The sequence below is a fragment of the Zootoca vivipara genome, chromosome 2, assembly GCF_965207765.1.
Source record: "Zootoca vivipara chromosome 2, rZooViv2.hap1.1, whole genome shotgun sequence".
Taxonomy (NCBI): Eukaryota; Metazoa; Chordata; class Lepidosauria; order Squamata; family Lacertidae; genus Zootoca; species Zootoca vivipara.
In genome coordinates, this window is record NC_142584.1 from 43164193 (window position 1) to 43236281 (window position 72089).

The window sequence follows — 72089 nt, forward strand, 5'->3', positions numbered from 1 at the left end:
AGATGGTAAATAATGATTTTGTACGCTCTTCCCACTGACACTACCAATGAAATGTGTGACAGTGTTCTTTCAGAAGTAGAGTTTATGGGAACAGAACAACTTCAACTAGGAAAAAATTGAATATGACAAATCACACTTGATCAAATCCATTTTTTTCCTGGATAATCAAATCTTTACTGCTGTGAGGAATAATAATGGCAAAGCTACTGTTTTGACTCATGTGAAAACTCTGTTTTATGATGTCTGCATAAGAAACCTCTACCAGCATAGATAATTCAGCAAGGGTTAGGTTTTATTTGCAAAGAAAACTAAAAAGTGCTGAAACTTAAGACTATAGCCTCTGTACTGCATACCTCTCAAGGCCAGTTAAAACATCCTAGGTGAAAAGGTTGGCTTCTGACCCCCACATAGTTATCTCATGCCATGTGTAGTGCAATTGTGACATGCCTTTTATTATGCCAATATAATAAATGACACAGATTAAAAACAGCAACATGGCCAGCCGAAACAAAGACCTGAAAGATTGGTCAATAAACTCCACCAGTGACTGCTGCCCCCAACTAAAGTAAAACAAATAGTGCAGTTGTGGCATCAGTGTGCTCTGATCAATGACCACAGAGGCCACTGAAGACCTGGTAGAAACATCAGTTGGGTATATTAATTCAGCTTATTGATCTTTCATGGTAGATCATGGATTAATGCTAGAAGAATAAAGTCACAAAAAGAAATGTTTTCACATTAAAAGCTGGACTGCTGAGTCCAAGTCTGCAGAGCATCCACACAGCAATCAATATTTTTTATGGTAGGTAGAGATGGAGAATCTACGGCCTCCTATATGTTGTGTAGGACTACAATATCAATCCTGACCATGTGGATGGGAATGGTTGGAACTGTAGCCCATTTCACCTGATTAAAATGCTCTATCTTTAAGGTTGCATTCTCCACTGTTTAATGATTCATTGATCATGGCGGCTGACATAATATTGGGGCAAATATAATTTTGATAGTATCTACAATACACTACTTCTAACATAAGGAAACCTATTATTATATTTTCAAAATTTTAAACTGTGAGAGGCTAAGGCAAAGTGTCAAACATTTTGCCATACAAATCAATGTAATTTCTCCTTCATCTTATCCTTTCGGATGCTAAACTTAACAACTGAACAAATTTGGGGTTGGTCATTTGTATGCATAACTCTAGTAAATATATAAACAATTTTCTTTACAAGCAAGTTAAGGTGGTTTTTTTTTGGGGGGGGGGTTAAATGTGGGAAAACCCTTGAACGATTCAGCTCAGTTGAATGCTGTGAAATAGCCTCCTGTGCATGTATAAATTGTATGTAGAAATTATACCAAGCATGCACACTGGTGAGCCAGTTAGACACAATAATCTCATTCCCTTCCCCTATGCACATTCACTGAACACACATGTAAGGAGTATAGCCCCACTATGACTAGTGGTATCTATGTGATTATAGTGCTTTTTCAGCACTGTGTGGGGTATTTAGGGTTGTCGAACCAGGACCTAGGCGACCTGGGTTCAAATCCCCATTCGACCATAAAACTCACTGGGCGACCTTGGGCCAGTCACTGTCAGCTTAACCTACCTCACGGGGTGCTTTTGAGGATGGAATGGGGAGGGGAACATGGGCATAGCCAGTATTTATTTTAGGAGAGGCAGGCCTTTTCTTAGGGGGCTCCAGAACCTCAGTTTGCTATGTATTTTTATGTATTTGTATTGATTAGGGTCGAAGGTCCTCTAAGTCCTTAGAAGAAAGGTGAGATGTAAACAGTAATAAATAAAATTTTAACAGGCCTTGTAACAGTTAAAATGAATATAAAAGTCTGCCTGCAATATATAAAATATAGTATGCATAAATATATAATTGAAAAAGACGGACTCCACATTGACTTTTTTATTGAATCGTGCTCTGATTTCAGGCAGTTCACATGAATTCTTTCCTTCCTGCTTTCTTACTGCTATATCAATTCATTATTTACTTTAGGCTTGTAACCCAGCATTTTACTTACTGTATCTAATAATGTTGTTGTTGTTGTTGTTGTTGTTGTTGTTGTTGTTTTGTTTTTAAATGTTTCATTTTGAAAAGAAATTCTAAAGTGGTTCACAAACAAGTAAGAGTTAAGAACAAAATACTAAAGCGCTTGAATTCTGCATGAGGTTAAAACTCTGTGCCTTTTGCTGCTGAATGAAATGAAAATAACTCATGTATCATGCAACCACAACAGTTCATCTAAAGGTATTTGACAGGAACAAGGGGTAATATGCTCTTATGGTTATTAATACAACCTGTCTACTAGCTTTAGAGTGTTTTAAGGTTGGGGAAATGGCTTGGCTCCAGCACAGCAACTGAAAGCATGCATATTAATGAAAAATGAGGTCAATGTTGAAGACAGAAGCTTCCCCTTATTGATAACAAGCTGCTCCTCATTGTTTTAAAAATAAATAAAATAAATGATATAATATTGAAGTCTTATAATTTTCAAGTTCTACAAAGAAAGAGCTAAAAAGGTATAAGTATATTATGAGTGCATGGCTACCTAGGGTATAGAGATATAGATAGCGCTTTTTTTGTAGGAACACTCTGATATGTAGGAAGACTATCAATCTAATAATAATAACTAGGGGAGAGATAGTGTGGGAAATTGCAGTGAGACATAACTATGCATGGGTGTTAGTTAGTGCATGAAGGGGTTAAGACAACAGAGTTGTAATCCTAGAGTCGGCTAAGTCACACACCCTTCTTCTCTGATGAGGGAGGAAGTGAAGCTTTATCTTCTTCTCTCTCACTTTCTGTGCCCCATGTAACTGACCAAGGAAGATGTGCCTAAGCAAGCTCCAACCTTAAATGTGTTCAAAGACCTCTTTCTATATTTCCTACGCAATAGTATTTGCCTGCGTTCTGCTAACTGCTTTGATAAACACATGAATCTGACCTTTGGGATGTTTTGTAAGTAAAGTATTTTAAACTTACCTAACAGTGCACGGTCTGTTCATTGCAAGAGGGGATAGAAAGAGGTTTAGTATACAACTAAATGGGATTTAGTTTAGTTTAGTTTAGTTAAACAACTTAAGGGGTTTAGTATACAACTAAACGGGATAAAAGGGTCTAACAACCTATATTCCTAATGCTATACTGCTGCTTGACATTGTTACTTTGTGACTCTGCTACGGAGGACTCTTTCCTCAGGCTAGTTTAGCCCAGCATTTTGAATCCAGGCACCCAGATGATTCTTTTGTTATTTATCTCACCCACAAGGGTCACGGGGATTCATATTTCCCTCCCACAGAAAGATGGATAGATAGATATTTAGTTTTAGCTGCAGTAGGATAGCCTTTTCTCGGATATGTACCTTGGATAACACATAACTTCATCGCCTATAGGAAGTTTCAGTTTTAAAATATGCAAACAGTATATAATCTCCAAATTATGAGTTATGCAAATAATGTATGTATACCAGTGAAGCCCCAGTCTCCTTACATGATCATATCTTTGTCATAGTAGTTTGCGATAATGAAACATTTGCTAACAACTAACTGAAGGTTGCTACAGTATCTGCAAGTTTGCTATTTGTCACAGGGACATAAATATAGGAGCAATTATTGTGAGGTTTCTACATGAATGATTAATCTAGGTTTAAGGATAAATAACTCATTAGATAGGCTACATACCATTCTTTTCAATAAAAGTTAAATAAAGAATATGGTATCACATAATCTCATGGAAACAATGGAATTCATGAAATAGTCGTGGATTGCTCTCTGTACATTCTCTTGGATAAACTGTATTCTGAGAATCCAAAGGTTCTAGGTTTGGGCTGTTGGAGTGCAAATGCAACAGGAAAGGTTAAAAATCTTCTTTAGCTTTACTACAAATCTTAACAAAAGGAAGTTCAGCATGTGGTACTCCTGAGTAAGAGAAAAGGGTCACTTTTGGTTGTAAGCCTTATGGCTGCTGAGCAGGCTTGCAGGTGTACAAGGGTGAAGCAGTGGGAAGAAGACAAAGCTACATAAGGAATGCAGAAGGCAGGAACAACCAATTGCAGATTTATGGTCTGAGGTGTGATCACATCTCAAAATGGGATTGAGCTAATGAATGAATCAGTAAGTAACATGGACCTCCAGATCTTCTGCTTGAAGAAAAAATATGCAGGTAATATGAGCTCCAGATGTTTCTGAATTGCAACTCCCATCATCTCTGACCACTGACCATTTTGACACGGGCTGATGGGAATTGCAGTCCAACAACATCCAGGGCATAGGCTGCCCTTGTTCTAAAAGCCATTTTCTCAAAACCTGAGTTGAGAATCATTTGCTAGTTGGCTAATTGCTCAACCTATTCTCTGTATTATGGACATGGTGTCACAATTAAGGTCTCTTTTTGTCTACTTCTTGTCCTGGCTTTTTCTCTGAGTTGATGGACATGATATCTTAGAGCAGACATTTAACTAAACCTAGTCTGATTGGTGGTGGTGATGAGGTCACTGAGATGATGCAGTATCCAGGAGATGCAAAAAATGCAGACTATCATACAACAAATGCCCTAGTTTGTGGTTGTATTTGAAGGACTTTCTGTTAATTTTTTTTTTAAAAGTGTGATAGGTGAACTGTCAGAAAAACAGATACTGTAGAAATCAAATTGTTTCCACCTGTATTCGTCAGCCCTCATGAACTTGCTACTTCTCTGTGTGTCTCTACATGTGTCCTAAACTCATCCGATCACACTGAAAACCCCTTTGTGTTCTGGCCTGTCCATCAAGGCATAGGTACCATTGAGAGCTATTAGCTCAACAGGTAGCCAATCAGAACCAGTGTCTAACAGGAGCAGCTTAATTTGACCTTCTCCAGCTGCCAAAGGGGGAGCCATTAGAACCTATTACATTTAAAAAGAAACTTTTGCTGAGCACAATAGGGGGTTCAATATGATTAAATGCTCCCCTGGGGTTCCTTAAAGTGGATCCCAAAGCACTGGATAGTTTCCTTGCTATTGCCCTTTGGTTCTCCCTTCCTCCCCCTCCCAGAAGGCATTGTTGAGATTTAAAATGGATAATTAGGTTCATATGCTTATTTTTTTATGAAAAGGCCTCTCAACAATTCTGCTTTCCTGATATTTCTCATCTCTTAGGGCCAGCCCAGACCTGGCAGTCACAGTTCCCAAGGTTTATTTATGAAAGTCATGCAGAAATAGGAGTCTGATTTTCACAGAAGCATAGGAAGCTGCCTTGTACCAAGTCAGTTAGCCCTGTGTCTGGCCAGAAAAGGCTTTTTAGGGCCACAAGCAGAACATATCTCCCATCACTTTGTAACAGCACAATCCTGACCTGATCTTTTAAACGTTATTAAAACAATATTAGATATATCATTCTATAATGTCACCTTACCTTTAACATGCCGTTCTCATTGCTCTGCAGCGCCCTCTGGTGTCACATTTTAAAAACACTTTATTAACATTAGAAACCACAAGTGTAGATCTGCCCCAAGTCCACTAATCAGTCAACAGTCCTAGGTTGCGATCAAAATGATTCTTCTAACTGAGGTGCCAGGTCCCAAACCTGGGATTTCCTGCATGCAAAGCAGGTGCTCTGCTACTGAGTTAGGGCCCTTTCCCTTCGAAAGGGATGGAGTCATTCCTGAGCCTTTCTCTTAATTTCTTGCATCTTCTGTCTCTGTTTACGTATTGTGCAACTGAGGTAATTCCTGGTATTTTATTCCAACTTGAAGGGCAGGAAAGCTCAGAAAAGACTGATGCAGGGAAGTTGCACGGAAAAGAAATTTGTTGTACTCTGGTCCTCCTGGAAGGCTTCCCTTTAGCATCTGTTTGGCCACTGTGAGAAGAGGATACGGGAACAGATTAAGCCTTTTGCTTAATCTAGCAGGCCTTTTCTAATAATATTATAATCTAATGAGGATAGTGCTTAGTAGCAAGACCTGCCCATGCATCTCTTTCCTGATTAAATTATATATACCCCACATTCCCATTTTCTATGTTTTTGGGGAATGATTAACTGCTGCAACTGCATCTAGTTTTTCCTTTGACTTGATGGCAGATCTGCAATTCAATAATGTTTTAGATAAGGGGTCGCCAAGGTTTACCTTGCCTGGGCTGGTTCACTCCAGTGGAGATCCCTCCGTGGGCCGAATCTCATGCATCCATCTGCGCATGTGCCTGTGATTTCCGGCATCTGTGTCTGCGCAGATGTGGTTTCCGATGCCACGGAAGCAAGTCCCTGCACCGCGCCGCACTGATTTAGCACAGTGTGCGGGGACTTACTGAGCAGGTGTCTCAGTCTGGATGTGGCTCGTGGGCCAGTTAAATGACCCCCGTGGGCCACTTGTGGCCCATGGGCCTTAGGTTGCCGAATCCAGTTTTAGCTGCTGTTCCTAGCTAGTGTGAGCACCCTAAAACTTAAGTGCATTGGCACATGCATTTAGAAATCAGAGGGAAAGCAGCCACGCTGGGCATGGGTATAGGAATAGCATGAAAATGGTAACCAGGATAAAGAGCAACAAGAAGAGCAGGTAGAGAAGCAGCCTGCATGGATGCACACATTATTTTTCTCATCCCTATCATACAAATTGAGCTGAAGGGCAGCAAAGCACTGTGAGCTGTTCATTAGAGATTCATATTCAGAAGCCAGGTGCCCTGCCCTCCATGAATAATGTAGGTCCCCTCTCTCCACCTCCCCCCACATGTCTTGCCCACTAAGGCTATATCTGAACCTTCTACACTATTAATTGAGACATGCTTTGTGATCTGCCTTGAAGGCATCTCTATGTTTTGAATATATTTATTGGAAAAGGGCAGATTGGTTGTTACTTTCGCATGAAAGTACAATTTTATTTTATTTTTTCAAAAAGTATGGTTAAGCAGCAGTTAAGAATTGGAGTTTGCCTTGAAATATTTCTTTTTACAGGCACTGGATTATAGGTTGAGATCGTAACAAATACTTTGCATTGGTCGTGCAGCTTGGACCTTCAATGGTAACAAATGCTACAGATGCTTGGCCATTATTATTTTTTAAAAAAGAAAACATTGGTTGAAATGCACGTGAAAAAGGAATGACCCAAGTCACTCTGGCGTGGAGTCTGTCTGAAAGTTTCTCAAGTACAGACAGGTTCCCTGTTGCCATCTCCTGCTTTAATCACCCCCAATCTCCAGTGTTGGGTGCATCTAATTGCTTATATTGCTTTCTTGGTTCCCTTCTTTTGACTCTAACTCTCCATCTTTCCAAATAGCCATGAAATCCAAGGAGGGATCAAAGGATAAAAAGGCACATGTGCTTATGAACAAAACAATTTTCTATCCGAAAATTCAATCAAGGTTCTTTTAATCAGGACATAAATCTTTCAGACACACATCACAAAACTTACAGCTAACCTGATTGCCATTGGAATCTTATTTCATTTTTTTGGTAGATTTTCTACAATTACAGCCTATTGGGGAGACACAAGTGAGGGAAAGGGGAGCTATCTCAGGACAGAAGAGAGCCCCTGTAAAAGCACTTTTAAAGATGATGAACTATACTTTTCGTTTATTTAGGTCTGGGGTTTCAATCCTTTGGGGAGGGAATGAGATGAAATTGGTCTCTGGCAATCAATAAAACGAGATTTTCTTTTAACAGATACACTATAAACACTGAATCAACCATCCTCCACCTACCTACAAAAAATGCCTTGTGATTTGCTGTTATTTAATGGTGGATGAAGAGTTCACAATAGTAAGTATGCTCATTTTTAAGGAGCAGCTCTGTCTGCTTGATGAGTGAGGATATACAGTATATGGAACAATCTAGATTTGATCCTGCTCCATTGTTGCAAACCCACTCCATAAAGATCAAATTTTGTATCAAATTCGTTTAAAAACCTGTAGCAATTCTTGGGCCAATTTACAGGCTGTTTTGTGCACCAATGCGTGAGGATCACAAGGACGCTAATATTGCGTGATTCCTGCTTTTTCCTTTGTTTACACTTGCATATAACGTATTCTTGCTTTCTTAGAGGTTGTCAGCACTGATGGCTGTCCTATTTTGATTGATCATCTCCATTCATCTTGGTGGCTTACAGAGTGTTTGCCCCTTAACTTGAGGTTTCATTGGTTGTCATTTTGTTTCCAGATTCAGTTCAGGTTTCCTGTGCTGAATGGCTTTTTAAAAAGATGAGATAAATTTATGGAGGACAAGCCTACCAATGGCTCCTAACCACAATGGCCATGTTCTACCCCCACTGCCAGAGGAAATCGGCACACCAGTTGCTGGGAATTTCAGGTGCTGCACTCAAGTCCAGCTTGCAGGCTTCCCACAGGTATGTGTTTGGCCACTGTGAGAACAGGATGCTGAACTAGATGGTCCATTGCCCTGATGCAGCAGGCTCGACTTACGTTCTTATGTTTTGAAAAGACTTTGAACAATGGATGTGGCTATCTCAAGTACTGTCTTCTTCAATATGGTCCTACTCCAGATTCCTCAACCCTGTAAAGTACAGCTGGTGGTACCCAGACTTAGGACTTTTCTGTGGGATGCCTTGGCAATTGAGGTGCCTCACTGCTTTTCACTTCATTCAAGTGGTTGGCAAAACATTTTTGCTGAATATTCTCTTGGTCTTATGGTTGTGACCAGGAATGGGGACTGTAAGATATGTTTCAAATACTGTATGATGTTGTGATTTGTTAGCCACGTTTGAAAAATGGACAGGATTCGCTGATATTATTATCATTATCACAATTATTATTTTATAGAATGCATTTACCCAAACATTTCCACATTTGGCAATGGATGAGACATATGGCAGAAGAAAGCCAAGGTAGTTTGTCACACTCTTTTATTTCACTTCACTTCATGATTGTCATAAGGGAATCCTTGTGTTGTATGTACAGATTATGTAGGGAGTGGCAATGATCTTAATACTAATAATGTTGTTCGGACAGAGACACAAATAATGGACTACCGGGGGAATTGTCTAGAGGGGGGTTAAAAATAGAGTAATAAAACATAGCCCCTAGTGGCTGGCTTGCATGGCTTCTTGGACCATTTCAAATTAGCTGAAGAAATTATTTTTTAATGACTTTATCTTGGGTGAAGCAGGAGGGGGAGGGAATGATCTGAGTAGAACTTATAAAAATAATAATAACAGCAACCCCTGCAGCAGGAAATAAAGGTCTAAGGAAAATGTTATGCTTTAGAATTGATTAGTTTAGGATTCCTATGCAGTATGTACTAAATCTTTTCGGTCTATATATTATGTGATGCAATAGTGTTTTAAAAAATTCTGCAAAGTTCCCATCTCTCTTCCCCACTCAATACCTTTCTGGTGTTAATTCTAATACAACAAGCAGCAAGTGTTCCAGAATTGAATTAGCTCTGGGCCAGTTCCAATCCAAAAGAGCAGCACTCATTAAAAACCTAGTATGTCAGCCCAGTCTTCTTTTGACATTGTATGTTTCCCTATGGGACACTATTTTCATGTATGTGATATAAATCACATAGCGTTAGGAATGTATGGTATTAAGTTAAATGGAATCCTGTATGTTTGTAGTATGTGGCCAAGCACTTCTGTATTTCTGTATTTTGTATTTCTGTGTGTGCTTACACTTTAGGGGAGAAATTCAAAGTCGTACCAAAGTGACTGTTCTGCCATTGCAAGCATCCAGTCCCTCCCCCCATGTACTGTTCCAGGGTTTCCTTGAACCTCCTCTCAAGCAGGGGGGAAATGGGGGCATTGCTATCATCACCTTTAGTAACCAATGATATCTCCTTCATAGAATTATAGAACAGTAGAGTTGGAAAGGACCACAAGGGTCATTTAGTCTAATTGCCTGCAATGCGGGAACCTTTTGCCCAACATGGGGCTCAAACCCATGACCCTGAGATTAAGAGCCTCATACTCTAACAGCAGAGCTTCAAAGGAGCAGCAAGCGCTATCTGTGCTATTCAGATGAGTGGGTTGTGCAAAAATCTGCTCTAAATCTGGATTGATCCCAAGGTTGCTGGAATATGAAGGGGGGGACTACCCAAAGGATGTCAGGAATGTCACAGGGTGCTCTCAGACAAGTCAAATGTGTGAAATTTGAAGTGGAACCACCTCAAAAGGCAGACTATTTGACTTCAATTAAGCATATTTCTAAAGCAAACATTTGGCTATTAAGTAAAGATCACAAACCAGGCTGATAATAACCCAGAATCAACCAATGAGCCAGTTATCACCTAGTGAATCTGTATTACTGCTGTTTTTTGTGTGGAATCAGCATTTAAATTTTAGATTCAAAGTTACCATCTGCAGAAAAAAGTATATTATGCAAAGTCGTATGCAAGCTTAATTAATTATCAGCTGCTAATAGCAAGTGATTGATAGCAAGTGGGATCAAGCATTTTGTTTGCAAAATACTAGAGCTGAGTTTAATATGCAGTTTGAAAATGAACCAAATAAAACATTTTGTCAGGGCACACACACTACTGTGATACAATATATCTATGTTTAAAAAACAGAGATGATACATCCATTGACACAGCAGATAGTTAACACCATGTGAAATTCTAGTTCAGGGCATAACTAGGTCAAGGTTGTCTCTAAACACCTGTAACTATATGTGGTCAACAGTGGTACAGTGATGTTATCATTTTAATTATATTCTGATTGCGGTCATAGATAGAAAACAGAAATGATGCATTATTGCCTAGTCCATTGCAATTATTTTTTATATTATATCTGGCCACTGATTGTTTTATGATTTTAATTCTATTGTATATTTTGGATTTGGTTTGTATTTTAAAATTTATTTTACACTGCCTGGATATGTTTGCAATGCAGGTGGTATTTAAAGTTTTAAAATTGTTTCATTTAACAAATGAATGTGTGTGTGTGTGTGTGTGCGCGCGCATTTCATTTGTGCATACGAAACAGTGGTGCTGTTGAAATGATTACACTTCCCACTCCTTGCAATCAGCCATATTAAACTATGCCTACAGGTCCTAACTTGAGATGGCCCCAAGAGAGATGGCAGTGATTGCTTTGCAATAGGAGTCTTCTCTATCTCAGATTGCTCAGCATCTGGATGGAAATCAGCCCAATGATAATATGATAAGCACATCATTAACACAATTCAGAATGAGCAATTTTCATATTAATAGCTTTCTTACATATTAATGGAGAAAACAGTTCAACACACTGTAGTGGGGACATCACTTAAATTACATCACAGTTGATAACAAGTGCAAGGAGACTGTTAATAAAGTAGAACCTAGTATATGCACTATGTGCAGTCCAACTGTATGAACAGGGACTTTATATTAACCACTATCAAACTTCCCTTTTAGTCCTCCTCTTGAAATCTATTCTTTTGGAATTGTTGCAAGAGTGCAGTTTGAAAACTAAAGTCTCTGGAATCAGATTTTGTCTGAAACCTGTGAATTTTGACTTTCCTCATGGGCCCTCTTGATAGAATAGGAACTCTTCCTTTATGGAGGTTGCTCACACATGTGCACTATGGCTCTATAGGTGTAAAGCAGTACATCTTATGAATGTGGCCATGCCATCAAACCTCATGTACTGCTGAAATGGGCAAGCCTGATTGGTTAGCCTTGATTAGCCAGCTGTCACTGAGCTTAAGAACCTATTGAGAAATTAAATTGGGGTGGGGGTGGGGAAGAGAAGACCAGATCCTCACTGACCCCTTATATTATTTCGTGGGATTATTCTCCCATGCACTCTATACTAGTTTTCTCATTCAGTGAGAAATTTCTGAATTTCATTAAAGACCTGATGCATGTGCCCTTCAATGCTGCTGCAATGGTCCAGCAGCTCTCTGAAGGCCTTCATAATACTGTGGTTCACTGCACCACCTGTCTGTGGCCAAGTGAACTGCAGTGTGAAACACTTTTGCATTTTTTAATATAGTAAGATATATTCATATCTGGCGAATATATTTGTAAATGAAATCACTTGATGTACAAATAATTTTAGAATTGCTAGTTAATATATAAGGTACTCTATGTATCCAGATATTGAAAATGAAACTAGAAGATATGCTCTAGAGCAGGCACCCCCAAACTCAGCCCTCCAGATGTTTTGGGACTACAACTCCCATCATCCCTAGCTAGCAGGACCAGTGGTCAGGGATGATGGGAATTGTAGTCCCAAAACAACTGGAGGGCCGAGTTTGGGGGTGTCTGCTCTAGCTGTTGTCTGCTTTTCTACCTAAAACACTATGGCTTGCTACACTGTTTTCAAAATGATTTGATACATAGAGAGAGGGAGAGAGGGAGGGATGGCAAGGCTAAATTACTGTGAAAACAACATTTGCATAATGTGTTGGTCATGCTGCTTACATTTCCCTTTGGAAACATTTGTGCTGTTAAATAATTATGTAAATTCAGAATAGATGGCTGGCTGCAAAGGATATATCTTCAGGTGCCTTGTAAGAATTAAATACATGCTTAAGCAAGGACACAGAAAATAACGGATTTGACTACCTACTGTGATATCACACTAGTTCTGAAAGAGCTCCACTGACTGACTATATGCTACTTACTCAAGTTCAGAGCACTTGCATTTTATTGATATATAAAGCCCTATTATTACAACTCAGCACCTGAATATCTGATAGCGTGTGGGTACAGAAGAAGATGCTCTAATACATTAAGACCTCTGGGAGAAGCCGTCTTGACAGTTAACTAACATGTGATAAGGCCTTCTCTGTAGTGGCACCATGGTAATGGACTTCCCTCCCTTTTCTGATATGGCTGTCACCGATTAACTGTTTTATCTGTGTGTGTTTTTAAATACTGTTTTATATTTGCAATTTTGTATAGTGCTTAGAGATTTTAAATATTAAGCGGTTTAGAAATGCTTTTAAATTAAAAAAAATAAATCCATAAATTCAGTGTCTCATGGAGCAACATTTCATGGACAGCACTTAAATAAAAAAATTCCTTCAGTAGCACCTTAAAGACCAACTAAGTTTTTATTTTGGTATGAGCTTTCGTGTGCTTCAGGTATCTGACGAAGTGTGCATGCACACGAAAGCTCATACCAAAATAAAAACTTAGTTGGTCTTTAAGGTGCTACTGAAGGATTTTTTTTATTTTGCTTCGACTCAGACCAACACGGCTACCTACCTGTAACTAGCACTTAAATAAGTTACATTCAGGAGATATAACCAGAAGGAAATCTGATTTAAGTCCACTTTATCTGCATTTGTCCCCCTCCCCCCCCCCATTATTTCTATTTTATATATTGCATTTTTTATACTGCCCTTCATCTGAGGATCACAGGGAGGTTTACAATATAAAAACATAAAAGTGCATGGCATCATAACAAACAAAAACAATAATGCCCCCCCCCCCCAGTTTAAAAGATCATAGGTTGTTTAATTAACGAAAGGCCCATGAGAAGAGGAATGTTTTTGCCTGATGCCTAAAGTTATGTAATGAAGGTGCTAGGTGAGCCTCCCTGGGGAGAGCATTCCACAAATGGGGAGCCACCACAAAAAAGGCCTGTTCTTGTGTTGCCACCCTCTGGACCTGTCATGGATAATAATCAGATAGTCTGGGTTGGTTCATATAGGGAGAGGCGGTCCCTGAGGTAATGCAGCCCTGGGCTGTTTAAGGCTTTATAGGTCAAAACCAGCACTTTGAATTGAACCAGTGCTTTTTTCTGCATACATTTTGTGAATCTAACAGGAGAAGAAACTATTTTATTTATTTATTTTCTTAAAAAGTTTCTTCTCTAGCATGGGGAATCATCAGTTCCATTGCTGCCCCCCGATGGCAGCCTCATTTCCTGCCACGGTGTTTCCCGAGTCTCAGACGGAAGCGAGTATTTAATGTGTGAAGTACCGTGTTTCTCCGAAAATAAGACACGTCTTATATTTATTTTTCCTCCCAAAAAACACACCACGGCTTATTTTCAGGGGATGTCTTTGCTGACTTTGCCTTTGCCTTGCTGACTTTGCCGCGCACTGTTGCCTTTGCCGGCTCTCGCTGGGTCAGGGCTCGGCCCAGCACGCTGCTGCCTTTGCCGGCTCCCGTTCACCCGGAGCTCAGCGCAGCACAGCTGCTGCGTTTACCGGCTCTTGCTGGGCTTTGGCGGCTCCCACGGGGCTGGAGCGCGGTGCTGCTGGGTTTGCCGGCTCCCGTTCACTCAGAGCTCGGCGCAGCACAGCTGCTGCGTTTACTGGCTCTTTCTGGGCTGGAGCTCGGCGCGGAGCGCGCTGCGGGCTTTGGCGGCTCCCGCGGGGCTGGAGCGCGGCGCTGCTGGGTTTGCCGGCTCCCGTTCACTCAGAGCTCGGCGCAGCACAGCTGCTGCGTTTACCGGCTCTTTCTGGGTTGGAGCTCGGCACGGAGCGCGCTGCGGGCTGTTGGCGGCTCCCGTGGGGCTGGAGCACGGCGCTGCTGTGCTTGCCGGCTCCCGTTCACTTGTTTACCGGCTCTTGCTGGGCTGGAGCTGGGTCAGGGCTCTGCGTGGTGCAAGCTGCGGGTCGCGCAGGGTCCTGCTAGGGTAGTCCGAGGCTCTGCACAGCACGTGCTGCAGCTTCTCCCGGCTCCCGGTCCTTTTGCGCTCCACGTGGGCATCCGCTTCCAGCTAGGACAGGAATCTTCCTTTTCCTGTTCCTTACGGAAGCGCCATTCAGCATGGTACGGTAGGTACCGGTTCCCCCCCCCCAACACGCCTTATTTTCGGGGAATGTCTTATATTTTTTGAGCTTTAAAAGATTGTGCCATGGCTTATTTTAGAGGCACGTCTTATTTTAGGAGAAACACGGTAGAAGTTGGAATCTAGCACAGTGATTGGTCAGTTTCATTGTATTTACTGTATTTATTTTTACCAATCCGAACTATAAAATAGTGGTTTTCCTGAGTCAAAATAAGAGTATTCCTAAACATTTTTTAAAGAAAAAAAAGCTCTGAATTGAATCCAGAAACTAATTGCTAGCCACTGCAACCAGGCCAGGATTGGTGTTATATTTTGTCATAAAGCTTTCAAAGACTGTAAACATTTTTGATTTATTGATAGGTATGATGATTACAGAAGCCTTTTATAAATATATAAAAAGGAAAATGGCACTTTAAAAGTTTCAAGTGTTAACTGGAAGTTTTGAAATAGCAAAGTTTCCAATGATGTTGCCATATATTGTCAATCAGTGGTTTTTCATTTCCTAAATGAAATGCATTTTTGACAGTCAGAATTCTGACCAGTCTTTTGTTTCAGATCCCATGTCAACTGAATAAATAAATGCCAGTGAATAATGCCTTCATGCTTACATAAATGCCGCAGATGAGGGTAAACAATAATTTTATTTTATAATGATCTTTTAAAGGAAAAATAAATGTTGAAATGAAAACAGCATGCTTATTTCCAACGCAAGAAACACTGATCCTGTGACAACCCCTTATTAGAATGTCTTCCCTGCTATTATCATACCAGATGATTGATAGGTCACAAGTCAAAACATTATGTCCCACGGGAACTATTGAAGTTGAGTGAATTTCACACCCTATTAATTCTGATATGTTGAACTCTTCCCAATCTTGACTGTGTTCATCATTAGCTTCCAATTCAAAAAAAGCCCTTCCATTCAAAATTATGTGGTCAAATTTATTTCCATAGCTCTTGATTATAATATGTACCTTTTTACAAAACCCGTGTCTTTGCTTTGGGGTGCGATAGCCTCAGTTGCTTAGATAAATACACCAGTTTTATGAATAATTATTGTAGCATATGTGAGGGTAGCTCTAGAGTATTTGGGGAAGGCCATGGATATAACAAACTCTCCAAAGTCTGAAGAGAAATGTGAATTCACAGTTCCTATTTCCCATAAAACTAGTATGCCATTTCTTGTGTCATCAAGATATGTAGGACTGGTGACACTGGCATGGCAAGTAACCATGAAGGTTCCCAGTCAAGGAGGAGTCGGTATGCTTTGGAAAGGGTTTTTCTTTTAGAACTTAATAGCTTGGATTTGAATCAATAAATTTCTATTGAAAAACCCCTTTGTTTATCAGATTTGAATTTTTCATGTACCTGATGGTATTGGAACCAATCTGAAACGTACTGTCTTATTTCCTCGAAGCTTTTTAATTTTAGTTGGTTGTCTTCTTTCTTTAGAAGTGTTTTATACATTGGCCAAATTTCCTGAGTATTTTTCCTTTTCACCATGGAGGCTTCAATTGGGGAAGTCTACCACGGGACTTTGGGCTCCAACAGGTCTTTATATTTCTCCCATACTGCATGAAGTGATTTCCTAATTATATTATTCATGAAGTTTTTATGGATTTTGGCTTTTCCGTATATCAGGTAAGTGTGCCATCCCAAACGATTATTGAAGCCCTCCAAATCTAGGAGGTCTGGGTCCTGCAATGTGCACCAATTCTTCAACCATGTGAAACAGGCTGCCTCGTAATATAATTTCAGATTGGGTAGGGAAAAGCCTCCTCTGTCCTTTATATCTATTAAGATCAGATGTTTAATTCTGGGTCTCTTCCCTTCCCATAAAAAAATTGCAAATCTCTTTTTGTCATATCTTGGGGCCCTTCAGTCTTTTTTTAAAAAGCTGTACATTGTATTAAAATATTTATTTTCTTAAACTTATTTTTTTGCTTTTCTTTCACCATCATAAGTCAGCATACCTGTGGTTCCCAGATGGGCTCCCATCCAGGCACTGATTAGCTCTAGAGCTGCTTAGCTTCATGAAGATAGTAGCATTCTGTGCCTTAAGAACTTATCTTGGGACTGGGTTACCAGTCAAGTTTTATTATGGGTTCCAAGCTCAGACTTGTCTCAATCCATTAAAAACTTCACACCTGACCAGTTGTAGAGCATCTGCTTTTCATGCAGTAAGTTCTGCATTCAATCCTCAGTGCCCCCAGGATGAAACCTTGTGTGGACAATACTGGGCTAGATGGACCCAAGGATCTAGACCTTAAGGCCCCAACATTTGGCTCATCCAAATGTTGGTTCTGTCCCTAATTTTGTTGTTATGTCCATGCTTCCAAGCCTGGAAGGCTCTGTCCCAGGCACCACCCACCCAAGTACCAACATTTTTTTTTAATTTCATTTCAAGAATTCACAAACTCATGACTGTTGCAGTAGAAGCTACATCTTTTCTCTTCAACTTTCACAGCAGGAAACTGACAGTATTTTATACTTTGGCTACATAGTGTCATAGTGTTAGAGCAAAGTTTTGACTGATACACAGAAGAGCAGGGCTGATATTATTTCTTGAAATTCATCTAGATAAAACATTGAAACCTGGTGCTCTTGAGGAAAGGCAGAAGAACTTATTAGTGGGAATATGTTCTGCACATCAGGCTGAAAAGGTATGACCTCTGAAGAAGAATTCCAATCAGTGCATTAGTCCAGGATGTGCAGAGCAGATCAGTTCATATCATGACTCGCAAAGAATTAATTCCTCAAACTTACCATCTCTTTGTGGATCCATTTTCTTGAACGTCTCCTGGAAACATTTTAACCCTCCCTTGTGTCTGGGTATATTTGTTTTTTTTTTTTTCAGGGAAATGGTAACTATGTCAAGTGGCTTTCCACAATGGCTAGTGGTGGGAACTACCACTTATTGGGGTTTGTGTGTGAGAGAGAAAGCTATGATATTGTACATGTACTCAGAAACATCAGTATGCCATATAAGCTAGGGGAGAACTTTCAAAAACTTTTTGAGATTTCTTCTGAATTCTTATAATCTCATAAATATGCAACCAATTCAGAATGAAGATAAAATGAGTTCACCCATCACTAACATGCAAGGTTTGAGAAGGTATGGTAAGATATTTGCCCTCCCATACATAAAATAGAAATTTTAGAGACCCCAATAGTAGCCTCCATATATAACCCTGGAATCTTCCCAGAACTTCCTTTATTATTAAGTAGTCACCAGACTTCATATGAAACTTTCCAGTTCAGATGCTATGCATCACATTGCACTTCTGTTTTGAAATTTTCATTAGGGTCTACATGATTTCTGACAGCATTGCAAGCTATTACAGATTGTCTACTGACAATCTTTAATACTGTTTTTAAAGTTATGTGTGAAGAACAGGTATTATCATTGCTCTCAGTCTGGAATATTCTTGTCCATATAACTGATATATACCAATACTACAATGCCAATCTAGCCATTGGCATTGTATGGGTCATAGCAACAGGCGAAGCTGGGTATAGTGTATGGAAGAGTGAAAGGGGATTCATTTTCCAGGTTAAACCCATTCCCTCTGAGATTGACACACACACACACACACACACACGGCCTTGTACTAGGGTGGTAGATAATAATACTGTGTCTTCTCAACCCACAGTTTTACACTTGTGCAACAGAACTCCCCTAAACTGTCCCCCCTGTACATGCCCTACACCTTCTCCAAGTCTGCTCCATAGGGTTAGGGAATCCCTAGAACAGTTTTAGGTGGCACACATAAGAAGGAGAGGGGAGGAAGTTCCATTGTTTAGTCGTTTAGTCGTGTCCGACTCTTCGTGACCCCCATGGACCAGAGCACGCCAGGCACTCCTGTCTTGCACTGCCTCCTGCAGTTTGGTCAGACTCATGTTCATAGCTTCGAGAACACTGTCCATTACACAAGTTGGAAGTTCCATTACACAAGTGTAAATTCTTGCACTGATGGAATGTATTGGTTTTGCTTTTGGAAGGCTGCTCTCTCCCCAAACCATCATACACCCTCTGATTAAAAGCTAGTCCTTCCAGTCATAATGGATCTTTTTCTCTGCAAACTATCCCAAACCAGTGTTTGCTTTTCTTTCCCTTTCATGCCTCTCTTGTGTTGCTAAGCTTAGGGATGTTATTTTCACTTTTTACAGATGTTTCTCCACAGCATTTTTTAAATGCCTCGATTGCTGAAGTGCTTCAGGTATCCCTGCTTTGGTTTGCATCATCTCATAGAGATCTTGCTTCATCTCTGACAAACCAAAAGTATCTCCATCATGCACCATCATGCACAAACTCTTTAAGAGTCAAGCTCAGGATTCCAAAGACTGAGATAGACATGTGAGTACACAGGAAGAAACAAAATAGAAAAAATCCTTCAGTAGCACCTTAAAGACCAACTAAGTTTTTATTTTGGTATGAGCTTTCGTGTGCATGCACACTTCTTCAGATACACACAAGAAGAAACAGTTTCACTTGTGTAGCACAGGCCAGTGTGAATGGCTGGGCCTCATGTCCTCAGGGTTTAAACAGTCCTGACTCCAGATTAACCAGTATCATAAGTGTAAGTCAGCCTGCAGTTACTATTCCAGTCTAAGTGTTCCGTCCAGGGCTTTTCCCAGTGACTTGCAACAATAAATAGTTGAGTTGTTGAGAAGCATCCATTGTGTGCTGATCTTCTCACATATCCAATACTCTCAAATCCAGAGTTGACCAGTGGCATTTAGTTGTGTGCATTTCTTCATCTTCTCTTCAGATGGAGAAAATGTTACACCAGCACAGTAGGAGCCACATCTAAATCACAGATCTAGAATCACAGGTATCAGGTTTTATTGCCGTCAGAACAATAAAAGTCATATTTTTACCAGTGAACTCCTGTCCTGCTGATGGTGCAATGGGGAAACTTCATGGACAGATTAAGGGTTTAGGGAAGACACTTACTGGAGACAGAGGATGGGAAATCTATCTTCATAATAACAACAGCTCTTGCTCTTAGGTCACTGATGTACCCAGTGCGGTGTTTTAACCTTCGCCTCTTCTTGATAGCTTAAGGACTCAGCTGGACTCCATCAGCATGCTTTTTACAAGCAGAGGTTCTAAACCTTGTGCTCTGTGGGACACAAACATCCCTACAGACTACAATTAAAGAGAAATGTGTCAGTAGAATCCGGCCCCTGCAAGTGCTCGAGGGCATCTGTCAGGAGGTGACTAACTAAACACTCCCCTGGGAGTTCTGCTCTTAAAACTGCAGGTCTGTTTTTTTTTGTTTTTTGTTTTAACCTCTTTCCTCTCCTCTCAGAGCCAATTTTCTGTTTACATTTGGCACTCAGGCACAAATGCATACCCCCTCCCCCCAAGTGGGAAAGGCACATACTGTACTTAAATGCCTCAGGTTGAAATAAAGGAATTTAAAAGTGTTTAACTTTGCTTGCTCATGCCCCAAGTGTTTAGTAATCCAGTGATGTACATGCATGTGTGAACTGGTCCACAGAGAGTAGAAATAAATTCCGGCAGCTATTCCTATATTGATTCTTATTGGATTTGCTCCATTGTGAAAAATCTCAGCTCTGAGAAGCCTCAATAATGTATAGTAACAAAAGAGATACGTAGCCAACTGGGTTGACATCAAATTTAATCTCTGAAGGTAGGGAGAGAAACCTCTGGCATCTCTTTCTATTAGATATAGTTATTGTCCCTGGAAATCCACCAGGAATTTTTCTTTTCTTTCTGAAATTTGCACCGTTGTATTCAGGTAATGTTGGAGTATTAACATACTCACTTTCAGCGCCTCAATGAAACATGACATTTTTTTCAATATTCTTAGTTTCAGATTAGGTTGTTACTGAAGACACAACATGAGAGCGATGATTTGTAAGCAATTGCCTGCCTTTGGTTGTTTTTTTTTTTTTTGGATTTTCTAGCATTATACATACAGAATAGGTTGCCTGATGAATGAGCAAAAAACAAAAGTACCTATAAAATGCTTATTAATATTGTGGAAGTGGTAAGAGCAATCTCTCTTACAACATTTGACCTTCATCCTTATTATACCAAGCTGATGATTTGTTCCAGAAGCAAAACACAAAACCTGCATCACATCTTCCCTACCTTATTGATCCATTCCATTGAGCCTAGAGAAGCATTTTTATCCAGTGGCCCATTAATGTGGCACACACTTAGACATTTATCTGAGGAAGACGGATGATATCATCAGCTGGGCAATAAAACCCCCAATTCGATTTTCCACATTCGAAATAGTGGCATTCCATTTCCTTACCTCGAATAAGGGTGCAGCTAATTATGCTCTACTAATTTCCTTTGCTGTATTATTAGACTTAGGCAATGTATTTCAAGTGCTCAATCTCATGTGTTACCCATGTGTGTAAATAGTAGGATATTATTATTATTATTGGATATGCTGGAGACTAGGCAGCTCTCAGATCTTGCATTTTACTTTCATTGGTAGTTTGAAAGCTTATAACTCTGTTCTGCTTCTGTATAAGGCTTACTCTGTGTTTGTCAGGATTTGTGGGTCTCATCATTGGTCTTAATGTTGCAGTGAAGGTGCCCTACTTTGGAATAATGAGCCCTTGTGCTGACTCTAAAAATAACAATTGTCTTCTGAGAGGCAGGAAGCGTATTTTTCATTCAATGTGTACAGTCTTAGGACACATCTGCTCTCTAAATTATAAATCAATTTTAAACCAGTTTTTACTGTCATTGCTTTCCTTTATATATCTAGGAAATGCAGTTTTGTGAATGTACAGAGATTCCTTTGTTAAATATTCCTGGCCATTTCACACCAGTGATGAGTGATCGTTCCACAGTGAGGATTAGAAAGACATGTAACAACTGCTCAGTATTTACCCTGGATTTTAAAGCACGCACACAAACAAAAAGCCCCTCACCCCACCCAACATGACGCTTCTATTCCTGTGCCATTTTATAATAGCAGCAGTGACCTTGGCACCAAGCATCTCACAGGATTAATGATCATTTGAAGTTAATGGCCCTTAGCTGCACTTTGGGACATCAGCTCCTCCTAGGTTGTCATTAATCCCCAGAAAATGTGTAGTGCCTAAATCATCTTCACTTAATTAGGTAGCATGAAGCTGCATGTTAATTGCCAAATTATAGGAGCCCAAGAATGGGCAGGTGACTGCAAAGATCAGAACACAGCCACCCAATTTGCCACCCTATGAAAGTTGCTAAGTATTACTTCACATCAGAATTTCCTGAGCAGGTCTAGCTTCTAGAAACCTACTTTGGGTTCTCATTTGCACACTCTTACGAGCTGTTCAACAACACTGGACACAACAGGGAGTGTCTGTTTTGTTTTCAAACCTCTTAGATCCCTGTCCAGTTTCTTTGCATTGCTGCCGCACCTTTCACCACCAGTTTCATTTGGGAACCTGAAGTGTCACAGAGCCGCCACCACCACCTGTATATGTAGCAGGCATTTCCTCTTGGGCTCCTGCTTTGAGAGACATTCAGAGAGATCCTGCAACTTGGCTCTCTCTCTAGCTTAAAATGAACTGGACTAGATTCTTAGAGAGGAAGGGGAATTGGGGAGATGGGGAGGGGTTCTCCAAAGCAAAAAATGCCTTTCTCCAAAGCTCCTTCCTGCCCGGCTTCTCACAGAAGAAAGGCATTTATCTCTCCCATGACCTGAATTGGTGGCGCCTTGTGAAATCTGATGTGTGTCCCCGTTTTGTGCATTTGGGTGAAAGGGACTCTCAGGGCAGCTGAGGGTGGGGATGCCAGGGGTGGAATGCTGTGCCCATCCAGGATTCACCACAGCACCAGGATGCAGTAGTTCCTTACACATTCCTAATTTCCTTAAAAGTTTGAAACACTAAAAAAGGGAAGTTTATGCATCCCCAAACTCAAAAGTTTATATGCCCCTGGATCCAAAAATAAACATTGGGATACTACCTCCATGGTTTTGAGCTTGGTGATAAGTTGTAATTCAGCAACTTCTCTTTCCAGTCTATTTCTGAAATTCTTTTGTAGTAAGACAGCTACTTTGAGATCTTGGAGGGACCTGGTTTGAATAGAGACATAGGATTCTTATCTCATTATACATGATAAAGCGATCTTCAGCCATCTCAACCCTTGCTTTTTCATGCAAAACCATTTGCAGTCATTTTCAGTCATCAACAGCTATCAGCCATCAATCACCCACTTCCACCACCCTTCTGAGTGATACCCCATCCCCTCCCCACCCCACCCCTCCCCACCCCTTCTCCACATAAGCGCCTGGGGACTCCTATTTCAGTGTATCTGAAGAAGTGTGCATGCACACGAAAGCTCATACCAAAATAAAAACTTAGTTGGTCTTTAAGGTGCTACTGAAGGAAGTTTTTTATCTTGAAGGATCAGTGCTACATGGATCCATCTGAAGCAGGCATGTCAAACCTGCGGCCCTCCAGATGTTTTGGACTACAATTCCCATCTTCCCCAACCACTGGTCCTGCTAGCTAAGGATCATGGGAGTTGTAGGCCAAAACATCTGGAGGGCCGCAGGTTTGACATGCCTGATAAAGGTACCATACAACACCCAAATTGCAGCATTCTGCACTAGCTGCAGCTTCTGGACTACATTGAAGGACAGCCCCACAAAGAATGCCTTGGAGGAATCCAGTGGTGTGATCAACCTGAATAACAGTTGCCAGGATATTTCGAACTTTATATATAACTTCTTTTTCCTTCCTGGTATTAGGCAGATATTAGCATCTTCCTTATAATATAATTAATGGATGCAATCCAAGGAAAGTTAAACATGCCTAACTCATATTGAAATTAATGGGACAAATGCACAATTAAGTGCTGAAGTCTCATTGATTTTAAGGGACATAAAAATTCACCTAGCTTCCCCGCTCGCTGGTATCGAATCCAATCTATTTAAACTAACTAGATCAGCAATTAACTCCCTTTTCAACACTTAGAAAAGGAAATTTAACACTAAGTATGGTGTAAGGGACAATCGAAGATTGAATGATTAAGATCTTTGTTAGATTCTATGTTCTGATACAGGGTGCCTTTTGTTTTTGTATCTACATTTAGTGGATTAAAAAAATGTGCCGTTGGAAAGCTGATAATGTGCAGTTTGAAAAATGGTAGAAGGAACTAGACACTTTAGATGTATGTGACATAGAGCACTTTATGACAGACAATGTCAGGGACAGTATATTCACAAACAAGTGGCCACATATGGAATAAAATGTTTGACAGACAGAATATGAAAACATGAAGATTTTCCCATATTTGCTGTTCCATACTAGGAAATGTTTGACCTGTTGAATCTCTGCCTGCTACATAGCTACATTCCATCCAGTGCTATTTCTAAATCAAAGCCTAGGTTGCAATCCTGTACCCACTTACATAGGAAAAAAGACCCAATAAACACAAAGAGACTTACATCTGAGAAGGCATGTAAATAATTGTTCTGTATTTTATCTATACAGTGGTACCTCAGGTTACAAACGCTTCAGGTTACAGACTCCGCTAACCCAGAAATAGTACCTCGCGATAAGAACTTTGCTACAGGATGAGAACAGAAATCGTGCTCCGGTGGCGCGGCAGCAGCAGGAGGCCCCATTAGCTAAAGTGGTGCTTCAGGTTAAGAACAGTTTCAGGTTAAGACGGACCTCTGGAACGAATTAAGTTCTTCACCCGAGGTACCACTGCACCAGGGCCGGCTCTAGCTAGACCCCCGGTGGCGCAGGCCCACCAGGAGGGATCCATCACTCCACGGCGCCGGGGGCACTTAAGACGGCCCTGCACTGCACAAAGAACTGAGTGTCTAGACTTCAGTTCCTACAAAGCATATCTAAGCAACTTTGCAAAGTTATAATGTTTCGCATTTGCGGTTAAGGGGGCAGAAGCAACTTTTCTTTTTAAAAAACACTCACACACATTTATTGTGAAAGTTGTACTGTATTTGAAGAAAACTTCTAGAGTACCCAATTGCAGGAAAAATGCATTTTGGTTGCTTTGGGGGTGGTGTTGTGGGATTATGCTGTTTCTTAGTGACAGAAAAAATTCTAACAATTCTAAGTCAGTCACAGGATATTTGGTTTTCACATTCACAACAGCATACTTTCATGCCCTTGTTGGACAGTGATAGGTGCTATGCTGCTTGGTATCATTGCAATTAAAAGTTGAGCCTCTTTTTTCATCTAGTCTCTACTATCGGGAAAATCCCCTGCCACATTATTAATTTATTTAAAAGCATTTCTTAAACACTTTTTTTATATATAAAAAAACACCATTAAGTGGTATACAAAAATACAACATAAAAACAATAAAATAGTTACATAGAAACAGAAATGTTGTTGTTGTTTAGTCGTTTAGTTGTGTCCGACTCTTCGTGACCCCATGGACCATAGCACGCCAGGCACTCCTGTCTTGCACTGCCTCCCGCAGTTTGGTCAAACTCATGTTCGTAGCTTCGAGAACACTGTCCAACCATCTTGTCCTCTGTCGTCCCCTTCTCCTAGTGCCCTCCATCTTTCCCAGCATCAAGGTCTTTTCCAAGGATTCTTCTCTTCTCATGAGGTGGCCAAAGTATTGGAGCCTCAGCTTCACGATCTGTCCTTCCAGGGAGCACTCAGGGCTGATTTCCTTAAGAATTGATAGGTTTGATCTTCTAGCAGTCCATGGGACTCTCAAGAGTCTCCTCCAGCACCATAATTCAAAAGCATCAATTCTTCAGCAATCAGCCTTCTTTATGGTCCAGCTCTCACTTCCATACATCACTACTGGGAAAACCATAGCTTTAACTATACGGACCTTTGTCGGCAAGGTGATGTCTCTGCTTTTTAAGATGCTGTCTAGGTTTGTCATTGCTTTTCTCCCAAGAAGCAGGCGTCTTTTAATTTCGTGACTGCTGTCACCATCTGCAGTGATCAAGGAGCCCTAGAAAGTAAAATCTCTCACTGCCTCCATTTCTTCCCCTTCTATTTGCCAGGAGGTGATGGGACCAGTGGCCATGATCTTGGTTTTTTTGATGTTGAGCTTCAGACCATATTTTGCGCTCTCCTCTTTCACCCTCATTAAAAGGTTCTTTAATTCCTCCTCACTTTCTGCCATCAAGGTTGTGTCATCTGCATATCTGAGGTTGTTGATATTTCTTCCGGCAATCTTAATTCCTGCTTGGGATTCATCTAGTCCAGCCTTTTGCATGATGAATTCTGCATATAAGTTAAATAAGCAGGGAGACAATATACAACCTTGTCGTACTCCTTTCCCAATTTTGAACCAATCAGTTGTTCCATATCCAGTTCTAACTGTAGCTTCTTGTCCCACATAGAGATTTCTCAGGAGACAGATGAGGTGATCAGGCACTCCCATTTCTTTAAGAACTTGCCATAGTTTGCTGTGGTCGACACAGTCAAAGGCTTTTGCATAGTCAATGAAGCAGAAGTAGACGTTTTTCTGGAACTCTCTAGCTTTCTCCATAATCCAGCGCATGTTTGCTATTTGGTCTCTGGTTCCTCTGCCCTTTCGAAATCCAGCTTGCACTTCTGGGAGTTCTCGGTCCACATACTGCCTAAGCCTGCCTTGTAGAATTTTAAGCATAACCTTGCTAGCGTGTGAAATGAGCGCAATTGTGCGGTAGTTGGAGCATTCTTTGGCACTGCCCTTCTTTGGAATTGGGATGTAGACTGATCTTCTCCAATCCTCTGGCCATTGCTGAGTTTTCCAAACTTGCTGGCATATTGGGTGTAGCACCTTAACAGCATCATCTTTTAAAATTTTAAATAGTTCAGCTGGAATATCATCACTTCCACTGGCTTTGTTATTAGCAGTGCTTTCTAAGGCCCATTTGACTTCACTCTCCAAGATGTCTGGCTCAAGGTCAGCAACCACACTACCTGGGGTGTACGAGACCTCCATATCTTTCTGGTATAATTCCTCTGTGTATTCTTGCCACCTCTTCTTGATGTCTTCTGCTTCTGTTAGGTCCTTACCACTTTTGTCCTTGATTATGGTAATCTTTGTACGAAATGTTCCTTTCATATCTCCAATTTTCTTGAACAGATCTCTGGTTTTCCCCATTCTATTGTTTTCCTCTATTTCTTTGCATTGCTCATTTAAGAAGACCCTCTTATCTCTCCTTGCTGTTTTTTGGAAATCTGCATTCAGTTTCCTGTATCTTTCCCTATCTCCCTTGCATTTTGCTTGCCTCCTCTCCTCCGCTATTCGTAAGGCCTCGTTGGAGAGCCATTTTGCCTTCTTGCATTTCCTTTTCCTTGGGATGGTTTTCGTTGCTGCCTCCTGTATAATGTTACGAGCCTCCATCCATAGTTATTCAGGCACTCTGTCCACCAAATCTAAATCCTTAAACCTGTTCCTCACTTCCACTGTGTATTCATAAGGGATTTGATTCAGATTGTATCTTACTGGCCCAGTGGTTTTTCCTACTTTCTTCAGTTTAAGCTGGAATTTTGCTATAAGAAGCTGATGATCTGAGTTACAGTCAGCTCCAGGTCTTGTTTTTGCTGACTGTATAGAGCTTCTCCATCTTTGGCTGCAGAGAATATAATCAATCTGATTTTGATGCTGCCCATTTGGTGATATCCATGTGTAGAGTCGTCTCTTGTGTTGTTGGAAGAGAGTGTTTGTGATGACCAGCTTGTTCTCTTGACAGAACTCTATTAGCCTTTGCCCTGCTTCATTTTGAACTCCCAGGCCAAACTTGCCAGTTGTTCCTTTTATCTCTTGATTCCCTACTTTAGCATTCCAATCCCCTGTAATGAGAAGAACATCCTTCTTTGGTGTCATTTCTAGAAGGTGTTGTAGGTCTTCATAGAATTGGTCAATTTCACTTTCTTCAGCACCGGTAGTTGGTGCATAAACTTGGATTACTGTGATGTTAAAAGGTCTGCCTTGGATTTGTATCGAGATCATTCTGTCATTTTTGAGATTGCATCCCATTACAGCTTTTGCCACTCTTTTGTTGACTATGAGGGCCACTCCATTTCTTCTACAGGATTCTTGCCCACAGTAGTAGATATGATAGTCACCCGAACTGAATTCACCCATTCCCTTCCATTTTAGTTCACTGATGCCCAGGATGTCGATATTTATTCTTGTCATCTCATTTTTGACCACATCCAGCTTACCTCTATTCATGGTTCTTACATTCCAGGTTCCTATGCAATATTTTTCTTTACAGCATCGGACTTTCCTTTCGCTTCCAGGCATATCCGCAACTGAGTGTCCTTTCGGCTTTGGCCCAGCCGCTTCATCAGCTCTGAATCTACTTGTACTTGTCCTCCGCTCTTCCTCAGTAGCATGTTGGACGCCTTCCGACCTGAGGGGCTCATCTTCCAGCGTCATAACTTTTATATGCCTGTTGTCTTTGTCCATGGAGTTTTCTTGGCAGGGATACTGGAGTGGCTTGCCAGTTCCTTCTCCAGGTGGATCACGTTTAGTCAAAACTCTCCACTATGACCTGTCCATCTTGGGTGGCCCTGCATGGCATAGCTCATAGCTTCTCTGAGTTATTCAAGCCCCTTCGCCACGACAAGGCATTGATCCATGAAGGAGAGAAACAGAAATACAAGCAGTAAAAACAAAACAAAACAGTATTGTAAACTCAGATAAAACACATAATTTTTAAGGAAAGGGTATGTGTCTGTGTGATTTCTCTGAAAGAGGAATTTTGATTCCACCCCCACCCCTACCCATGGCAGTATTATAGCTGTACGCCATTGGAATTCAGTCCATTAGGCAACATGATGGGAAATCAGGACCAAATATTCCACCTCTCAATTTTAACTTTTTGTCTGTGCATAGGAAATCCTTCATTTTTCCTTGCCAATTTAATCATGCTTCATACCCATTATGCTATTATTTTAGCAGAGGGCTATGATGCTGATAGCCCTAAATGGAGCCTAATAACGCTGTGGTTAATTAGCTAGCATGTGAATTAGAGCAAAGGCTTATCTCTTGGCCAGCTTGCAAAAGTTGCTAGATGAATAAGTAATTCTCTAGGGATGTAGACTGTCTGGCAGTCCGTATATTAACCAAGATGTCACATTACAGTATAGGGAGATAACATGAGCTGAGCAAAGTTTCACATCCAGGGAGAGTGACTCCTACACAATGCAGAACAAGCAGCATACTACATCAGCCCAGAAGGTTTTGTAAGTGAGGGAGTCCAAACAAAAGCTGGAAATAATAACCATATCACACAAAAACCCTTCCTGCCCTTATCCGATTCTGGGTCAAGCTAGAGCCTCAATACAGCCTCATTTGATGTAGTGACCTATGGGATAGCCACATCACCTGATTAAGGACTTGTTACATTTCTGCAAGTGATTTTAGATAACTATAATTTTCCCATTGCAATGTCTGACTAATGAGTGTGGCATAGTTATGTGTTTTTTAATTGCATGTGACAGTTACATGTGACGATGTTTCTTTGTAGATTTTCTATTCAAAATACAAGTTATTTGATTCCCATTCTGTAGCCCTCACCCAAAAGGAATAAGTTTATTGTACAATTTGGTACTGCAAGGACCAACTAACCTATTAGAGGATTGTAATAAACCATGCCACATGTTAAAGAAATCCATAGCAATCTTCTTTAGGGCTAACCTGGCCTAAATACTGGCTTAATAGAATGATTAATAATTTTCTCATGGTGCATGTCGGGGGAAGCAGAGGAGCACAGCAGAATTAACATAAAACTACATATCAACGTTTCTTCTCTGTAAGGATGAAATGGAATCTGGCTTTGCAGAGGCCACCAGAGTAGCTTATTTTAGAAAGTTTGGCTGGAAAGATCCCCAGCAGTTTTTAGAAATGCAATATTTAATTATTATTTATTTATTGCATTTGTATCTCACCTTTTCCTCCAAGGAGCTCGACGACATACATGGTTATCCTGCTCTTCATTTAATCCCCAAAGCAACCCTGTAAGGTATGGCAAGCTGGGAGGCAATGACCCAGTGGGGGGGGGGCAAAGAGATATTTGAACCCTGGCCTCCCAGGTCCTAGTTTAACACTTAACTACAACACCCTGTGGATTCTCAATCATCACCATTATCAAATCAATTTAATAATAGTGGTGGTTTGTAGTGAAAAAAATGTTGTGAGTTTTACGGCACAATTATGTACTTCTGAGATGCCAACTATAGGATTTGGTAGAAGCTGTGCTATGCCAATAGAAGGCCAGATAGACCAATGTTATGCCAGATTCACCAACGAAACTGGCCAGATATGCTGTTGGAGCATGTTGCTTTTGTAGCTTTTTTGAAAGTGAAGGTATACTTGCATAACATCTAAAACATAACAGAACCAGGGAAGGCACACATTTACAGGTACTTCTGAGTAGCAAATATAGTAAAGCTGTCTCCTCCCATGCCAATACAATTTTGAGATTTTACCTCTCCTCCCCCTCTCTTTCTTGTGTTTGGCGTCTTTCCCGATCCTCCTCTTTAGACACAGGGTGTCCTGCAGAGGACATAGTAGATTGGATCTTGAAAAACAGTGAATAGTTTCTGTCAGAGACTCCATAAGAACTAGCTCCAATGGAAAGTTGGGAACCAAAATAATTATTTTTGTTCAAATATCTGCATGGTTTTGTTTTGTTTTGTTTTGAGAGCATGAATTGTTTTCTGAATGGACTGCCCCTAATCCTTTCACTCGTTTTTGAACAACACAAGGTTGTTACATCCGATATTGTGAAAGAAAAAGAAAGTTCATTTGGAAAGATTAAGACTTTACCTGTGCGTCTGTTTTCCTTTGTGTCTGCCAGTGAGCAAATTAATCTTATCCCATTCCTGCTTGTCAGTATAATGCTTTCTGCTTTTTCACTTCCCCTAAAACCGCACTCAACTATTAGTGGATTGCCATTATCACATATTATCTCAATTAACGGAGTGAATGCAGAGAGAACAGGATGTAGATCAATTTCCCATGTAAACCAGAGACCTTGCAGATTGTGTTTTCATGACCAGTACATATTCCCTTAAGCTTCTGCCATGAAGCGATTTCTTCTGACTAGGAAGTACAGTGGTACCTCGGTTTACGGTATGAACACAATTGGTTCCGGAAGTCTGTTCATAAACTGAAGTGTTCATAAACTGAAGCGAACTTTCCCATTGAAAGTAATGGAAAGTGGCTTAATCTGTTCCAGACGGTCCGCGGAGTACTTAAACTGAAGCGTTCATAAAGTGAAGCGAACTTTCCCATTGAAAGTAATGGAAAGTGGATTAATCCGTTCCAGACGGGTCCGCGGAGTACTTAAACTGAAGCGTTCATAAACTGAAGCATGGGTGTAATTGGTTCCGGAAGTCTGTTCATAAACTGAAGCGTTCATAAAGTGAAGCGAACTTTCCTATTAAAAGTAATGGAAAATGAATTAGTCCGTTCCAGATGGGTCCGCAGTGTTCATAAACTGAAAATTCATAAACCAAGGTGTTCATAAACTGAGGTTCCACTGTATAGTTCAAATATTAACATACACTCATATAACCTTTGCCTTGTACCGGGCCTGAAACCATTCTCCATTCACTAAAATGTTTTGGGCCTATTGACTAGATATGGCCAAGATTTGTACAGCCACCTTCAAACACATACAGTGCTGCTGAGGCTTCTTCCCAGTGTTGTAGTCCCATGCCAATGAGAAGTGAAGGGCAACAATCCAGGGAAGACCAGTGGGTGTGTTTCCCATGCCATTGGCATATTCCCTTCTCAGCAGGGCGCCCACTTGGTTAGGAAAGCTCACATTACTGGCCCCCACCATGTGATCATACCATGGAGAAGGAACTCCTAAGGAACTGCATTGAGCATGTGTCAGACCAGATGAGGAAAATTCTGAATCAAAACACTACCTAGCACCTGCTGTAGTGGCTGCAACTGTTCCAATCTTGAACATCACACATCCATATATGGGCAGGGTTGAGACCTTTACAATTAAACCATTTTTCCAATGTGGGAAAAGTAACAGTTGGCTACCTGATTTTATGCAGTACTTAGCCAATTTGATATTGCAAAAGCATTGAAATGCTGAGGCTGGAGGCTGTATCAGCCATATATAATTACCATGACCTTAGGAGCATATTCAGTAGAACACTCACCTCTTCTATGGCCTTCCAGTCTATGGAGATATGTGAGACTGGATTATCAATGAACATTCCCTACCTGCCCCCATAGAATTCTGTAACACAGACATAAGCCAAACAGTTGTTTGCCTGTGTAGTATTTTATTTGATAGGTTCCAAAAAACTGATATTTCTATTCTTGTCCGTGTTTCCGCGAGATTGTCTGACATTGCACCTTCATGGCCTGCTTAAACCAAGGCGTGCTTTCCACTCCTGCAGTGAATCGTCCTTGTAGGTAGAGTATAAATGAGTCCTACATATGCAGGTACGTCCTGTGGCACAGAACATAACAGCTATTAATATAAGGCAGTCACACTCTGCAATTTGGAGCTGTGTCTGAGTCTCTGTTCCTATTATATATCCCTCCCCACCCTCTTCTTGAAAACTGGCAGCTGCTTGAACTACTTCATAAGAATAAGTTACCAGATGAATGTGAAATAAATCCTTGTGCCAGACACAGGCTGAACAAAGGCCATTTAGTGAAGACTTTTCAAAGTAATCCCCTTTGTTTCTTTTTATGCTACACAAGGCTATTTTCCAGTTTCAGCTGTTTTGCTCTTCAACACTTACGGGTACTCTCATTCTGCTTCCTCCCAATATTTTGAACAGAGGTGAATGGCCAGAGATGGACCAATTATTGTGGCAAACATTTGAGTTCTCCAAATTCTGCATCAGACAAGATTTTATACAAAGTGGCAGGGAAGGGGGGAGAGATAAGGTACAAATATTAGGCTAGTGTAGCTATGAGGTCAGCTTATACAGTGGTACCTCAGGTTAAGAACTTAATTCGTTCTGGAGGTCCGTTCTTAACTTGAAACTGTTCTTAACCCGAGGTACCACTTTAGCTAATCGCCACCATGCGATTTCTGTTCTCATCCTGAAGCAAAATTCTTAACCCAAGGTACTATTTCTGGGTTAGCGGAGTCTGTAACCTGAAGCATCTGTAACCTGAGGTACCACTGTATACTTTGGGTTGTGGGTTGTTTCCAACTAAACTACTGTTTAGGGAAGCTTTTAATGTTTGACGGACTACTTTATTTTAATATTTTGTTGGAAGCCACCCAGAGTGGCTGGGGAAACCCAGCCAGATCGGTGGGGTATAAATAAATTATTATTATTATTATTATTATTATTATTATTATTATTATTGCATGAACATAACAAGTAACGCAAGCATGGCAGGTCTTCTCTCTCTCCTGCCCTGTGTGCCCTCCCCCAATGTGGTCTGGGTTTCCCCACAACGCTCTGAAGATGTTGGGGGGACAGGAAGAGAGGAAAGTGAAATTACCTTGAGCTCACAAAAGTTCTTCTACAGGCATATCTCACTGATAAACATTTCTGGAGAACATGAAAACTTGATTTGTTCAGTTTTGTGACATTTTGTTTGACCTAAATAATGGTATCGCTCCAACTGTGAATTTTGGAGTTTTTCGTTTAAATTATGCTAGGTGTGAGGCATAGTAGGCATGCCTCAAATCAATGCCGCCTGGAGTGACAAATTGTTCCAGAATATGGCAGCTGTGTTCCTCCAAGGCACTTCCTTGAATTGGAGTGCTTTGTGAAAGAGGAGGAATGTGTGATTAATGTAGGGTAGTGTAACCGTGAATGAAAGCAGAAAAAAGATCACAGGTCTGCTATACTGTGCCCATTTCGGCCCTAAGCTCTGCCACTAAGGAATGTCATCGGATGCAAGATACATTTTGACTGCCAAGTCATGAGTGATATATCCTAGGCCCTGCTCAGAAATGCACAGAGGAAACAAAGATTTTTAAATTTTATTTCCTTGTTTCTGCATGTTTCAATCTCATGTAGGAAAACAACAAAAACAACAACCCTTAACTTTCCCTACTAATAGGACTATCATTTTGCACCTAATTATCTGCTGTCATAATGCCAGTGCCTGTTATTTTCTCCTATTCCCCTTCAACCTCATAAAAGCAGAGTAATTCACTTTTGCCAGACTCATGGTTTTGCACCATATTATCTTGACATATCAAATTCTTGCATTTATTTCTTTTTTAAAAGCACACCCACCCACCCACACACACAAATTGCATATCCTCAAACCACATATTACATAATGAGAGAAAGAAAGAGCCCATTTACACCCCACCCCACCCCTGTTGTGTGTTAATTAAAGAATGAAATTGGGAGGTAAGAAGTGGCTGCTGAGGTTCAATTGATCCCATTTTGGAAGTCCTACAGACACAAAATGCTCACAATCCTTCATGAAAAAATGCATACTTGTGAAACAAGCTTGGCAATTCCATGCAGAGCACATGGAGTGTAATTACAAAATGAAAACATATTAGTGGTTAGCATTTTGCATAATCACCATTCACGAGCAGCCATTCCTTGAAGTGAGCAGGAAACCTTTTTTTGCATTTTTGTATGCAAAGATCATTCCCAGAAGCTATATCTATCTGTACCATATAATCTTAGGTTGTAGCCGTTTCCCTATTACCAATTACTATTTATAACCTTGGTTCAATCTAATGCGGAAGCACAGCACGTAGTGTGCCAAGTTGATCATTATTATTTTTCCACCTCAGAGACTGTTTAATATTCTCCTCCCCATATCCCCCCCCCCCAATTCTTGGATTGCAACTTTATTGAGCCAATATATACTTCAGTAATATGTTCAGTGGGACATTTTTTCACCCACCTCAGAGATATAACAGTATGTCATATAGAGCATGCTGTAGCTATCTATTCATATAGCTGTTGCATATAACCTGTCTGCACAGCACTCCTTTCTGGAATTGGAAACACTCTTATACTAAGCCATCAGTCCTTCTCCTATCTGCACAGTGGAAGAGAAGACTGTCAAGCGGGATCCCATTCTTAGAATGTATTGTAGTTCTCTTGAAACGGACAATAGTCTGTCTCTCACTGCATTATTAAGCAGAGAAGACTGAAGGCCATGGTATATCTGCATGCCTTCCAACCCACTATTATGGTAACTGAAACATAAATGTGGATCAAGGTCAGCTACTGATTGATTGGACTAAAGAAGGGTTGTTGTTTTTTTACTTCCATCAGTTGAATGGCCATGGTTGCCTTCTTTTGGCCTTCCACGGGGCCATTTCTGTGTTTTGTTTCCTGTACATGTCACAAGCGGTGTTTGAGCAGTAGACAGAGGCTTATAGAGTATAACTCAGCAGTGGCCAGTGAGGCAATGCAGGCAGAGGTCCTTTGCTTTCTCAACTTCTCACTGGTTCGCCAGGATGCAGCGTGTGGCATCTCACTGGGTAAGTAAAGATGGCACACTATAACCTTTCTTGGGGAACACCGTAGGTGGCCTTGGAGGCTGTAAGTACTCTACTGGTCCTACCACTGGATTGGTAGCAGCCACATTCCATGGACAATAGTTAGGTTGTAGGCAGCAACCTGCATAGTCCTCTGTGTTGTGCAATTCTTGCTGCTATAAATTATGCAGCATACAGGCTAGATCTTAACTTGAGGGCACTTGCACACCAAACGTATTGGAGTTCAATTAAGTCACAGATTATTTTCAACCCACTTCTGCTTGCTGGTTCTCTATTATCCCTCCCCTTGCCACAGCAGCCACAAAATGTCACTTAGTACTCCATATTATGTCATAACATAGTACAACTTTCACTAGGTTGTTTATATGGGGCAACCATTTATAGCACTGTAGCTCCTGTTTGTTTTGGTTTTTTTAAAAGCAAAACTGTAGTGAGCTGTCCACAGCACCAGCTACATATCTCTATTTGGGGGGGAAGGTGGTTATTCTTCTTCCCATCTACACCAATGATGGGATATATTTAGACTGAGAAAAGTTCTGTGGCTGCAGTCACAACCCTTCCACTCCCTTGTTCCTCCGATCAGTAAATGTTGGTGCTGTGAGCATGCACGAAACACTGGCAGCCCTTTTGTGTTTAAATTTCTGGTATTCTGTAATTCTGCTCATTAGGGCGATTAGGAAATTAGATGTCAGGAACATCTTGAGTCTGAGCTTTTGGTCTGAGCTATGGGTTACAGCTAAAGAATGCCAATGTGAGTGAGTGGGGGAAAGCATGAAACAGAGGTTGCTTCACACATCCTCAACATCACACAAAATAAAGTAAATGGTGCAAAACACATTTGACACCATTCTGGATCTTTCACAAATGCTGGTCTGCACAGAGCTGTGGTTCTTTTCCAGTACCCTCCCCAGGTTGCTGATTTGAGGCCTTTTGAGCATCAACATATCTAGGGATATGTGTTCTCGGCTCAACCTTGGAGATCAATGCTCAATTAAATAGGCACTGTGTTATTCCTGGCCTCCCTCCTGCTGGCTGTGGAACTTGGAGAATGCTAAAGGTTTTGGGGAGGAGTAATCAGCATTTGAGAATATTGACAAGGAAATATTGGTTAGGAGCAAGAGATAGCGGAAACACAGCCTTTATGAGCTCTTGTTAAAAGCTTTTGCAAGAATACTGTATTGGTAGCTGTTTCCTCAGTTAGGTGTAAGGGAGAGTTCTACCACCATTATCAGGATCTCTTTTGATGCAGAATTACTGGATCATGACAACTTCAAATTACTGCAGGCCCACAAGAGGAACCAGAGGGCAACAAGACATTCAAGTACAGGATGAGGAAGGAATATTTGGAGTATGAAGTGAGCAGCGTAGGACCAGTGTGGCCATTGGGCAGCTGCATTCATTTTGGAAGGGATGAGAAATCGAGCCAACTTGGGACTAGTTCAGGCATCCTCAAACTTCAGCCCTCCAGATGTTTTGGACTACAATTCCCATCATCCCTGACCACTGGTCCTGTTAGCTAGGGATCATGGGAGTTGTAGGCCAAAACATTTGGAGGGCCGCAGTTTCGGGATGCCTGGACTAGTTGGTTCAATTTCACATGTACCAAAACATGTGCAGAGAGGAATGAATGTGTGTGTGTGTGAATGGGAGTCCTGAATCTATTTAGTCTTATTTCATACTATATGGGGAGCAAATGGTAGGGATTTATCTGTCTCTGGCTGTAGGAGGAGTTGAAAAAGTGACAGCAGAATCTGACTCTGATGGCCACTCCTGGCAGTTGCCATTTCCCCCCACCCAAAACAACCTTGAAGTTGCAATGTTATATGTGCACCTATGGGTAAAGACACACACACACACACACACACACACACACACACACACACACACACACCCCAGTGTCCTGGAATAGTCGTGGTGATGGAGAAAGAGCGGCCGCCAGCAGGGGCTATTGAAGTCTGCTCCACTGCTGCTGCCACCACTGTCAGCACCACAAATAATAGTAAAATGAATTTCAAAATAATAAGAAACAAAAGCAAATGTAATACAAACAAGAGACTTTTGATGAATGAATTATGAAATGTGCACAATTGCTATCCATTACTACTGGAGCAAACAGGATGTGTCAGAGAGAGCGCAAATGGAATAATGAAACAAAAACAATATTATCACACATACCTGTTAATGCATTGAGTATTTTTGTAGACTGAGCTTCTGAAGATCATTTATTTTCCTGTAGGGGCAAGGCTTTTGAGTCCTAAACAGGCTAGTACCCTTCAACATATTCTAATTCCCCCCCCCAGTCTCTCTCTCCCCAGATCAGCATTTTAAAGACTAATGTATTTCAGTGGAAGAATTGAGTATGTGTTTAGACTTCTCCCATTCAAATCACTAAGACTCAAAAGTCCTTTACATTTCTTGGATTATGACCACAGCATTATGATTGAGTATACTGCAGAAGACTCAGCTTTTGTCTCATGAGTGATATTTGCACCACAGTCTTAATGGCACTATAATGATAAGATTGCTTTTGAAAGACCCTAGCCTTCCATGGGGCAGCAATGCCTAGAGCCATAAAAATGACTGAAGATTTTGACTACAACACTGGTGATTAGAAAACCTCTTGGGTCAGTTTATTTAAGCCTCTAAACAGTTGATAATTAGAGGTCCTGGGAAGGGCCATTTATATTTCGAGAGAGAAAACTGCTGACTCTGTTGGTATCTGCAGCATGTACTGTTGAATGGTGTTCCTCAACACGCACCATCTCCTTGTCACACTGTTCTTTTCACATCAGTGGAGGACAAATACTGCTGAACCAAAATGAGCAATAAACAGCCTTCATCTGAAATTTTAAAGCAGCTTTGCACCACGATCCCCTGTCAATTTCCATGGGAAATATGCACTGTTTGAATGGATGCCTTTTTCAGACTATTTGAAGAAATGTTATAATATGATAAACTTGCAAGTAGGATTTGAGCCATGGGAACAGAAATAATTAGATTATAATATTGTAGTTATGATCTTATATATAGAATAGGATATAGCAGAAGGGGAGAAATAACTCCATAGCAAAAGGGGTGGGAAGGTAACAAAAATAAGAGAAAAGACAAAATTGTATTTCCCTTTCGTGTTCTCATCTCTTTGACATGATATCACTGCCTATTGTTTACATTTTTAAAATTTCTTGTTCTCTTCAGCAATGCATGCCATGCTCTCATGCTGTCCAATATGAGTGGAACTTCTGACCAGCATGAGGATTTTATTGTGCTTCCACACTAGCCATTTCCTCTGAAAATGCTATTTTTTTCTTCAGGTTTTTTTTTTACACCAGTTTATTTTGATCTTTTCTGGTTTTTCCTGAGCTAATTTTTAGTTATTATTCTTGTAATGAAGCGTAATTGGAACTCTAGCCTGCCCAGTGTATGCAAAGTACTATTAGACTGTTCAAGGTTCTGGTGCCTTCATATAAACACTTCCTCCTTTAAATAAAACACCCTTTTTGCAGGTTCAGGGGGGTTTATTATTTCCTCCTCATCTGGCTTGAAAGTAGGAGAAAATTAGTCTAAGGGTGCTTCCAGATTCTCACTGTTCTTGGCTGAGATTCATTCACATACCAGAAAATTGTGCGATTAAAGCTGATTTAGAGCTCTTGCACAACAAACTTGTTTCATCAAAAGATTAGAATTTCTGCAGTAAGGAAAGTGACAGGAAAGCAGGAGATGGCACTTTCTTTGATTCAACATCGCCTACTCTCACTGTAAGCAAACCAGAGTGGATGCATGTTAAGTGGCTGTGTAATCTAATATCCCTGCAAACAAATCAGACTGACTGCTCAGTAAACAGGCAATCTGGAAGTGTCCTTAGTTTTTCTTTGAACTGGAGCTTTAAAGGGGAATTGAGCGAATTCATGGATGCTAAGGCTGCTAGTGGCTACTAGTCATGATGGGTGTGTATGACCTCCAGCATCTAAGGCACTATGCCGCTGAATACCAGCTGCAGGGGTACAGAAGCAGGAGAGAGCTATTGTGCTCATGTCCTGCTCAAGGGCTTCCAATGGGCATCTTGTTGGCCACTATGAGAACAGAATGGTGGACTAAATGGGCTTTTGTCCTTATCCAGCAGGTTTCTCCTTATGTTCTAAGTTTTAGCATTACAGATTTCCTCTCATTAATAGCTTTTCTCTTTATTTTTAAGATAGAAAATATCACTCTTTCACTAATAATAATAATAATAATAATAATAATAATAATAATTGCTAAAGCCTCCTGGCCCTATGGAAAAAGAAAATAGCATAGGAGAATTCACAGAGAGGGTGTTCAAGGGGAAATTACTCACTATTCCCTGAACCAGGATGAATAGAAAACAATAAAAAACAACTGAACCATCAAGAAATACACTTTTATTTGAAGTTGCTGAATGGAACTTACATGTGACTAGACTTGAAATCAGGATCTTGTCCATGGGTATGAAATTGCTAGTGAATTTATTTGTATGGAAGGGCTGTGAATTCAAGAGAAAATATTCGTGGTGCATTCATGACCTAGTGCCACTTCTCACTGATCGTGTATGTTCAGCATAGCTGAACAATCTATGCAGAAAACTCCCAGAAAGCTTACACTTAGTTCCTTATTTCTCTGTGCACCCCACTACTCCTCCCATCTACTGGTTTGGAAAGTGGACTATTCTGAGAACACATTATTCTCAGAACTTGAACCTGCATCCAGGGTGTATGGGGTGGAGAATTGCTGATGGACTAGATTTGAATGTAGTCAGCAAAGTAGTTTCAAGATGACCTTGGGAAAGCCACTATTTATAATACCTTCTCTTGGCCCAACAATGTTCAATCAATATAGGCCTTGAATATTGCGTTTTGGGGCAAGTGTGTCAGCTTAGTTTCAGAGGTTTTTGGATGAGATGGATGATCTAGAGCTATTTAAATGTAGCATCAGGACTGGTTTTGAGACAGAAATGGCATTGATCACCATGGTTGATGACATATGCTGGGATATGGAGAAGGAGAATATATCCCCGTTAGCTGGACTCTTAGTGGCTTTTAATGGTATTCTTCTGGATATAAATTAGTATAATGAATGTCTGTAGGTAGCCATGGACAGAGAATAGAGCACACCTAAAGGTCACCTCAGGAAGACTTTTCCCAAAAGGACTTGTAATGAAATTACAGATCTGTGATATAGTCCTGTGAACATATGAAATTGGCTGGAACCAAATAACTTTGTAGGGCTTTGTAGCTGATTTCATTGCTACAACATTCACATTTTCCCTTTACTGTGCTTTCAAGAATAGTATTATTTCTAAACTCTGTTGAAACTCAGTGGAAATCATTTTACAGAGAATGGAATCTCATATAGAAGAGCAGAAATGTATGGCTCAAGTGTCATCTGTCATTTCTCATTTCTGATGCTAAAAAGGAGACATCTAAAGGGGGTTGCTTTGAGTATTCACTTACATTTCATATATGTCAGTTTCTTTGAACTCTTTCTTCACATTCTCTCTCCAGAAGGAACATGGAACAGAACATGGAACAAAGGTGTATTGCAAACCATTTAAAAGGGTAGTTGGCAATGTGTGAAAGTAAATGGCATTGAAAAATGTAACTGATAGTATTGTCAGGTTCCACACACTGAGACATACTCGTTTGAAGTTGTAGCTTCAACAACATAGACAATAAATCAGATATATAACCGATCACATATGAAATTGTTTTCTATCAAGGTAGCTAACTATCCTCCTTGGTGTGGAGGTTATTAAAGGAAACCAGGTGAGGATAGCCGATGGTTCTTAAACCCTTGCTGAGCCAGGGACTTGGCTCTAGTGGATTGAGCAAATGAGACCAATAGTGGGTCTGATGGTCAAGAAGGCAGTTTCTGCTTGTGCTATTGTGGGAAGTCCGGGGCAGATGGGGCTTGACAACCTGGAAGGTAGTCCATCTAAGAGAGGGAAAGCTCTGGTCCTAATCCTCTGCAGGCTTGCAGCCATACTCATTTGTGAGAAAGGCTTCGGGAATAAAATGAAGTCACAATGTGGCTTTGGAGCTCTGAGGTCAACAAAATATGAATGTCAGTATGTCACATGAAATAGCCAACTAATGCAATATTTTGATGGGTGCTTTAAATTGGGTTGACCAAGCCACACAAAATGTGGTTTCATATAGCTGTCTTAGCAGCAAAAAAGGACATGCTGAGGAGGGCAATGGTGGTGAGTCTTCTTCGCTAGCCTCCTGGTGGTTCCAGCTCCTGGTGCTGATCTTGTTAGGATAAATTAATAAAAGCACAGGATGAGTTTACTTTGAACTATTTGCCAACCAAGAAGAAGAATAACAAGAATAAATAAACTCCAATAGATGAGTGCATATGCACACACAGTCACATTTTATGTTAATATGATGCAAGCTTCCATTTCTTGCAGCTTATGCAAAAGTTGTTGAACATCTGTTGAAAACTTCAATAAAATATAAATAATGAAAAAGATAGCTGACTAGAGGGTATTGCAATATGAGAACATAATGCTTATCTTCTCAGTCTGCACAAAGTCTAGAATCATGGGGAGAGGAAACCACCACTAACTCTTCTTGGTCTTACAGATCCTGAGAAGTGTCTTTATGACAGAGGCAGTTTCAAATTCATTGTTTCCATCACTTGCAATTGCTTGTAGGAGATACTGCCTAGTTGATTCCAGACTGGCGAGAATTTTGCCTGTGTTGTTGTCAGCAGTTTGGGTTCACATAAATAAGTTTCTCAGTATTGTTGAAGTCTTCTGTATTGCCTATTAAACCTAATCACACCATGCCAGTTCCGAATTTCCATTCAAAGTTGCCAGGACTTGCAGGTGTTTCCATGAATATTTAGCTAAAGGTAACAAAAACGTGATTCAGTGTGCTTAAAAATTCTGGGCACATTTTGAAGTGATTCTTTTGACTGGCTTTTGGGGTGAGTTAAATAATTAATTCTTCATGGTGGTGCTGTAGTACACAAATCACCATATAATGCATCCGGCAGATCCCACTTCTGGCCTGTTGAACAGCAAACCAAGCTTTGGCAAAGAAGGCAGCTTCTATTGCATTGCGTAAGGAAAATACAGTGCAATGAAAAGCAGTGGATCTGGGCCCACATTAGCTCCAGTGAACCCAAGAAATTCCTCATGTACACATACAGCCTCATTGCTTGTTCCCACAAATCTTACACCTAGAGACATCAACCATTAAAAACTTCCCTGGACAGGGCTGCCATCAGATGTCTTCTAAAAGTCATATAGTTGTTTTTTTCCTTGAATCTGATGGGAGGGTGTTCCACAGGTTGGGCACCATTACCGAGAAGGCCTTCTGCCTGGTTTCCTGTAACTTCACTTCTCGCAGTGAGGGAACCTCCAGAAGGCCCTCGGAGCTGGACCCCAGGGTCCAGGCTGAAGGATGGGGGTGGGGGGAAGCACTGCTTTAAGTTTGAGACCTACAGGATTGCTATTAATTGGACAAATTGAAGCTGTCTGTCTTTTCAGTGCCTTACTCTATCATTGTTAAACAGACAATTTATTAGAATATGTTAGAAATTAGTTCTAAAATGTATAATCCCATACAATACATTAAATCACCCTTGTTCTCATTGCTTTTTCTCAGCACCATGTCATTTGTATAGAAACTGCAAATGGTCAAGTCTCCCACCCCACCTCCCCAGCTAAATTCTTTCTGTGAACACCCGTTCCCTTGATGGCTTCTGGCTCATCCATGCAAAGCTGATGGTCACAGGGCAAAATGACCTGGCCAGCGGCCCCTCTGTATGTGTGGCTGTGAAGTCCTAGAACAGTTCTTTCACTGCTCATAAGCTCAGAGCCAGGATAGGTTTGCCAGGAGGTATGGGACAGGTAGAGAACTGGTATCTGCCATCTGAGCCCAGCAGATTATATCCTCACTAGAAATGAAGAATTAATTAGTTGCAAAAGCATCTCACTTCAGATCCTTGAAGTCAATTAATAGTGCTGTGGCTTTTTATTAGACCAAGAAAATTGGTGCCTCATCTCCTTATTCCCAGGTTTGTGGACAAAAGGATACAGTAATTAAAACCCTGAATACATTTTCTTCATCATCTTCCTCTCTTAGCTCATGAATACATTGAGAGATATGGAAGATCTCATTTTTAGATCCTGGTTTTGGAGGGCAATTCCCAAAAGTGATTAATCATCACTGTATGGTCAGACTATAGCAAAGCAGAAGGGAGCATTCTAGTTCATAGATATCTGCTTCTTTAAGTATTATCATTATACTGAAACAGGGCATGACATCATGGAAACTAAGTTTGCACATATTATTAATCAGACTTTCAAATTCACATCCAATAACTAATGGAAGCACATGAATTAATACACTGTGAAAATGGCAGAATTTCATGTTTCTATTATATAGAAGGAAAATGAAATCAAAGAGGAAGATTAATGATGCTTTGTATATGTCAAAATATCAATACTTAATAATGTATATGAAACTTTATATGTATATGAAATCCTGGTGTATTTCCAGACTATAAACCTGTTCCTTCAGGATAAGTATAACCCTTCAAAGAACAGGTTGTACACCTAATTCCCCAATACATGAACCACCTTCCTACAATACCTCCATCTTGTCAAGATTGAGCCTCAGTTTATTAGCCCCTACCCAACCTGCTGCTTCCAAACACCAGTTCAGCAGATTCATAGTCTCTACTGATTGTGATGGGGGAGAGAGAGAGAGAGAGAGAGAGAGAGAGAGAGAGAGAGAGAGAGAGAGAGAGAGAGAGAGAGAGAGAGAGAGATGCATGTTATCAGCATACTGATACTGATGACACCAAGCTCCAAATCCCTGGATATCATCTCCCAATGGTTCATATAGATGTTGAATAGCATAAAAGAAAGATTAGACCCTTGCGGTACCCCACAACTCAAAAGTCAGTGGGCCAAGCAACAGTTTCCTAGCACTACTTTCTGGTACAAACCCTGTTGGCAGAAGTGGAACAACTGTAAATCAGTTCCTACCTGCTTGGCCACCATGGGTGATAGTGTCAATGAGCTGAGAGGTCAAGGAGAATAAACAGGACCACACTCTCCCCTGTCTCTCTCCTAATAATGGTACTCCATCAGGGTGACAAAGGATTTTTCCAGTGCCAAAATTGGGCCTGAAACCAGACTGGAATAGGTATGGAGTCTGGACAAGGTGGTTGAGACCACCACCCTCTCAACCACCTTGTCCAGGAAGCAAATATTAGAGACTGAGCAGTTGTTTCCTAAAACCTCTAAATCCATGCAGCCTTCAAGAGGTCTACAATCACCATGTCTTACAAGTGCTGGGTATAACTCCCTCCTCTAATGAGACATCATCTAGTCCAGGGGTCAGCAAACTTTTTCAGCAGGGGCCCGATCTACTGTCCCTCAGACCTTGTGGGGGGCCGGATTATATGGGGGGGGGAGAACGAATTCCTATGCCCCACAAATAACCCAGAGATGCATTTTAAATAAAAGGACACATTCTACTCATGTAAAAACACACTGATTCCCGGACCACCCGCGGGCTGGATTTAGAAGGTGATTGGGCTGGATCTGGGCCCTGGGCCTTAGTTTGCCTACCCATGATCTACTCCCTGGACACATCCAGGCAGTCCTCTCCTACAAGATTTTGTCAGCCACAATCAAGAGGGCATATTGTTGGGTTCACTGGCACAAGTGTCCTACCCACATACGCGGGCTGAAACAATTGAAATTGGTCCCACAAGGTGCAAATTAACTTGTCCCAAGCCCCTGCAGTGGAGGTCAGTCACAACCAATCCAAATCTCACCAAGGAGTATTCCATCCATGCCAATAGGATGATATACCTAGCCCCTTCTTGTAGCAAAATGTCATACCTAGGGTATGACCAGATGCAGGTGTTAAATGTTCTGAATACGTGAAATGGCCTGTTCTGTACAGAGTTGTACATCCCTGGAAGTGGGGGGGGGGAGTGAGTTAAGGGAGCTCTGTGAGGTGTAAATTATAGTTCCCATGATTATCTGTTCTGTAAATGTATGGTATGTACTGCACAGATTTCAGCAGTATGACTAAAGATGCTGACTGTGCTACTATAGAAATGGATTAGGGCTGTTTTGTTAACACTTGCCCTAATCTCTGAATAGGAGGCACAATATTTTGAGGGCTGTGTAGCTAAACAGAGTCAGACAATACAGTTCTATTTGAGTCATGTTTCCAAAAGCTATAATGTGGGGGATTGTTTTCTCTTGCCTTGTTTTTACTTATAGAGAACAGAATGACAGCGAGGTTAAATAATCTGTTAGAAGTTCTAAAGTGTGGCAGTTTAGTAGGGAAAACAATCCCCAAGAGATCAGAGTCTCTGCTCTACACACCAGAATAGCATTCCCATTAGAAACGGTAATGATTCTGCAGCCTGTTACTACAAACACGCAAAATTAGATGGAAAAACTGTGCAACAGAAATACAATTAAGAGTTATTCACCCATGCAATATAAGTGAATGAGTAAATATGGAGAATTACCAAACTGATGATCTAAAACTCACTGAAGCCTGCTGTTGAACAATCTCACCTTGAAAAAGTGTTTGATGGGAGGGGAAAAAAGAAAACAAAGCAAACATCAGCCAACCAACAAAAGAACAGTAACGAGTAACAAGATGGAGGGAATATAACTAATATCGCTATCCAAAATGGCAGCTTTCAGTCCTGTTCTCATAATTATATTTCTTTCAATAGGCTCCACTTCCAGGCTCGATTCAAAGTGTTGTTTTTGACCCTAGAGCCCTTTATGACTTGTGGCCAGGGTACCTCCCTGAAGGACCACCCACTTTCACCTGTATCTGAAGTCTGCATATAAGGATTCTGTCCAGGGAGTGCCACTAACCATTTCAGTGTCCTGAGCTTGATGGATTAACACTCTGAATCAGGTTGAAAGCAGATTTTTATGTTCCTAACCATGAAGCTGCCCAACCGATTTTTACAATTTTTGGTTCCACTCTAGCATTGCAATTCAGGCATTACAACCCAGTGTAAGGGAAACACATGAGAAGGTATAGTGAGGATGTGTGTACTAAACCTGACCTCACCCCAACCCTGGTCATTGTGGCTGTGTGAAGCAGGCAGATCCTTGAACCCCAGTGGAGCATGTTTTTAATCAAATTTGCAATGCATTTGGGCAGCCTCCAAGGATGCAGGAGGCTTCCTCCATCACACAGTTGTCCTCCAAAAGAGGTGATGGATAAGACAAATGGTAGGGAACAGAGCTATCATGCTCATGCCTGCTTCCTGCCTCTGGTCATGTGGTATATGAGATCATAATGCCTGAAGAGGGCTTGTCTCTATGAGAACATATCTCCTTCCTTTCTCCCCCACAATTTTAAATTTTATGGGTGATTCTGTTTTGCGAATGGAAATGAGTAGACTCCCAATGGAAATGAATAGACTCCCAAGAAAGCTGACATTATTCCTTCGGGAGAACAATGATCTCAGATAATGTATAGAAGAGCTAGATAGTAATAAAATAATGATTCATAATAATTATGTTTAGCATTTTATGCATGGGAAGCCTTCCGGTGACTCAAAGGCAGGAATGTTCTTGATTATCTGGGTTTTTTCACACTTTAAGGAAACCAAGCTTTTATGAAGTTGTCTGACAACCTACAAAATTATAAAAATCTAACGTCATTGTTTCTTTCCATATCCTTTTTTTTAAAGAAAAAAAACCAATAATAATCAAGTAAGGAAACTTGCATGAACAAATAAAAAACCTCTATTTGTAGGAAATTCTTTGAATCTTTAAGAGGTGACATTCATTGCATAACGGGCATCTCACACCAAAGCTGTGAAAATTAACTAGCAATCTCCAGAGTCAGGCCAAAACAAGGTTATGCACCTGTCTGTTTTCCTCTGCAATTCTTACGACATCAACACTGTCATGTTCATAGCATAGCTATGTTATGATCATAACCAGGATGGCCATGACTTCCCATGGCTCTGCCATCTCTATAATTATATGAAAGCTTTTAGAAAATTTCAGGACCATGATTCCAATGCCAGACCATAATCATCTCTGACTTTATCCCAGACCATTCTATACTGCTTCCCTCATTTGCCCAATCTTCTTCCTAAGCAAGAGCCTAAATTCCTCCACACACTCGGTTTCCTGCACACGTTCTAGAATGCATTGCTTGACAAATACACACTTGTTTCTGATCCTTGCAAGATATAGTCTTATTTCAGCTAAAGCTGGAGGGAACCTGTGGCCCGCCATACATTGTTGAACTCCAATTCTCACCAGCCCTAGCCAGTATGGCCACTGGTCACGGATGGTGAAAGCTGCAGTCTAGCAACATCTGGAGGGCTACAGCTTCCCAATTCCTGATCTAAAGAACCAGGAACTATTTTTGGTACCTTTCTTTTTAGGGGGCATGGTATGAAAGAACAATCTGATGATTACAATTTTGGCCCAGCTGAAATTGATCTCTGTTCCTGAAACAGAAACGAAAGGAAACAAATGACTGAATTTTCAGGGCAGAGGCTTTGTCTGTGAAAGGGAATCAGGAGAGGAATCTACTTAGCTGAGCCAAGCCAGCATAGGATGAATGAGCATGGAAGGGAAGGAGAACAAGACAGAATTACAATCAACCTTTACACAGAGATGGGGAAGGGTGCCTAAAACTCTGGGTGCAGAGAGCGCAAATTTGTATCTGCAGTCCCTTTTGAAAACGAACTCCCTAGGGTGGTGTGATGTGGACAAACAGCATATGGGGTAGGATTTATAAGCATTAGCTTATGAAGAACTGACTTTGTTACTTTAAATAACATGATGGCCTACTTTGACTAACCTACACACTTCAATGGAAGCAGTACTTTCTGTAAATAAATTAGGAGATCTGAGGAAACGGGACCCCCACCCTTCATTTCACTTCATTTATCAACGTGTTTTCTACTCTGGAAGTTTAAAGTACTGTCAAGTCCATTCTGCATCAAGAAATGAATCCGTAAACCACTGGTACCTGCCAGATATCACGCAGAGTCAGTTAATTATCGTCTGAGTTGAAATGGAGACAGTGCAGTAGATCTGAGGCACAGGAGAACAGTTGGAGGTGCCTTAACTAGTAGTAAATAGGACTCCTGTCACTTCCTCTCTGCACTTCACTTGCCTACTCATTTTTCTTTGGGAAGTTAGAGTGGAAAGTACAAGTAAAATAATAATAATAAACTCCTGATTTTTTTTGAATAGAATGCTAACTTAGGACCAATCTTCTGCATGTAAATATCTGTGTGCAAATGCACATGCACACTCACACGCACACCCATGATTGCAACCACAAGGCTCAAGTGATAAAGACAAAGATCTGATAGAATACACAATTAAGGCATGTACTATTATACTTTTGTATCTCCCCTGAAGCAGCGGTAAATGCAGACTGAATCTCTTGGAAGATTCTCTTGGAACATGGTATAACCTCAAATTGAGAGCCTTATCAGAGTTCCATAAAGCAGTCAAAGTAACTATAAAAGAGTGGGGTTTTTTGGAATCATTAATTGTTTTCTTGTGAAGTGAACTGTCCTTTTGGATGAAACCAGGGTTAAGGTCCTCAGGGCATCTTTCATGCTATTACAGGCTGAGGTGTACCTGCAGAGTTCACTTTCAGTTTCTCCATAATACCTGTGGCATATCCCACTCAAGGTGCTGAAGGTTATATGTGGTCTAATATATGGAATATCATGCTTTAGGCAGAAAGCTATGCTCTATAATGAAAAATGCAGGATTAACCCCACCACCGCACCCAACCTTCTCTCCGCTCCCTCATACGTACGCACTAAAAAGTTGCACAGCATTTCATTTCTGCTGTTGCCATGTTCAAAATGCTTCTTAGTATATATCTAATATAGGCTAAGGGTGTTGAGCGATGTTGGGGTGTGTGTGTTGGATGGCTGCTTGTTTGCAGAGGCGAAGGCAGGCTCTCTAGCACTTGGTGTGGGGCAAACCGCCCAGCGGCGTATGCACGGCGCCACTACGTATGGTGCATGTGTGGCGCTGATACCGACGACGCTGCTCGAGTGCCGTACGGACAGCGGCGGGATCCTCCACTCACGACTGCAGTGGTGGAGGCACGGTCCTCCGCTCACGGCAGTGGGATCCTCTGCTTACGGCTGCAGCGGCGACAGAGAGATCCTCCACTCGCAGCTGCAACGGCATGATGACAGCGGGTAACACCCCTCAGAGATGGCACCCAGAGCAAACTACCCCCCCGTCCCCTTAATCTGCCAGTGCTTGTTTAAAGGAAGGAAGTCCTCGGTAAAGATGGATGGAGCTCACCCTATCTAGTGTCATCAAAATTGGACCATGATCTGGCATATATGGGTTTTAGACCTGTTACTTATGCAGGCAGTACTTACTTTAAGCCAGGCACCCCAAAACTGCAGCCCTCCAGATGTTTAGGCCTATGACTCCCATGATCCCTAGCTAGCAGGACCAGTGGTCAGGGAAGATGGGAATTGTAGTCCAAAACATCTGGAGGGCTGAAGTTTGGGAATGCCTGCTTTGAGCCAATATTTATCTATCATGCTAAGAAAACCTAGCTAGCAATTTCTTAGCAAACTTTCCCAGCCAATTCTAAAACAGTGAGTAATGTGCAAGCACAATAATGCTGAATGTAATGTAGTGTAGTTGGTAAAGAACTTAGCTACCAACCAGGAAGTTCCTGGTTCCACTGAATATCTAAATTGTTAGATACATCTTTTAAATCAATGAATTCCCCTTTGCCCACAATCTCACTAGATGTCCTTAGGCAAGCACCTCTATCTCAGCCTCATCTTCTGTAATATAAAAGTAGTAGTAGTAGCAGCAGCAGCAACAATAACGGTCTATTTTGCAGGGTTATCGGAAGGATTATGACAAGATAATGTATGTGAACTGATTTTAAATTTCTAGAATATTATATAGGCACTAAGTAGTATCATTGCTACTTCACTAGTTAGTTGTGTTCTCTATACAGTATATGCTTTTGGAACTCTAGCTGACTAATGTGACTGCAATGATATCTGCATTCAGGGCTTTCTTTCAGCCCGAACTCACCAGAACTCAGTTCCAGCACCTTTTGGATGGGCACCACTGCCATTATAAGAGAACAAGGGAAACATTCATGATGAGTTCCGGTACCTATTTTTTAAAGGAAAAATAGCACTGTCTGCATTTGAAGTATGTTGTTATGACCATAACTGAGGATACCACCTCTATCTATAAAGAGTTCTGCATAGCTCAAAAACATGCATACATGTGTGTGTGTGTCCGCTATAAAAATACTTACATTGGGGATACTATTTTTTAATCCCATGTCCTTTGAGAGTGAATCTTCTGACTGCTTACACTAAGAAAATGCAGTTGAGGACAATGACAAGTGAATCAAAATTTCCAAATCTAGGGAGGGGGTAAAAACCTGAAGTTAAATTAATTAATTAGGAAATTGCCCTAGATTTAAATCTGAAATACTTCTGAAAAGAGTAAGATTGGAAAATAGAATGTTTTCTTATACCAGGCTTCCTCAACCTCGGCCCTCCAGATTGAGACTACAATTCCCATCATCCCTGACCACTGGTCCTGCTAGCTAGGGATCATGGGAGTTGTAGGCCATAAACATCTGGAGGGCCGAGGTTGAGGAAGCCTGTCTTATACTGAATCAGGTCATTGGTCCACTTCTCTCAGTGCTATCTACTCAGACTGTGCATTATCTGCACAACAATTCTCCAGGGTTGCAGACACAAGTTATTCCCAGCCCTACCTGTTGTTGGGACATGGGTGGCACTGTGGTCTAAATCACAGAGCCTAGGGCTTGCTGATCAGAAGGTCGGTGGTTCAAATCCCCACAACGGGGTGAACTCCTTTTGCTCGGTCCCAGCTCCTGCCAACCTAGCAGTTCGAAAGCATGTCAAAGTGCAACAGCTCTGGCAGGAAGGTAAATGGCGTTTCTGTGTGCTGCTCTGGTTCGCCAGAAGCGGCTTACTCATGCTGGCCACATGACCCAGAAGCTGTATGCCGGCTCCCTCATTCATGACTGGACCTAATGGTCAGGGGTCCCTTTACCTTTACTTGGAGTTAGGAATGGGAGGAGCAATATAATTCTGTTTCAGTTTCACTGGCACTCAATCATTCGTCTGTACTATTCCAATTTGTGTGGATTTCTTTTTTGGAAGAATGCACAAAAGTCTGCATTTAACTTGTATACATGTTGCATATACTTTTTATGTAGAATATACATTACACATATCTTTTTCTTCAAATATGCATCTTGTACACATAATTACATTTTTGCCCCCTGTGAAATTCCATCACAAAATCCAGAGAGGCGCATCCACAAACAAATTCAGCATCGGATCAGGTTGTTCTGCTGTGAAAAATGGAAAGATCAAGTTTCTCCTGTCACCATTTGAAGATGCTGGAGATTGAAGTTGGGACTTTTTGCCTGGCAAGTGACTGCTCTTCTGCTTAGCTACAGCCCTTCCTCTAGTTCATGGAAGAGATGTCTTAAGCACATCCAGCACTGTGGCACAAAGATCCCTCTAGCGCCCCCTCAATTTGCCAAAATTTAGAACTCGGGGACCACCTCGCAGCCCTGGGAGCCGCTGCCCACAGAAGACGCCATTGATGTGTTGACCATGGCGCAGCTGGCCAGACTGCCGGAACCCTGCACTCACTTGTGAGGCTCTGGGGCGCCTCCTCCTCCTCTACTGCCTGACAACGACAGCCCACTGCCGGTGCTCTTGCTGCTGCCCAGCAGCCCGAGGAGCAGGAAGCAGTTTCCTGTGCCCCGGGGAGTGGTGGTGGTGGGGCGGCGGGCACCGGTGATGTGGAGGAGCCCCTCGGGAGCTGCTCCCACCACCGCCGTTCCTGCCGCTCCCTCAGACGACAGTGGCTCGGCGGACAGCAGCTGAGGGGGTTACTGCGGCCGAGGGAGAGAAGGTGGTGGAGGAGGAGGAGCCATCTGGTGGTGTGCAGGGAAAGGGAAGGCCGCCGGCAAAGCTGCGCACCTCCCCCACTCGCTGAGGTGCCCCTGAGAGGCTGGCGCCCTGGCGCAACGAGCCACTAGGCCCTATGGGAAAGACGCCTCTGGGTGTAGAATACTTCCATTATAGGTAAAAGGTAAAGGAGCCATGGACAGTCAAAGGCGACTATGGGGTTGCGGTGCTCATCTCACTTTTCAGGCCGCAGACAGCTGGCCTTTGGCCACAGACAGCTTTCCGGGTCATGTAGGCAGCATGACTTAACCATTTCTGGCACAACGGAACCGTGACAGAAGCCAGAGTGCACAGAAGCTCCATTTACCTTCCCCCACAGCGGTACCTATTTATCTACTTGTACTGGTATGCTTTTGAACTGCTAGTTTGGCAGAAGCTGGGACAGGGAAACAGGAGCTCACCCTGTCATGTGAATTTGAACTGCTGACCTTCCGATTGGCAAGCCCAAGAGTCTCAATGGTTTAGATCACAGTGTCACCCACCCTGCTTACACACTGCTTAGTTCAACCTCTTAAACAGAACACTTTTAGGCCCCCTATGGCTGTCTCTCTGGTTGCACTAAATGGTCCCCACTGTGGGAATGTAGTTTACTGTGGAGAAAGGTTGTTCCCTATAATTTAGGCATCAGAAATCTTCTTTACCCCATACTGATCCAAAAATGTGGTCTATCTGACCAGTGCCTTGGAAATGATGACATTTGCAGAGAATGGTGTCCCAGTGCAAGAGAGGTATAGCCACTGTCCCTGATAAGTTATTGATGTGAGGCTTCCCTGAGGAAAGGATGAGTTTGCCTGGATCCCTTTAAGGCTCATCTGCCAGCCAAAGAACAGCACAGTACATCCTTGCAGCTCTTGCCTACAGAGTGATGTGGTACACTGGTGGAGGGTTTTGTCTTTCTTTCGCCACAGATACATTTACTTGAGCAGAGGAGGAAGCAGCACAGTTGCCTGTCAGCCGGTACTTTGCTAATGTCTGCAGAATAAACTGAACGTTAACTCACCATTAGAGAGAGAGAGAGAGAGAGAGAGAGAGAGAGAGAGAGAGAGAGAGAGAAGGAGGGAGGGAAGGAGGCAGAGAGAGAGAAAAGGGAAATGCTCTCTGGCATGCTTGTGCACTGGGTCTCTCTGTAAAAGACAGAAGGAGCAGCATCAGCAACCTTGCAGGCACTGGCTGTAACTCTTTCCCATTAATAAAGAGACTGAGGTACTTTGAGAATCCAATTTTCCTACCTGTGTATCTCAGGCTTGGCTTGTACCTGGAAGTCCTAAGCACACCTTTGCATCTGATTTGCTTAAAGACATCCACCCTCCAACTCCTATCAAGAGAAACTCTCACCAGGCAGGTAAGAGGTTTCAACATTTTTGCCTCCAGTCTATGGGGTAACTTTCAGTAACATTATTTACTTTTTTAATATGTTTTTTACCAATTGTGGAACACTTTTTACTGTTTCTGAATCATTTTAGTGCCAATGGAAACATGCTAAGATTTTGACTTGTGATATTCTGAATCAGTTTGTTCATTACTTACTGGATTGGTTATTAATCTGTTTATCGAGAGTATATGTTTCTTAGTTTCTATCTTGGTATGTTATACTTGGCATGCTATACTACTCTTTTAAAAAAAATGCACGGGCTGATGCAGCCACTGCAAAGTTTGCAAAGTTTTCTCAGACATCCCATTTGTACCAACATGAGTTACGGTACAATATTTTTGTTTTGTTGATTGTGCATATAGGAATGTTTAAAAATATGTAACCTTCTAACTCTGTACAACTTTAGGGATTGTTGAATGTATTACTCTTACTTTTGACATCTTTACATAGCCACCCTGTAACATTATAATATTATATTCATCAGTTTAGGTTTATAACAGCAATGATACTTTGAAACAATGATTTGGAAATAACATAATCAGATGCTTTTTACACAGTTCACTGCAGTAGAGGTTAGAATGATCCACACCTTAACCTGACAACTGCTATCAATGTGTTTTCTGACACAGCTCTCCTGATTTTCTGACACAGCTCTCCAGCTCTTTGGCAATATTAACTCTGCCTTGATGCAGCCCAAGGTCATCAAGGAGTACTCTCTTCATTTCTCTCCATCTTCCTCACCTTGGGTCTGTATTGCTCATTACAGTAATATGCCTGAAAGAGCAGTGTGTGAATGTGAAATAGCTTCCTTGGGGTTTCTGTTTCTATGTGGATCAGTTTGCCCCATGATCCAGTGCGAATAAAACTTTCTGCCAAGTTAGTGTGTTTACAATTGTGCTCCTAAGTCCTGAATATCAGAAGAGATTCAGTAAATATATGCTGTTTTTGATAAAAATAATGTTGGGTAATTCTAATTTCTGTGATCCAAAAACAGGAGTTCTCAATATGCTGTTCACTTCTCATTTTTTCTTTAAAAAAAAAAAAACACCCCATGAAATTTAATGTTCAAATAATTTTTTTTAAAAAAATTACAGATAACAAAAAAGAAAAAGAAAAAAACAGGTACCACAAAGTAACAAATCTTTAGTGATTACAGTCTTTACTGTGTCATAGGTAAGCTTTAGAGACCATTAGAGTAACACAGTCTAGAAAGAATCTCACTAACTCTTGAGAAAGTTTTAATGTGCAAGTTGTGTAGCTGACTCATAGTCAGGACAATAAAATATGCATCTTAACAGGATTGGAATATGACCAGATGCTTGAAGGGCTTCCATGCAGCAGATAAATAGAAACCATGGTGGCACATTGGTGCCTTATTTTTCTGTTGGGATTCCTTGTTTCTTGCCTTGCTGAGTATGTTTATACATAATCACAGTCACCTCTCATTTCTGTGCTTCAGGCAGGAGTTAAGTTTCTTCCATTGAATCACTGCTATTATAGTGAAGAAACAGATGACATTAGAAAGCATTGCACAAAAAAAATAAGAAAAGGTGACTTCTCCTAATTCAAGAATTGTGCAAATGTATAAATAAGCTGTTCTTGTCCTCTTTCTCATGTACTTGCTGTCAATCATAACTTGTTCGTTTCAAGTTCTATCTGGTGCTAACACACCTTTTACTACAGTCAGTATTGTTCCTTATAATTACTTTGCAAGCTTGATGGGCTAACTACCCAGGCATCGTGATAACACTTGCAACTTTGACTCGCCATTAAATCTTGAGTTATTATAAGAAAATAATGCTTGCCCCGATTTTATGATCCAGTTGAATAGTTATGAGTTTTGGTGGTGGCTGTTGTTGTTGTTTTAAAAAACCTTTAATTAGCAGATTTAATTAGTTTGATTGATGCATGGGCAGCTGCTTTAGCACATCATAATATTTATAAAGCGAGAGTATTGTATTGTGAAACTTTCATTATTGAAGAGATGCCAGTGACTTTTCCCCTCTGTTGTTCCAATTTGAAGAAAATCACACTTGCTTCCTCTAATAAAAACAGCACATCCATATACGGGCAGAAGAATCCAGACTCTGATTGGGCAGTGATGGAGGATTTCCAGCTGTGTTGCCTATGCTGGCTGGAGCAAAAGGCAGAGGAAGGCAAAATCCCAATCTGGGCTATATCAGCTCCTAGTGATAGGGCTTGGTGGTATCAAGTGGTGGTGATGGGGCCAGCTCAAGATTCAGCAGATTCTGGGAAGATTTAGAGCCAGTTCAGTCCTACACCTGGAAAAGTCCACTGCGGAGATGGATCTCCTCTGAGATGGGCTGATCAGTGCTTTGGCAACATGGGATTTCAGAGGTTTAGATTGTGTGCTTATGTTCATTACTTATACTTAAAGTTACCAGCCAAACATAACAACTGTTGTCTTTATGAAGAAGGGCACATTATCCTGCGGACCATAAATTATCTCTCTTTGAGGCCAGATTACATTGCACTTTTTCTTTCATTAATTACTTGATATTTTAAAATTGTATTTCATTATATTCAGTACACTGCCCAGAGAACATTACTTATTGGGCAACTAATAAATAAATCACAGGCATTTGTTATTGGTTTCACATTGCAAGGGAAGAGGAGGTTGATCATTTCCCTAACCAGGCCATGCTCAGGTCTAAAATTGCCTCTATGCAGCGCCAATACTCAATGTTGCATATGGCCGTGATTTCAGCCTTAATCACGGCTATGGAGGGAAGTGATAAAACTCCCATCCCTGCCAGCAATCCTAACAATAATCAAATGCCATACTTGTAATTAATTAAAGGGGGGAAACCAGAGGTGCTCGCTGCATTCTATGCATTAAGCATATTGTTTTATTCACAGTTGCTGGTTCTTTTTCAATTCAGTATAACTCTACTATTGGACATCAGATAAACCAGAGGTTAACAGAAGATCACAGATGGCAGAAAAAGTCCCTAGTTTGGGACTGCTTTGCTCATAAAGTGGCAAGCAAGTTTAGGGAAGACTCAGGCTTTCACCTTTCCATTGGTATATTTGGAAATATACATTTGGAAACGGAAAGTTCTATATGTCCCTGTTTAGGATCCTGGGAGAGCCACATGAGAGTTATTCACAAGTTCTCAGCAGCAACATGCAGAGTCACAAGTGTACTTCCCTTGCACTTCCACCCACCTGTGAACATTGCTATGTATGAAGCACCTCTTAATCTAGAGACCACGGTAGGGATCAATTACCTGACCTTCATCCCATTAGAACAATGGCAGTTGTGCTGTAGGAGTTTCTGTGGAGCCAAATTAAAAAAGATAAGTGTTTGACAAAATGATGTCCTATCACAGATCCTCAAATTAGACCTTTTGGGCCACTTTGAAAAGGTGCAAATAAATCATCACAATAAATGTTAGTTTGCAAAGTGCAAATATACTTATGCACCTGGAAGCAGGAAGAGAAGTGTTGTCAGAAATGCAAATAACCACAGAAGAGAAGTGCTAGCCAGGTTGGGTTACAAGGGGTGCTTTATTTCTGAAATGATAAGGAAAGAGCCAAGTTCTGCCAGGAATCCACCCACTCCAGTGCTATACACATCCAGGACTCCTGCAGTCATACATTATTATTATAATAAATCTTTATTGTGGTCCAAAGACCCATCAGCAGTCATACATTGGTTAGAAGGATGTCGTACTGCTCAGAGATCATGAAAAAATACATGCCATGGTAAGCTTTGTGCTTGATTGTTATTATTATTATTTATTGAATTTATATACCATCCTATACCCGGAGTTCTCAGGGCGGTTCACAGAAAAGATCAACATAAAAACCACAATATATATAATCAAAATAAAAACACACTCTTCTCCCCTGGCCACTTTTAAAAATCAAGGTAGACATAGAGGTTTCTATGTTACCTTTGTGGCTTCCTCTCACTTACAAAGCTGGAGTCTTCTCACCTGCTGCATCCCTGAAAGCCCTTGTTTATCCTTGGCAGGGACCTCATCTGTTTCCCATCATGAGAGGTATTGCAAAGCCATTATGTCAGCTTCCTGCAAGACCCCAGGAGCAGCAGAGAGTTTTTACTCATGGTTGGGTCTCTTTTTTCCAGGCAGAGAGGGGTGTGAAAGGTCTTGGGCATAGCTGAGAAACAACCCCTAGGGGAGTTCTCTAGCCCTTTGCCAGCGTTATGCTCCAGTCGTTCCCTTGACTTACCCATCCGTTTGGCTGTTCCTCAAGGAGCTTCACTTCAGCATTTTGTCAGCATAAACTCTCTGTGGTAGACTGGTCAGTCCGATATGAATTGACACTTATTAATTCCTGTCACCTCAAGGTTGGCACTGAGCAATGTGAGAATAGATTTTGACCAGCTTTCCTTTCACTTGGCTACACTTAAAAGGGAAACAGAGCAATTCTATGACATTTATCGATACCTAGAAAGGAAAAGCAGACTTAACTCAATAATATTGATTTTGTATTTGGAGCCCCATGATATATCCAATCCCCAATTGCTGACTCGGAAGTGATGCACATTGGTCACTGCAAAAACCAAAGGCAAAAACCAACACACAAAAACAGCTCACTGTTCACTGAGCAACTATTTGCAAAGATTTGCAACATTGAGTTTTCAGAGCACCATAAAACCGACATGCCCCTTCATTTGCACAGAGGAATTAAATCATCCAGAAATGTATGGCTCTTCTATGCATGTTTTCCCCTACCGCTGTTGCTCTTCCAAGTGATGGTGCCACTGAATTAATGTGCCTGACACCTGCAGTCCACACAGGGGTGTTGTTCTCTATGTAATTATTGCTGGTGGTCTATATGAACTAGCAGGATCAGCATAACTATTAGCACTGCAGTCATCATGCATAGAGCTACAATTGCTGGATAAAGTGACTCCTGATAGGATTTGTGAAAGTTCCCCCTTGAACTTTGCTCAGGCTCTGGGAGTAGAATCATAGAATCATAGAGTTGGAAGAGACCACAAGGGCCATCCAGTCCAACCCCCTGCCAAGCAGGAAACACCATCAAAGCATTCTTGACATATGCCTGTCAAGCCGCTGCTTAAAGACCTCCAAAGAGGTAGTAAATTCCACTGCCGAACAGTAATTCGATGCAGTGCTAAGTATGGGGGGGGAATAGCTGTATGCTAATTGTGCTAGAGAAAGCCTTGCACAAGAGAAGGTACAAGAAGCCAGCATGGCTCTCATGACCAGTTGTGCAACAGATTGCTGTAACCCTGATAGTGCAAGCTGTTCCACAACAAGCTTCCACTGGCACAACTATTGCACTTTATTCACTAGTGTAAGGATGAGACATTATTCTCATCTTTACACTAGTGTAAAAGCTTTTGTGTTGGCGGTCAGAGAGCATTGAATCCTGGTTTCATTAAAATAGTCATGAGAACAAATGCACATCAAAAAATATTCCTCTTTCTATCTAAATATCCACTTTTGAAAACGCTATCTCCAAAGCATAGGTGGGTAGATGGATTGTTAAAGAGGTAACACTGTTGGGAAGTGTTCCTAGCAGCCATGATTGCCAAGCTGGAGGCTCTTGTCTTCTGCTCTGCTCAGGTATTTGAGGGTTTTGGAGCAATAGCATGCAACATTTCACCAGCTTCCTGCACCTCTCCCCCCACCACTGTGGGTATAAGAATGCCAATCCATCTTATGGCTGATTGCATTTGTAAAAATGTTATGAGAGACATTGCACATATATTTGTAAACCAAGAAAACCTTTAATAAAAAATAAATGCAGGCTTCACCTGAGTAAAATCTGAGGTGAGTCCCTTAAAATATTTGAAACTAGTGCTAAGTGATACAATTGTTTTTCAGAATATTTTTAACAGTAATACTAAGTATAAATGGGCTCCCCCTCCTTGCAAACAATTTTCAAACCTCAGAATGCAATGCTTTCTTTTAGCTTCAAATGATATCTGCTTCTAAAAGGTTTACTGCACTCCAAGTTTGCTGATTATTGTTGGGGTTTGCACCAGGAGTGGAATGACATCACCATCTCATCATGTGATAGCCAGAAGAGCAAATCAGGGAGCTCATCATGCTGATATGATAAATATGTTGATAGTCTGCAGTAGTTTGTGAGAGTACAAGGGCCCTGAAGTATCTGTCTTAAGCTATAGGATCTTCTGCTAAGGCCCTTCTCTAGATGCCTCCTTTGCCAGCAAAAGTTGGGATGGAAGAGGAATCATCTGATCTTCAACTACATAAAGGTTTCATATTGCACGAGGAACAATGTTAGAGAGGGTGCCTTCACTCGACCAATTCTGATTCAAAGTGCTTTTGTTTGCCCCAATTGCCTTCTTCACATTGTGGTCCCAAATTGGATTAGAAGAAATTCAAGAAGTGGTACTGAAGAACCGGATTGGAGATGTGAGGCTGAGATGATCTGCGGGCAAAGATGTAGACAAACGTAAAGTGCATTTCCCCCCAAAAAGAAAAAAAAAAATCAATTGCCTTGCCCCAGCTTCCTAAATTTGTAGGGATAAAGTTTGAGGTCAAGACTTCAGCAGAGCTTTGAAAGAAACACAGGCTGAATCTTATGGATGAACACCCCCAACAAGGCTTGAATATTTTGAACAAAATATTAAAGTGAGAACTGGGCAAGACTGCCTTTTGTTCCTGTGCATGATGGAGAGACAGCTAGGTCAACCCTCCTCCTTACCCTTAATTGAATTTCTGCAGTTGCTGACAGAGGCTGACGGGACCTGCACCATACCAGGTAGGTTTGTGGGTGTGGTACAACGTGGCTTGCTGATGATTAGTATATAAACTTGCTGTTTAATGCAAAGATAAGATACTGGCTGCTTCTCTCTCTCAGAATAAGAGAACATACTCTAGTAGCTCCAGAGCAGGTCATCCCCAAACATTTGCCCTCCAGATGTTTTGGACTACAATTCCCATCTTGCCCGACCACTGGTTCTGTTAGCTAGGGATCATGGGAGTTGAGGCCAAAACATCTGGAGGGCCACAGTTTGGGGATGCCTGCTCCAGAGAGTCATGAACCAAAAACAGTATATCTTAAAGGCACATGGTATATTGCGCTTTTAATGGAGCCAGTAAAGCTATATGTATTCTTGTGGATGTGCAAAAGTGGAAAGATGGAAGGAGTCAACAAATAGCTCTGGACATCTTGGGTATTCAAATTAAACTGTGTTGGGAAGAAAAACTAAATGAAGAATAAAGGCACTGTTTACTGTTGGTTTCAAAGCTACTTGGAAGTGAAAGCAATTCAATGACAGGTGCAGGCAATTATGCCACCAATTGTTTTAATAGTTCTGAGGAAAATTATGCCAGGTGAGACTATGAGTAATAACCACAACCTGCTATTTGCATTCATTGATGCTCTCCTGAGTAGAAAATGAAGGATTTTTGGTCTGTTTGTATTGCCTGGAGATCTCGTGTCAAGTATTTTAGAATAAATGTGGCAAGGATCGTAAGGAAAGTGCATAAAGCCACCTGTTGCAATTCAGCCAACAAATAAGCCAGCCAAAAGCTTTAAAGAGCTTGTTCTACCAGGAGCCTTCTTAATTTGATTGAAAGATTATTGATGTTGTAAGGAGAAGTCTTTGTCAAACTAGCTCTCCATGTTTTCCTTTTAACAGTGGAGATAGGCAGGTGCAGGGGTTATTGGTAGCCCCAAGTTTGCCCTAAGGCTTTGACATTGCCCAGCAAACGGGTTGATGCTGGCTTGAATGTATATTGAAAACAATATGTTTCAAAGTGCTAATTTGCTACATAGCAAGTGCAACCAAATGTTTAAGGCTGCAATTCTATGCCCGCTTAACTGGGTGTAAGGCAGCCCCACTGAAAACAATGCCTCATTCTGAGCAGACGTGAATAGCATTGCACTGCAGTTCTTATAAACACAAGCACACACATACCACTTCAAAGCTCAAGTCAAAAAAAGTGTTCCTAGTTTTCTGTTATCAGTAAGATGGCATTAGCATGTTTTGTGATAAACAGTATTCTGAATATTTCATAAGAATAAATCATTCTATATCTTTCTGAAAGCAACACTGCAGCTTGAGCACTCTGGGTCTGTTAGATTGAAACACTAACTCCATTGAAATTCCAGTTGTTGACAAATGGCAGCTAAGTTCGTATCCTTGTGGTATTTTGTTGTTATTGCTAGAGGATTTGAATCTGAGGTAGGTGTTCGAAGATCCTTTTTTTTATTAGACTGATTCTTTAGCACTATAGCATTATATAGGTTGGCAGGTATACTCTTTCATCTCCATTGAGTTGATATAAGGAAGTCTCCTAATCCTAGGCCAGGAATGGGAACCAGTAGCCTTCTGGATGTCACTGGGACACAATTCTCATATTTCCTGATTAGTGGTCATACTGGCCATGGCTGATGGGAATTGGAGTCTAAGAACGTGGAGGATGGGGACAATTGTTCTCCATCACTGACCTAATACCAAGTTAGGTCTGCTACTAAATTGCGAAGCTTTTAAGTCTGGCGGCCTTCAGTTACCTTCCTGATCCCTTTAATTTGTTACAAGGTGGTTTGGGGGAAGGTCTCACATTTCTGAGTTAGATTGTACTGTTAACAATCAAGTTGGATCAGAGACCCCCTATGCTTTGAAGTGGCCTCAGCTGCCCAAACCATGCATAACACACACACACACACACACACACACACACACACACACAGCATTCAAGAAGGGAGATTTGGGGAGGATCTTTCACTTTGATGGACAAGTCAAGGTTTAATCATCTTATTTTCCCAGAGCACTTCAAACAGATATTTCTAAGGAAGGATTTTTCACATGGTTATATTGGTTTTGCAATGCAAGTCAAAGGGATTTCCTGAGAACTGTATTTTCTGGATCACGAACTGAATTCAGTTCTGACTGGTTCCAATCCAGATTCAAATCTGGGCCACAAATTGTATTGGTGGGTCCATGCACAACCCTACTGCTTTTACAGTTTTTAGAGTCTGGAAGTGGAATCAGACTCAACTTTTGAGTACCACTGGGATTTCCAGTAGCAGTTGGGAATGTTACTACTAAGCTTTCAGAAAGCATGGATATTTACTAGCATTCTATAAACCTGAGATGACTTGTCATCTCATCCATTAAACATATGGCATCTCATCTCCAATTCGAATTCTAATCCTAAATACTCACAAGCCATAAATGATTTTTTTTATTTCCCACAGAGAACATGTGCCAAGTCCAGATGTTCAGATACAAAGTGTCCCTGTGGGCTCATAAAATAGTTGAATTCAAGAACTGGCATATAAAAATTGATATTTAAAATTTTCTATAATGTAATATAAATATGAAAGTTGGTATTAAATGCAGTAAAAAGACACCACCAGAAAGAATTCAGAAATAACTAGTATGTGATAGCCCCCCCCCATAAGTTTTATCTTTGTGGAACAAATTATAGCAGCACAATCCAGGGTATGTCTACTCAGAAATAAATCCCATTGACATTGATGGTTTTAGGGTACCTCAGCCGGTGCATTCACAGCGGGTACTATGCTACAGGGGGTGCCAAAAGAATGTTGTAGAAGTGCAAGGGCATCACACAGGGCACCAATGAAATTTGGAGAGCCCAAAGTCTTCTGCCACTACCATTGAGCTCAGTGAGGCTTACTGCCAGGTTGGTGGATAGAGGCTTGTACTTTTAGTTTCCTCTGATCAGCCCTAAATGATATAAAAGATAAGTCTCTGCCTTTCTGCCACCTTTTGGTGAAAACGTTGGACAGTATGGGAATGTTGCTATCTATGGGCAAGTTCACTCACATCTGTCTGATGCTACAGGATTTTAAACCATGTGGAGAGCCCCATGAATAAATAAGGGTCCTCATTCCATATCTTTATGCTCAGAATAGTAGTAGGTTCTAAGCTGTGTAGCGATAATGTACAGGAAGGGAGCAAGGGCTTAGCAATGCTTGCAAAGAGACTGGGTGCCCCAATAGGCCTTTTGCAATCATCTGTCTATGCAATGGGAAACCATGCAGAGAAGAGCTCATGTGACTAGGCCACCACCAATACAGACACCCTGTATTTTAGGTGTCTGCTTTGGGCTTGTTCTGGACTTTGGTTGGTTGCCTGTTTTGGAACAGGGGCTGGGTAGGATTTTTTTCCATTTGGCAAATTGGCACTGGCTCTTTGGTTTTCACCTACCTCTTAGCAATCATCACAACTTTTGTAAGGTTTGGCAGTTAGGCATTGGCTTATTGTGATGTGGGGGAGGGGAGGTGCAGCCATCACCTGCCCCTCCAGGTACAAGGGTATTCCGGCAAAGGAATCCGCGGGTCCAGGACTCATCCGCTTGAGGGGCTAGGGCCATGCCAGGACGCAGCAGGAACCCTGGAGTGAGCTTCAGTTGGTTGCCATCGACGGAGCTCCCTTGTTTGGTTGTTTACCCTTCCAGACTTCCTGCAAGGCGGGCAGGAGTCTGATATAGTTACTGCCAATGCCTAAGCCAATACCACTCACATTATCCTTGAGGGTGTGCCGGGGTCTTGACGTGCAATACATAGGCTTTAGTAAAGATATTTTAGGTGTTTTATGTTGCTGTTTTTATATGCGGGTTTTTGTATGATGGAAGGAAAGCATGAGTGCAACGCTTTGGTCAACCATATAGCCTGTTGTTGTTTGTCTCCTGGATAGAATGATACAATTGTAGATGCTATCTAATTAGTGTGATAACCCTTGTCTGGTCTGTCCTATCTGACAGACTGCACATCAATTAACTATTGCAATATTTGTTCGCCATGAATTTAATATTCAGAAAATTATCCAGACTTAATTAACTTCAAACTCTGGTTACATCCAAGAACCCCAGGTGTAATTCCTGTTTACAGAGGGCAAAGACATCTCTGTCATCCCAGTACAATTAACTTCCATATGCGCCTAATTACAAATGCAGTAACCTGTTTACACAGGTAAGCTTCTAACGATAGGAAGACACTCTGGACTGTGTTTTTCTATTTTTATTTACTGCACCTCTAAGCATCTTTCTGAATAAATCCCTGAACTTGCTGTTAACCACCCAACAGTTTGCAGTAGAGATATCATTCCTCCTCACTTGAGCAGAGACTCACATATGCAACATTTTAAAAAGCAAAAAAGTATTTGCTTAATATCTGAATCATTTTATGCCCAATCAATGGCACAAGAGCACCTGATACTGTATTATTGTTCAAACTAAGGTGGTACAGACCTGATCATTTCTGAATATAAGACCACTGACAGCCTGAACAAGTTGTTTTGAGCTTCCTAAGGAAGAAATAGCATATAAAATAATAAAGCAACAGTATTCCCCCAAACCTGTGGCTATAACATGTGTTCCCAAATTGGGCATTTTATATACAACAAATAATAATAATAATAATAATAATAATAATAATATAATTTTTTTATACCCCGCCCTTCCTGGTTCAGAAACTCGGGCTCAGGGTGGCTAACAACAAATTTAAAACACTTAATTGCAATACAACATAAAAGCAGCATAAAATACAGTATAAAAGCATGAATAACAATAAAAGTCAAAGTTCAAAAATCAGTTTGGGGGAAATCCATCCAATAAACATTAGTCACCAGGGCTAGCTGGCTAAATTAGTCCTACTTGGGCCAGCGAGGAGGCCAGGGGAGAATTAGCTGTGGGGTCCCAGAACGGGTAATCTTCATAAAAAGGGGAGGGGGGAAGAGAAGGGAAATAAAAGACCAAGCTGAGTTCAAATTAAAGGCCAGGTGGAATAGCTCTGTTTTACAGGCCTGGTGGAAGGAGGTTAAATCCTAGTCTCATGGGACAAAGCATTCCACCAGGTTGGAGCCATCACTGAAAAGGCTTGGCCCTGGTGGAGGATAGTCTGACTTCCTTTGGGCCCAGGACCTCTAAACTATGGTTATTCATGGACCTTAAGGTCCTCTGCGGGGCATATCAGGAGAGGTGGTCCCGTAAATATGAGGGCCTGAATCCACAAAGGGCTTTAAAGGTCAAAGCCAGCACCTTGAACCTGACCCTATACTCCACCGGGAGCCAGTGCAGCTGGTAAAGCACTGGGTGAATATGCTCCCATGGCAGGAACCCCGTAAGGAGCCTCGCTGCAGCATTCTGCACCCGCTGGAGTTTCTGGGCTATAGGCTATAGGGCTCAGTGGTAGAATACCTACATCATACGATGAAGGCTCCACTTTCAATTTTTGGTATCTCCACATAAGGCTGTGAAAAGATCTTCTGCCTGAAACCAGTTTTTCCATAATATGCATAAACTTCTTTTTATAAACTTTTATCATTTTATAAACTTCTATCATGTTGCCTCTGACACACCTTTTTTTTCTTCTCCCAAACTAAGAAGTCCCAAACGATGCAAGTTGCTCCATCCCTTTTATCATTACTGGTTGCCCTTCTCTGAACCGTTTCCAACTCTACCAATATCCACTTTGAGGTGAAGCAATTATACACATTTATTCAAAATGCAGTCGCACTACAGATTCGTATAACATTAAGATATTGGCATTGGCTCAAAATAATTTAGGGAAACATCAAGGAAATGTAATAAACTGCTGTGTGATTGCAGCTCTAGATTTCAAACTGGGGAGCACTCTCACTTTCTCACGGTACAGTCAGAATTTTATGCCATAGTTTGTGGGTTTGGGCACAAGACATATTCCTCTGAATGATCAGTTGTAGCTTTAATCAGTTGTAATATTCCCATATGGTCTGTAGCACTGTGGGATACTGATAGTAAACATACTCCACAGGTCATACACAAGGGCAAGCTTGTCTCTCACATTGGTAGTTCAGTGGAGAAGCCAATAATAAAATCTGAGGACTTTATTGATTCTTTTGACGGGAGCAAGTGACATTGTTCAACGGAAGTGCTGAGGGCAACCCTCAAGAGCACATTTCGCAAAGATATTTTCCATGAACAAAGTAAGCATCTAATGTTCTTTGGGGAGTTGCCATTAAAGCTGACTCCCTGCTGAGGTGTGGGTGCAGGTTGCTTATAGACATATGCAAACATATTTGTAGTCTCAGTGACCCCAACAGCTAAATCAATACATTTAGCTTTAGTAAAAGAAAACCTCCCCCCCCCCTAGATCCTAGTAAGGAACTCAGGGGTGGGGTGTGTTTAAAGAATTCAGGTTTGTAAAAGAGGCTTTGCAAACCTGTTGGGTACTATTTACCCTGATACCATTTGTGGTGATAATAAGGGAAGTGGGTGATTTGTCTGTTATAAAACTACACAAAATATTATTTTACTCTCTAGTTATATCTTACATGGAATGGACAGAACAGATTCTGGGCTAAGACTTGAGAAATAACTGAATTTACTGCATCCTGGGTGTCACTTTGACCTCTAGCACCTTATGTGCATCAGTGATGGTGATGATTTTCTTAAATCGTTCCAACAGGGCTAGAATTGATCCCTAAACATCCAGCATGTAGTGAATGTGTTGTCAGTGGATGAGGTCCCGTCTACTGCTTTGAAACAGAATTTGTTCCTAAAAGAAAAGGAAAAACAACAGCACCAGAAACAGCCTGGACCCACTAATCTGTTACAGACCTTAGCCAGTTACTAATAGTCCTTTTCTTGGGGAAGTGATTGAGGGGGTTGTGGTGGAGTAGATGCAGGCATTCTTGAATGAAACTGACTATCTAAACCCATTTCAATCTGGGTTCAAATCTGATTCCAAGTCCAAATGGTTCTTTGCCTTGATAGATAACCTTTTTTGGGAGAAAGACTAGGGAATGGGGAAGCTGTGTCTTCCGTTTGAACCCTCTGTGCATAGCTGCCAAGTTATCCCTTTTTTAAAGGGATTTTCCCTTATGCTGAATAGGCTTCCTCACGAGAAAAGGGAAAACTTGGCAGCTATGCCTCTGTGGCTTTCAATACCATCAACCATAGTATCCTGGTGTACTACGGTAGTTCTGTGGGATGGGTGTTGGTGGCACTGTTTTACTGTGGTTCCAGTCCTACTGTAAGTTTGTTTCAAATGGTAATGTTATGTTATTTGACCCATTGGCATGTTGCTGGGTAGTATATTGCCACAAATATGAATCCATAGGGTGGAATCGTTGGAGAAAAGTGGCAAGTCATGCCTGTCATACCTCATTGCAGCTGAGGACTGCCTGGAACATAGATTTGTTGAAGATTGAAATATTTTTTTGCAGTTCTTTTGGCGTGTATTTGACCCCGCCTGTGAACGAGGATTAAACCCTAACCCATTAGACTTGCATGTTTTCTGGATGCATAGATGCGTAGATACAGATATTTTGTCAATGACTTATTATATATTTTAAAAGCACAGCTCCAAGCTACAAAATGACTGGAACAAAGCAGAAGTCTCTGTGGACAGGTAGCACAAATATCCATTGTGTAAGAAATACAATATCAGATCCTTCATCGATCATACGTATCCTTGGTTTTTAGGTGACATTGATATAAAGAGTCATCCCTGTTTTCTCCCCTCGAAGGATGAGCAGAATTAATGCAGCTTAGAATAAATGAAACAAGACAAAAGATAGCCATTTCAAAGAGTGATTTATCACAAACGTCTCGTACTTCATAATTAAACTCTAATCGCTGTAGAACAAGTAACCTCTCAAGAACAACAATATTGCTAACCTGTTAGATTTTGCCATTCAGAGAAGAGAAAGAAAGAAAGAAAGAAAGAAGAAAGAAAGAAAGAAAGATGGTTTAGCAATGAATGTGAAATATGACTAGTATGATGTTTTATTATTTCAGGGCTCTATGGTTTATCATGTCTAACTCCTTTTTTCTGAATAACTCAGTTACTCAAATACATGGTGTGGGAATTAGTATGGCATATACAATCCTATTATCAAACTAATGAGGTGTGCCACTGGTATAAGTGATCTGGTCTAATAGGGTTTCTCCCCACCCACCCCACCTTAATGGACTAGTTTCCATGCTGGCATCATATTTATCTATGCAGAAGCAACATCAATCGATGCTCTGGTCAATGACTCTGCTGAGCTACATCCCCTGTTCTTATATGAATGTGACAAATAGGCTGGATTTTTATGGCAGTTGTACTTGTCATTGAGCTGAGGATGGATGAGCTTTAATGGATAGTTAAATGTCTGCTACTTGGTCTTTGGACAGATGCCTGGTGTTACAACACATTATTTATTCATGTATTAATTAGAAGATATATTCAGCAGTGAATAAAGGACAGACAGGCAAAATGAGGAGCAAAAAAGCTGGGACATGAGCTGGGCAAAGACTAAAGCTGAAGGGAATCTTAGGCATGAAGCTGAGACATATTCCTACTACAAAATTATTTGCTGAAATGGTGGGGAAATATGCTGCCATTCCAAAACTGGAGCCACTGAGATGGCTTTGCCTTATTTGTTGCCATTGGAAATTTGATGTACATGTCACCAGAATTCTCATGGAAGCCAAGATCCAAATAACATGATGATCCTTCTGGTGTCCCCAGGGTTGAGTTTGGTCTTGTACATAGCTGCCAGGTACCCCCTTTTGCCCGGGAAACCCCCGTATTTTCTTACCGTTTCCCGATGGTCTCCTGAATGGATTTATCTCCCGTAAATCCCCCGGAAAGCAGCTCCTGCCGGTGACCATGTTTCTGGTGCCGCTCTGCCCATTTCTAAAATGGCCACAGCGCCAGAAGTCTCTTCTACGCATGTCCAGACATGCATAGAAGTGACTTCTGGCACCGCAGCCATTTTGGAAATGGGCAGAGTGGCACCAGAAGTTGCTTCTACGCATGTCCGGAAGTTGCGTAGAAGCGACTTCCGGTGCTGCGCCGCTGCTGGTCCCGGATTTTTCAATCCGGAACTTGGCAGCTGTGGTCTTGTACTTGTCAAAATGCTTTGAAACTTCAGTGAGATTCAGAAGTAGTTTCTGATATGACTTAAGAGTCATTTGCTCAGTGGAAAAAGTCATTTGTGGTGTATGAAAGCCAGCACTCCTGAAATGCTCTTTAAGTCCCTGCTTTTGTACCAAAATCCAGAGATGATAGATAATAGTTACAGTGATGCAGAGATAAATAGATTGAGGCTCTAGCAAGGGGAGGGGAGGTTCTTGAGATCTTTGAAGAAGGTGCAAGGGCAATAAATGTTATGTAGCTAAACATGTTATTTGATGAAGGACCATAACTTGGTAGTGGTAGAATAATGTTTTGTATAAACAAAGGTCCCTAGTTCAATCCCTGGCATCTCCAGATAGGCTGGTGTGGATGAAGATCTGCTTTTCTGAAATGTTGGAGAGGCACTGCCAGTTACTGAAGTCAGTATTGATCTAGATACTCCACTGTGTTGAGGCACAAGGCAGCTTCCTATGTTCCTTTGAGTATGCATCTTCCAAATATATTGTAGCTGGGACATGCAAAGGATTTTGTGTCTAAATAGGTATTTTCTATATGCATATATGCATCATTGCATATGTATAGCATGATGCACTATAAATCTATAGTAACCCTCACCATCTTCACATGTATGTTTTTAAACTATGGACTCCCTCAGAAGGTGTGGACTCTCCTTCATTGGAGCTTTTTAAGCAGAGGTTGGGTGGCCATTTGTCAAAGATGATTTAGTTGAGATCCCTGCATTGCAAGGGGTTGGACTAGATGACCCTCAGTATCCCTTTCAGCTCTACAATTCTATGAGATCAGTTAAACATTATCAGTTAAACAAAGAGATAATTGGCACAGCTACCAATCTCCTTGTGTATCTTACACTGTTTAAAGTCAATGGGAATCGGTAAAACAAGAAAAACAGCCTCACTTTTGTGTGTGTGTGTGTGTGAAGTTCCATTTTTAGCCTAAGTGCATGGGAGTATTACAAATGTTTGACAGCAGCTATCTGTTATGGTAGAACTAATTACTTATTAATCATTAAGCAATCCTGCTAGCAGTTTATTTTCATCTAAGTTCAGACCACTAGCATTTTTATCTGTTAAAATAATCTTGGATTCCCCCCACCCTTTGCAGGAAAAACCCTTTCATAAGATTTATTGTACTATTAGGCAGAATCTATATCTCATCCATGTGAAGGTTACAAGTGGTGGAGGAGACAGAGAGCCAGCTGATAACTCTTCCTAATATATACAGTATAAGGCAGAACACTTCCCTTATTGTGTGTGTTGTGTGTGTTGCTCCTGCAGCATGTACAGGTTTTGGAATATAGAGTCAGTTTGGCTATCTTTGCTTACATAGGAAGCTTGCGTACATAGGAGATGTTGGTGATGGAACCTGGGACTTTCTGCACATTGGAAAAAAAGCAAATACATTTTCTTAGACTTCTAGTTCATGCAAGTGTTACTTTAAACCACATGAGGGCACAGTTTGTCTAGCCATATATAACTTGTTTGTAAGTCCCTTTGTCTAAGTTAACTCCACCTTTAAAAGCTGAGCCATTTTGTTTGTTTGTGTCTCCTGATAATATGTCTCTTATTTTCTGTCCTCCTATCTCCACTCATCTGGTAAATAGTTCCTGCATGAATAAAGCCTTTGAATTCCACACATTGCAAGCGATTATTCCAGTCTAATTCACCAAAGCTTTAAGGTATTCTAATACTGCATGCAATAGCTAAGCCATGACAAACATAGGAAGCTGCCTACACTAAGTGAAAAATAGATATGCCCCATTTCACTTAGTATTGTCTACAGTGGCTCTTCGCGGTTTCAGGCCAAAGGTCTCTCCCAGCCCTACTTGGAGATGCCAAGGATTGAACCTTGGACTTTCTGTATTTAAAGCAGTGACAACCCTTCCCTCATTATGGCCTCCCTGAAAAAGGAAGCAGAAAGAATCTGTCTGTTCAACAGCTCCTGACTTCAACCCTTTTATATAAACCATTTTCTGTTATCCTTTTACTTGTTTCTGGCCTTTTCTAAGTCTGTATCTCTTCTATATTCCACTCAGACTGACTGTCATTCTTTTCTTCCTTATCCATCTATGCCTTCAGTTTAGTGACTTACGGTAGTTATCAGTCTACAAAAAAAAACTGTAGCATTTTAGATGTCTTCCTCACTCTCAATTCTCCAACAGTACTGGTTGCACATTCTTTCCCACAAGATACATTCAGTGTGATCCTAAAATGGCCATTCCACTGAGTTTTAGGCTTCTGGACGAAAACCACAACCTTACTCCTTTCTGTAACAGTGCCCAGCTGTGCTCTCTTAACACTTTCCAGTGTGCTGGCTCTCTTAAAGTGTTGCAGTCCTTTTTCTTGCAGTTCTTCAACTCCGTCTCTCCACAACTATTTTCTAGCTTTATACACACCATTTTCAGTTTCCTCCCAGCCTTTAGGCCAGGCATCCCCAAACTTCGGCCCTCCAGATGTTTTGGACTACAATTCCCATCTTCCCCGACCACTGGTCCTGTTAGCTAGGGATCATGGGAGTTGTAGGCCAAAACATCTGGAGGGCCGCAGTTTGGGGATGCCTGCTTTAGGCAATCAGAAGGTGAAAGCATCTTGTTTCAATTTCTGCTTGTCACGTTCCTAGGCTAAACTTTTCATCCTTCTGTGCAGGAGACCCTCAAAAGCAATCACCATGAACATGCAACCTTTACAAGCAAAACATGGTCCCCTTCCATCCAACCTTAAGTAGCATTTTCCCCAGTAGCCAGTCTGCAGATAAC